The following is a 70,929-nucleotide window of genomic DNA, read 5'->3' on the forward strand; positions in this document are numbered from 1 at the left end:
GAGCCGCTCCGCAGACAGAGGAGGAGTTACGGATGTGCTTGACAGCGAGGGTTTTTTTGGAAAACCATTTTCTGCTGGAGAACGAGCCGTCTCCCCTTTTCTCCCCGCAGCACACCCGCTCCCCTTGCCGCAGGCTGCCCGGGCCGGGGTGTGCCTCCACCAGTAGGGCCCCGCTCCTTCCCAGAATCTTGCCTTCCCTTCTTATTTTCCACCTTTTTCCCCGGCATTATGCTGGGGGGGGGGGGGGGGGGGGGGGGGGGGCGCTCGGCCAGGCGGCAGAGAAGCAGATGAGTTATTAGGGCCATGCCGGCGGCCTGAGAGCAGAAGGAGCACCCACGGGCACGGGTGGGTGCTGTGCCCACGGGTCTGCTAGTATGAACCCACGGCGTGCGGACGAGCACACTGATGCGAGTGGGTAGAAGTTGGCTCGATGCCTATTTGTGCACGTATCTTCCCGTGTTTATATCGAAATACTCAGATCCACGCAGCCCTCCTCACCCCGAGGCCGTGGGCTGACACGTCCGTGGGTCCGGGTGTTTTCTAGACACCCAAACACATTCCGCATCTGTGCAGGATCCGCCCTGAATGCATCTCTGTATGGATACCCACACGCAAACAGAGGATCAAGACGTGGAGAGAGTGCTAACATGCAGTCCTACTGTGGGAAAACATGCTGCACTTTGATTATTTTCTCTGTGGTTTCCAGTCTATTTGGGCTGTAGGAAAACGATCAGATAGAGCGTGGAGGGGGAAAAAAAAAAAAAACAAAACCATCAGGCAACCCAAATCAAATCAATGCTTTCTGTTTTTTTCGGGGGGGGGGGGGTGTTGGTGGAGATAAAAATGCGGGAAAAAATACAGTTTTCGTTAAAATACCCTAAGCAGGTTTGCTCAGGTGGGGCCTCGGGGTGGGAGCAGCGCGGAGAGGCGGTGGTTCTCCCTCGCCCCTTATTCCCCCAAGGTCGAGGTCCACAGGACACCCGCCTCCCCCCCCGCCCCGCTATTTTTTCTAGGGCTGGACAAGCAAATCTGGTTGGCACAGACAAAGTTAGAGCCTCTCTACGAAGCCTTAACCCACGCGGGATAAGGGCGTTTGCTAAACCTTGGCTACCGTGGGTTGGGATAGACCGGGATGAAGTGCCCTTCTTCGGGCTTGGGCAGGCAAAGGTTTTGCACCAGAGTTTTTCTTGCGTTGTTTCTCTTTCGAGGCAGAAACACGCGGGTGGGGAGCAGGATGCTGCCGCCGGGGCGGCCCTCGGGGGGCGGGGGGGGGCTCAGGGGAAGGGGCAGCCCCCGGGGCAGCCTCTCCCATCGGGCCGGTACCTTTCGCACAGATTTGCTGGAAGGGTTTCCAAATTCTTTTCCAAATATAGCCCCGGGGCGGCCGCCTGCCTCCCGCCTCCCCCGTGTGCCCTTCACGGCTCTGAGCCGCAGCCGAGGGACAACCGCGACCCCATTAGCCGTGCCCGGCTGCCGGGAGGGAACACGGCGGGGGGGGGTGTGGGGGGGTGGGGGGGTGGTACTGCCACGCAAAACACGCATGGAAGCTGCGGGTCCGAGCCCAGGTGCCTCCCACGGCTGCGCGGGTCCGATCCCCGCCGCCCTCCGCTTTCCCAGCAGGCTTTTTGGGGAGGGAATGGGACGTTTTGGTCCCTTCTCCCCTGCTGTCACCTCCGGCCCCTTCCCGGAGGAGGGGACCTTCCCCGCTGCCCTGTCACGGAGACAGCGAGAAAGGCCAAAGATTTCTGCTTCTACCCACGCTGCCTAACCCAAACCTTGGCATTCCCACCCAAAACGCCTTGGAGGAAAGTGGGGGGTGCTGCTGGTGGGTCGGGAGGTACCCGAAGGAAGCGCTCAGCTCCCGTGGGGGGACACACACGCGCCTTTTGGGAGAGACACCCCTACCCCCCTCAACATTCCCGTCCCCGAGTGGAACCTGGGCTGTGGGAAGGAGGCAGAGGCCGAGGGGCTGGATACCCCGACCGGCCTCTGAGGGTGCGAGGACCCCTCCCCAATTAGCCTTTACCCCGGGACCCTTCAAAGATCATTTTAACAGCGATAAATGTGATTCCTCCCCCCCCCCCCCCCGCCCCTTCCCATTATAAAAGGCTCCGCCTGGGATATTTCTCCCCCATCACGTTTTTATAGCGAGATCAAGGACAAACTTGTTGCGTTATGGTGGCGGGTTCTTGTTTTTTTTTTTTTTCTTTTCTTTTCTTTTCTTTTTTTTTTTCCCTAAATTCTTTTTTTTTTTTTCCCCCTTTCCAAATGCTTTTCGGGGTAAAGCTCGGAGAAGTTTGCAGTGCTCCCGCTGCAATTAAGAGGGAGAGGGAGCGGGATCTTGATTGCTTCTGCTCGTTCTGATCGCTTCGGAGGTGGGGAAGGGGGGGGCGACGGGCGGGAATTGATTTTAGATTTCTCTTTTATGTCGGGTCTGGTTTCTGGTGATTAAATTTCTCTCTTATGTGGACTGAACCTAGGGATAACTGATTAATAACATGCCACTTGGCGCCAACACGGGGTCTCGAGGCCTTTAATCGGCAAGATGCACAAGAGAACAGAGAGAAACACAGAGCAGGACAAAACTCCACCAACTATTTTAGCCTGCTGGTCTCTGCCTCGGCGGATTTTTTTTTTCTTCATCTTTTCAGTATTTCCTGCTAAACTCGTAAACTTTATTTGATTTACAGCTATTCCATGAACCTGCTTAAACTAACATGTGTTCCGTCTTGTCCAACTGAATCATAAAAAACAATCTTGGATCCAAACGAGATTTTTTTTTTTTTTTTAAAAACGAGTTATTAATGACAGAAAATAGGCATTGTCTTGAACGGCGGCTACTCCGGCCCCCGGAGCGGAGAGTTTGGCGGCTCCTGCGCCCGGCGGCTGGGGGGGACCGGGCTCGGCTCCGCAGGTACCGCCGGGGCTTCGGGCTCCGCCGAGGGAGGATTTTGCGCGGACATTTGAGCACTTCCCCCGCCCCCCCCCCCCCCAAAAAAAAGAATTATTCGTTGGAAAAGAACGATTTCCAAGCTTACAGTACCCAAAATGTGCTAGCAAAGACATTAACCCACAGCCCCTGTGCCGGCAACTGGCAGACACACACCGGAGCAGGTAAACACTCACGTCTGTCTCCAAAAAAAAACCAGTCAGGCACGAAATGAGCTCTTAATATTTTCTCAAATCCATGAAAGCACGATTTTCTGTGCCCACAGCCATTTCTCCACCTCGATGAAAACAGACAAGCACGTATCCAGCATGAACGCTTAATATACGTGGAACAGGTATAAATCTAGGGCGATGTATATAGATGGAGGCGCACATAGAAAATCGGCTTCACCAAACCGAGTGCCAACACCAGTATCTATTCGCACCCAAATACTCAGCCCCGTTCCCCACCTCTGTCTGAGTGGAAAAACACCCCGGGAAAGCTACCTGCAACCCCCAGAATTAGAGCCCCTATGCTGCGGGCAGCAGGATACAGCCGAGGCGCACTCCTCGCAAACATCGCTGGTACTTCCCCGCACACTCGTGGGTCTCTGCCCCTCGGAAACCGATTCCTTTTCCACACTCGTTGTAGCGGAGGCATCCGCGGCCGCGCAGCTCGCCCGGGGTAGCGCAGGGCGCGGAGATTTGCAGCTTGCGGCCTCATCCAGCCCTGGCGCACGGGGCAAGTCCCTAGAGGGGGGGGGAAATGCTCTTTTTGCCTTTTCTCTTCCTCCTGTGGATATTTTTCGCACTTAACAATTTTTGAAGACAATAAAAAAAAACTTCCCAGGACCTGTTTAGGTGATTCACTTAATCTGTATTTCCCCCCCGATGGTTTTTAGGATGCCCGTGACACCCACACGAACCCGGGTTAATGCGGTTCCCGTTCTCGGAGCGGGGCTGAGGGGGCCGCAGCCTCCCCCCTGCTCCCCGGCAGCGTCTCCGGCTCCCGAAATTTGTGGGTAACCTGTGAATATAGAGGATGATGTGGTCATAACAGATCGGCCGGCCTCAGCAGCGCTTTCGCTCTGCGTTATTTGTCGTAGGGGAAAGAAAGCGAACGGGGGCGAGAAAATGGGGGGAAACGGAAAAAAAGGAAGAAAGAGAGCGAGATGGATTGGGAAGGAGCAAAGAGAGAAAGAAAAATGAGTTGGAAAGAAAGGGAGGAAGAAAATTTACTGGGATGAGGGAGCTGTTGGGGTGCCCCGGGCTGCCCCCGCCCCGCTAAGGGCTTGTCTCTCCGGGGGAGCCGGGGCGCAAGCGGGGCCACGGGCCGGTCCTGCCCGCCTTGGGCGGGGGAAGGAAAGAGAAATTACAGGTGTCGCTTGTGCGGCCTTTTTTCCGCGACTGATTGAGAGCCTTTCGGTTGGGCTCCTCTCCCCACCCCCCCGCTCCATCCCGCCCCCCAGCTTCCCCTTCAAGGTCATTGCAAAATCACTTTCAGGGAAAGGCATGGGGCGCTGAAGACTTTCCCCCTCTTGTCCCCATTAGCTTTCTTCCCAGGGCGAGAGCGAAGGCCTTATCTGCTTTTATTTTCTCTTTCGGGCCGAGATAATGCCCTGATTGACACCCTGTTTGGCAAGAGCAGATTAGCCTTTCCATTCTGGCATCGATAACGCGGCCCTCTCCATCGGGAGCATCAGTCATTGATTGGGGCGGGGAGGGGGAACCGATGGGCACCCTGCGCCGAAAAATCACCCGGACTGGCCCTCTGAGAGGGGGGAAAAGAGAAATGCAGCCTAATTCCCCCTTGCCCTGGGCAGCACTGTGCCCACGGGAAAATTTGGGGAGGGGTCCGAGCCCCGGCTCCCCAGGGCTGCAGTCAGTTCTGGGGGAGATGCCTTTTTGGAGGCAGACAGGGGAGAGACAAGAGATCCCTTTTGCTCTAGGGATGTTCCTAGCTTGACTTTGGGACCCTCTTGCCCCCTCCCTCCTTGCCATCTGGGAGAAAAAGGGACCTCCATCCCACGGGCGTGTGTGGGAGCCTCCGAAGGACAGGGCTGCGCCCGCGCCACGCGGGGCTCTGCAGCCCTGCCTCTGCCCGGCCGCTTATTTTTCATTTTCGTCACCGTTTTAAAGCCTGGAGTTGGCCTGGGAAATTAATGGGCTGGAGGGAGCGGGGAACGGTTTTTAATTGCAAACTTTTTTTTTTTTTTAAGTAGCCAGAAGGGCGGGAAAAAAGGACCCGAAACCACAGACTTTAAAAGAAAAATGCTGTTCACCTGTAATTACAAAAAAATAAAAGGAAAAGCTCGACCCAGGTATCTACCCCCGAAGGCTCGTCTAAGCACACAAATTCTAGACCACTAAATGCAGGGGTTTGTAATGGAAATACTGACACAAGGAGAACTATTGGTGTTACTTTGACACAAACATCTTGCTGATAAACCCTCAAATCAATGCAGTCAGTCACTGGTCCGGCAATTTAGGAAAAAAAAAAAAAAAAGAAACAAAACCCAAAAACCCAAGTGAATGGACCAGAATGCTTCCAGAGAGGATGATTATTTTAAATACTTGTTTATCCCAGGTGCGTATTTCGCCAAAGCGGGTATGCGGCCAGCAAAAGGGAGTTAGAAATAAGAGAGAACTGGTCGGAGAGGGGAAAGTAAATTACCTAAAAATGGAAGGGGAGGGGGGGAATATCCCTGCTATGGAGGAGCTAAATCTCTGGGGGGGAAGAAAAAAAAGCTAGAAAGCCAAAACCGCCGAGGTATCTATGTTTTATAAGCTGGGGGCGGCCAGCGGCGCGCTGCCCCGTCCCTGGGCAGGGCGGCTGCCGAGGAGCCGCCGGCTGCGGGCGGAACGCGAAAGGCTTTTCGATTTGGTTAAGCCGACCCAAGAAGAGATTTTAAAGGGTGTGCGGGGTGGGGGGAGTGAGTTCATGCTCGGCACTATTTCTTACTGCTGACACCTCGACCCCACTGCAAGCCAGTACCCCGGCCATCCCCCCCTTCCTCCACCTCTCCAGGGTAAAATCCGAAAGGAGAAACCTCCAGGGCGAGTGACACCCTCCAAAGGTAGCGGGAGGGCAGAGAGGCTGCGCAGGGCTCCGGCCATGCGGCGCCCAAAAACGGGGGCTCCCCGCGGCCTGAGGCGCCCGGGACGGGCGGCGGGGCCCGAGCTGCGCGGGCCTGATCCTGCGCCCCTGACAGCGGCGAGGAGCTGAGCAACAGGGATCGAGCCCGGGGGGGCTGCAGAGGGCTCGGTGTGTGTCCCCGTCCGGCCACGCACCCCCACACCCACGTAGGTAAGTGCCCGCGGTGTGGGTGTTTGGGTCCGTGGCTGCTGGTGGATGCTCCGGTATTTCTACGTATGCGGGAACTTATATACATACACATACATATATACGGCGTGTAGGCGGTGTGCACACATTTATCCACTGGCCCGCGTTTTGGGTGTGCGCAGCTTTGCACACCCTCACGCTGAGCTGTGCGGAGGGTGGGGGCAGATTGGTGCTTGTGCGCATCCAAAGCCTGTGTGTAAACCATAGGTGAAATGTAAATATTCACACGTGTGTATAATGGATGGGGGACGGATGGCTTGCACTTGCGTAGATGCTGTTGTGCGAGTGTGCATAACGATCTCATCACCCGCAGACCCACGCACGTACGATTTTGCGACGTGCAAAAAAATAGACAGACATGTATATTGCGCATGTATCTATATATCTCTGCGCTTATGCATGTATGTTGCACGTTCAGCCTGAAGATATAAAATCTGCTTAAACACTTGAGCAAGGAGGAGGCGTCGTGTGTGTTTGCAAACTGCGCGCGTGTGTGTCCAGACTCATTTATGTGCATGCACACCTATGCATGTGTAGAGATACCTCCGCTTAGAGCCGTGTGCTCGCTTGCCTACCGCTCATCTTTCCCCCGTAGCCGGCGGGTGTCGGCTCCGGGCTGGGCTCGCAGGCAGAGCGGGATCCGGAGCGGGGCCGGCGGCGCCGGGCGGGCGGTGGGAAGCGCTTCCCCGTCCCCGGGCTGCAGCCGCCTGGGGGGACCTCGGGGGGCACTGGGGGGGTGGGTGTCGGGTGCGGGGAGAGGCTTTTATTACTGATTTGGAGTAAGCCTTCGGCAGGAAGGTCCTATCCTGCTCTGGCAGCGCCAGCACCTCTGGGCAGTCGGTGCCCGCCTGGCTCCCCGCAGGAGAAGGCGTCGCAAACTGCACGGTCAACCTCCGTGGAGTTTTTCGCCCCATCCCGGTTATGTGGGAGGACCCCGAGCCGAGGAGCGCGAGCGCGGCCGGATCCAGCGCTACATCGGGGCAAATCGGGGCAAGGGGGGGGCCTTTTCCTCCCCGACATCCCCCCCCTTTTTTTTTTTTTCCCCATCCTCGCTGGTGCTTTTTGCTAAGGGCCTGGCTTCCCCTGGGTGTCTGCAGAGCTTGGTGGTGGTGGTGAGAGCTCAGCCTGGGGAAAATGGGTAAATCCAGGCAGGATTTTGCCGGCCGGGAGGGGAATGCTGCCTGCAGCCCCCTCGGCCGGAGCAGGGCTGGGAGTCCCTGCCTGGGAACACTCACCCTCTGCAGTGTCCAGCTCCTGCAGGAACTTCTCGCTCTTCCTTAGGTGTTGCTCTTTATTTTCTCTCTCCCTATTTCTCCTCCTCCTCTTCCTCCTCCTCTCTTTTTCTGTTGGAGGAAACAACGTTTTAGCACTGTTTTTTTGCGAAATCTCTCTGCAGCGGCCGCGGGTGCATCCCCAAAATTCCTCCAGGTTAAGGCAGCGCAGGGAGAGCGGGGGAGAAAGGTGCTGGGGCGCAGGGAAACGCCAGCGGCTCCTCTGCAACCACTGGCTCCGCTTGGAGGGATTTTGGGGGTTTTGGGTAGGTTGGTTTTTTTCTTCCCCTTGTCAATCTCATTTGGCAAATAATCGCCTCATTTACTACTTTTTTTTTTTTTTTTAATCAGAGAAATAATTGGTTCCCGAAGCACACTTGAATATGTGCGAATAACCAGGTTATCATTTACTATATATAGCCCGGCGTGCTTGCTTCCAGAGGCGCCGGAGCATTCATTTGACAAGTTTCCTGATCAGTCTAATAACATTATTTAAAAAAAAAATAAAAATTAAGCTGAATAATGCCAATACCGTTGGATTAACTGGGCTGCTCCTGGTGAAGCGGGAGCTTTGCTACTGGCTTCCCCCTTTTAATTTCCAAGAAAAAGTGGGGTTTCCTAGAGTTTCCAGCGACTCCGTGTCTGCTTGGGTGATACACACTCATATGATATATACCCCCTCACACCCTCATATGTACACAGGCGTTGTGTGTCTCGGCGTGTGAATATATACGTGCACATATACACACACGCGTCTATACATAAAGGGTGCACGCGCACAGCCTCGCTATATTTTGCATTGCACCGAATAGATTTCTTTGGGGAAAAAAAAGCAGGAATCTCATTGATAGGGCTTTAAAAAGAGGAGAATAATACAAATTAACCTTCCATTACTGCTGCAGTCAACCATGACAGAATAGGCCAGTTGCGTGGTTGGTGACGTCTCTGTGTCCTATAGGAGCAAAGCTCGTGAGATAGCAGCTATCGCCTTGAACTCTCTTTATTTTATTGGAGTATGGCTGGTAATAAACAGTAATATTTAATTTGTCTGAGACCACAAATCGGCTTCTAGCTGGAAGGCTCCTTCGCCTTGACATTACAGTCCTAGAGAGCCTGGACTTCCCGTCCTTTTCCCAGCTGCTTTTTTTTTTTTTTTTTTCCCCTCCTTCTTCACCCCCCCCCAACCTGCAGACGGAAATAAATTCGATTTATTTGCATCGTTTTCAACTTGTCTTCAAGGTGTTTCAGAGCTAGTTTGGCATTGGAGAGGTGAGTGCTTTCCCAGGCAACGGCCGCGCTCGGGTTCGCTCCTACAAACTTCGGAGATTTTCACTTTTGCCTTTCTTTCCGGCGAGGGCAGGGAAGGTCGTGTTCTCTCTCGCTACCAGCTGTGAGAAACCTTTCTCCTCGCAGCTTTCATTTGTTTTTTTTAAGAGAAAAACCTCTTCTTTCGGGCGAGCTGAGTGCCTTGGGAGATGCTCCCCAGCACACGCGCGGTGCGGGGCGGCTGCAGCCGCCGCCGCGGCGCTCGGCGGTCCTTCCCCGGCTTTCCCGCAGCGCCCAGCACCAGCAGCACGATGATCGCCTGCTTTATTTCCTCCCCCCGGCCCGATTTCAGAGCAGCGCCCGTGCGATGGGAAGGGCTGTGCAGGAGCCGCACGCTGCCCGCTCGCCCAAGGCCGGAGCCGGGGCTGCTCCCGCCGCCGCCCGCCTTCCCCGCGGGGGAAGAACCGCCCGGTTTGCTCGCTCGTTTGTTTGTGTTTGGAAGGGCTCCACGGCTCCTTTCCCCTCTAAAAATAATGAAATATGGGACAAGCTTTGTTCTGTTTGTTTAAGTAGCGTTCTCTGGCTTATTCTCTGCGGCTACAAGTGCAGTTATTTTATTATTCTTATTTGCAACCGTTTACTGTTGGCTGTTTCTTCTCAAGTAGCTGTTTGAACTGGCGTGCACATGGAGAGGGTTTGGGAGAAGCCAAACTACACCCACACACGCGCCCCCCTCCCCAATAGCCGCTCACCCCCAGACTTTTCACTTCCTCACCTCAAACTTTCAGAGGGCTCCGGTCTTATCGCGCCCTGCGAGAGCTGGGAGCACGGGTGGGTTTGCTGAAAACTTCCGTGAAATGCAAAAGAAATGACCGAGGGACAGAAAAGAGCGAAGGATTTGTTGGGGGGGGGGGGGCGACGACACCGACAAGAAGAGGGTGGGGGCAGGAGGAGGAGGAGGAGGGTGGGCAGAGCAGATCTAAACCATGCCATTTATTCCGAGTCTTATCAAAAATCCGCCTCGCCAATCTGTTTCTCTTCAGCCTGCAGAATGCGACAGGGAGGCTGTTTACCCTGCGCTGACCTATTCAACTTTACCCTCCAAATAATACATTAAAAAAAGGGAGCGAGAGGGAGCGAAGGAAGATGCAGATAAACCCACATCCCCGCTCCTCGCTGACGGTTTGATTATTTGAGCACGGCGAAGAGCTCCGGGGGGCTGCGGCCCTCGGCCGTGGCGGCGGGGCCATGGGGCAGCCAAGCCGCCGGCCGGGCAGCGCTGCGAGGGGTGAGGAAGAGGGTGGGGAGGGGCAGGGGAAGGATTCTGGACGCCTCCAGAAGCGGGGACGAGGGCCACAACCCCCCGCACACACCCCGGGTTCCACCTTCCCTGGGTTTCAGTCCCACTCCGCCGCGTTTCATCCCTTTTTTTTTCCAGGTTATACCCATTAGGTGAGTCCATTTGAGGGGGGGAGGGGGGAGATTCGCTTCCCCCCCCCCCGCCCCCCAATAAAAGGCCTCTGTGAGCACCAGCAAATATAGAGCTGGGTTTAAATCCACACCTCTAGGCTGCCTGTGAGGGCGGGGGGGGGCCGGGGGTGGTGCGAGGTTAGCGGAGCCAGCGATTTATTTAAAGGGGTGAGGGAGGGGAGGGGTGGGGGGGGATATTCCCAGGCGCTGAATTTTCTCTCTGGTTGGGAGAGATGGATGGAGGAGGGAGGGAGGGAGGGAGGGAGCGGGGAAGGAGGTAAGGGAGAGGGGGAGGGTTGCTGGGGAGTTTGATGATTGTCTTTGTGCCTTGTTCTTGTTTGCCGGCCAGAAAAATAGGCTGGAAAAGGAGGTTTGGGGGGGAGGGGGCGGGAGGGAGGGCTGGATGAGAGCGAGTCTCTCCGGAGCAGGATCCCAGCTGGTTGGGCAGTGGGTCCCGGCACTTGGCGAACGGAGCTGGACGAGCCCACGTCACCTCCGCGCTCCGCTCCGCGCCCGGCTCCGCGCAGCCACGGCGGCAGCGCCGCGAACCTGCCCGGAGGAGCGGCGATTGCCAGCCCGCCCGAAACTTTTTTTTCCTTCTTTTTTTTTTTCAAGGGGGTGCCGTTTTCTTTTTCCTCTCTTTCGTCCCCTCCCTCTTTTTTAATTACTACTATTATTTTTTTAAATTATTTTTAGGTGGGGAGTAGAAAGAGTGGGGTGGGGAAAACTGTATCTTCCAGATCAGGCTGAGAAGAGGGTGGGGGTGGGGGGCTTTATCTTGGTCTCAGGATCCTTTCTAGTGCGTCTGACAACCTGGAAGTGTTTGGAGAGAGCCGGGGAGAGGGAGCGAGAGAGAGAGAGAGAGAAAGAGAAACAGGCAAGCAGGCTTGCATTGGATAGATTTTTTTCTTCCAGGCTGGGTTTTCACATGCTGATCCGCAAATAAATAAATAAAAGGAAATATGCACACAAGAAGCCTGATCCCATTGTAATTTCCATTGCAAAGGGGGAAAATATACACATACATTATATATATGGAGATGCATTGATTGCATGGAATTCAACAAGCAAGGTAACAGCTCTTCCATTGCCATGTATGTCCGTCGGTGTCTGTAATCTCTGTGTGCGTGTGAGTGACCGAGGGAGAGCGAAAGTGGCTGGCTGGGGGCATTGTTAGACACAAATTGTCTTTGCCGAGGAGCTGCGAGGCCTCGGGAGACGTGGGGTGCAGGGGAAGGGGGGGGGCTGCTCTCCCCAGGGCTCCCGCGGCGGTGTGTGGGGCTGGGGGGGGCCGGGGCGAAGCTGGAACAAAAGCAGAGGGTGGGTTTGGTTGTTTTTTTCTTTTTCTTTTCCCCCTCTTTTTTTCCTCCCGCGAACCCATTTGGTGCTACTTTAGCAAGGCAAGATGCATTTTTCATACAGCCACCGCGGCCTGGTTCTGTCAAGCTCCATTTCTTCTCAGAAGCTCTTTAAAGGGGAAAAAAAAAAAAAAAATTAGAAGCCGCGGATCGCCAATTGCTTTTAGTTGATGGGTTATTTTTTGCCGCCACCCCCCCCCCCCTTTCTATTATTATTTTTTTTATATCTGCTTAATTATGTCTCGACGCGGAGAGCATCGGGAGGCTGGCTGGAGCCGGGCTGCCCTGTGCTGCCATAGCTGGATTCCTCTTTGTTTTAATAAACATGCTTTATTTTTTTTCCCCCCTTGCCCTCCCCCTTAACTTAGCCAGCTCAGGGGGAATAATAGCTCCAAGCTGGAGGGAAATCGATTAAAAAATGGATAATCGGCACTTCCCAAGCTGCAGCAAGAAAAAAACCACAACAGTTCAGGAAAAAAAAAAAAAAAAAAAAAAAAGAGGAGGAGGGGAAGAGAAAAGCCTTAAATGGTCCCTGGAGCTGCGGCTCTGCCCCCGCGGGCTGTGCCCGGGCCCGGGGCAGCGGCTCCCGCAGCGCCCCTCGGCCCCGCTCCCCTCCGCGCACTTTCCGCGCACTTTCCGCGCTCGTAGCGGTCTTGCTTCGTCCTTCAGCCGCTTACTGGCAGGCGCCTGGCTGGTGTGCGGTGGGAAAAGAGCGGCTGGGGGGGAGGCACGGGCCGTTTCTGTACACGATCTTCAGCTCCAGAGGTGTGGACCTGGAGTCCCTTTGCTTTTTGTCCTTTTAAATTATATATACGTATATGTATATATTACCCACCACTAGCAGGGAAGATAATTTTCTCCCCCCTCCTTTCCAGTCCCAATTTTCCTCTGCATTTAAAGGAGAACTGTCTTTTTTTCCTCTTTTTTTTTTTTTTTTTAACAGCTTTTAAATATTGTTGCAGGGAGAAGAACTCATTTCAAAACATTCTCGTACTTAAAAACAATATTGCCTCCATATGGTTGGCCTTTCAAAAATGAATCCCCTTCTTTGAAACATGCAAGAGATTTTTTTTTTAAGCTACTAAAACTCTAAACTCCTTAAGAACAAAAAACTAACAGATAAATAAATTGCTTTTATCTTTTTTTTGGTGCTGCTTTGAAACTTTTACCATTCCTGATAGTGCCGTTAAAGCTACGTCAAAATACTGCTTTTAAAACTTACTGTGGTTACTCGCATCAGATGTAAACCGTGTAATTTTTTAAACTTGTTTTCTCTGCTGGTGCAATTTCACTCTAAATGTTAGGGCTTAGTTCACTTCAGCCCCAATTCCACCCCCCCCGTTCACCAGCCAGAGTGTGCGTTACCTTGCACAGTGTCTTGACCGATTGCTTTATTTGCACTTTTATATTTTAATTATCTCGTCCGTCCTTTGCTTTACTTGCAACTGTCCGGGGTTGGGGGAGAAAAGGTTCCCCCCCCACCCCCCCCCGTGGGGGTGCAAGAAGTTGAATTTTCTTTGAAAACGGGGTTATATAAGGGGCCTCCCGTGTCGGTGGCATTTGCCTGGTTGAAACTGGAGTGGGGTGGGTGAAAGCTCCCACTTCGCTGGGAGGAAACTTGGGGCTTTCAGCCCCCTCGGCCGCAGCGAGCCTGGGGGAACTGGAGATGTTCGAGGCTTGGGGGAGGCTCTGCCCCCCCACCCCGGACCCCTGACCTCCAGAGTCACTTGTGTGATGAGTTAGCCGGTCTACGGCCCCCCGGTGCCTTGCTCCTCGTGTCCTGCCAGACAGACCTAAAATCCGCTGTTTACCTTTTCCAAAAGATGCATTTAATAATACCGCCTCCTTCTTCCCCCTCCCTCCGCCCCCCCCCCCAAATCCTATCATCCCTTGCGGGCTGCGATAATAAATAAAAGTCTTTATTTCTCCCTCTCTCAAAGTTAAAGGGCCTTGTTCCCTCCCCGGGCAGCTGGAAGTGAGTTGCGGGCAGCATGGGTTTGTCGGGCAGCCCTGCGTAGCACACCGGCTTGCTCCCCATTGCATATGTGTGTATATATATATATTTTATTAAACGTCAGCATTGACTTATGCGTCTCTTATCTCTGCTTTCTCCCTGATGTGTGCCTGCAGTGGGGGATTCAGTGAAGGAAGCTCGTAACATGGCGGATAGCGAGGAAGGCTTTGGGCTCCCGACCACGCCGGCTGACTCGGAGGCCAAAGAGCTCCAGGCTGAAGCCAAGCAGGACACTCAGCTGGGGGCCACCAGCAAGTCCCCCACCTCGCCCCAGGCAGCCTTCACCCAGCAGGTAAGCACCCGTGCTCCTCTTTCTCTTCCCCTCGCTCTTCTTTTTTTCTCTTTTCTCTGCATTTTTTTCCCCCCAAATATCAGCTTAGCTGGGTGGCTGCTGCTGCTCTGGGGGGCAATGAATTGTTTTAGGCCCCACGGGAGTGAAAAGTCTCACCTGATTGTGGGCCTCATCCTGCTTTAGCGTTATGTCGCATCGTGTTCAAGCGCTAAACCTGCGGGGAAGTGAACGTGTTAATATTGGGGTGCGTGGAGGGGCACGCATGGAAAAGCACCCAAAATACCAGACAGAGGCACCCGCTCATGCAGCGGCAGGCTCACACCCACAGGCATCCAGCGTGAGTGTACAGATGCACATGCAAACACACACACAGACAGCTGCGTGCACATGTATATATTTGCTATGCCCGTGCATATTTGTATAAGATATAAACATATAATATATATATGTATCCCTTGTACAGCTGGCGGTATGCGTGCACACGCAGATACAGCCGCAGCGGTGCACGCACAGGTCTGCCTGCACCCACGCAACGGGCCCTGAGAACAGGCAGGGGGTGTCACGCGTGGGCACCCCCGTAGCAACGCCGGGGCCAGCCAGACCCTGGGGTGCCCCTCATACCCTCCATCAGCCCGCGCCCCCCCCGGGCGCCGCGTGTCGCCGGGACACGCGTGGGCTCCCACGCGGGACCCGCCGGCCGCAGCTCCCGGCGGACCTCCGCGCTGCCGAGGAGAGCAGACGCGGGGCGGCAGCAGGCCGGGCCACCCCTCGGCTTCTCCTTCCCCGCCGCCGGGGCCTTCCCGGCCCGGGCCGGGCGGTGCTGGGAGCCGTTCCCCGGCGCTCGGCCCCAGCCGGCTCGGGGCAGCCGGGGCGAGGGGCTTTCGACCGAGATCGCCGCGCCTTCAGCGGCCGCGGAGCCGCTCCGGAGAGCCCCGCTTGCCCCCCGGCTGGTAAACCCTCGGGGGGAAAACCCCCCGCCCGCTGCGGCTGCCGCCCACGGGGTGCGGGCGGGAGGCACGGCGGGGCCGCTGCGGGCACGGGCACCGGTACCGGGCTTGTCCTGCCTGTCCTGGGGCTCGGGGCCACCGTGTGCATTTGGAAACCGCCCCCCCCCCCGATGCGTTTGGCGGAGTGCTTCGGCTCCAGTTTTAGTGGGGGGAATACGCGCTTTTCTTGGGGGGCTCCGCTGTGCCTCCCACCCCCACGGTGGGGGGATGTATTGTCCCCGCGATGGCATCTGTGGTGCCACGCGTGGGGCTCGCAGGGCCCCGCTGAGAGCAGCCCTCGTGGGGCGTGGGCTGCGGGTGAAAAACATGAGCGGGCGAGGGGAGCACAGATGACACCCCAAGCCGCCCCAGCCTGCAGAAGCGGAGCCGGCGGGTGTAAATTACTCATCGGAGGGGTGTAAATCTCCTCCGGCTGGCTGGGCAGAGCAGCCGGGCCCAGGCGCTGGGGTATCGCTCCCGGCGGCGGCCGGGCTGGGAGGGTGGGGGCTGGAGCCGGCCCGGGTGCTCCCTGATTTTCCCTCCTCTCCCTGGGAGCGCCGAGGCCCGCAGGATCCTGCCCCAGCCCCCCCCTCGACCAGCATCACCGGGCTCTGGCCAGAAATCCCGTTCTCCCAGGCTTCGCAACCACACAAGCGGCCGGATTTTCCCGGGAATGCCCCGAGCTCCGGTCCCCATCGCCCGGCCTTTTCCCTCCGAGCTTCCCGCCGGGGCCGTGCGGGGCCCCGCCGCCCCCTCCCCGCACCGCTCGGGGCTGACGGTTTGTGCCTTCCTCCCTCGCAGGGCATGGAGGGCATAAAAGTGTTTTTGCACGAACGGGAGCTGTGGCTGAAATTTCACGAAGTGGGGACGGAGATGATCATAACAAAGGCCGGGAGGTAAGAGGGGGGGGCCCCCGCGTCCCCCTGCGTGGCTGGATCTGCCTCGTTTGAGCGTGTTGGCGGAGGGGAATTGCCTACGGGGGGGGTGGGGGTGGGGGGGGCACGCGTGTTCGCACAGCCGCGTGGGTGGGGATGCGAGTCCGCGGCCGTAGCCCCGCTCTCCCTGACATCGGTAGGGTCACGTCTCTCGTGTGCGAGACCTCCCCGTGTGCGTGTGTGTGTGCCACGGCCCCGGGAGAGCCCGCAGAGCCCTGCCCGCGATGCCCCGGCGGAGCCGGGCGTGCGGAGAGCCCTCCCTGCGAGGATATATTCAGAAGAAATTGTTTCTTCTGGCTCCTTTCTTAACCAGAACAGTTGGATCGTTAATCCCAATTTCAGGCCTTTGGAAGCTTTCCAGGCGAACGCGAGTTGCAACCACTTGGCCAAAAGCTAACCTTGTTTAGAGCAGCTTGCTGGGCGATTTCGTTATTATTATTACAATTATTTTTAATTAAAGGAGCACTCGGCCCTTCTGCGATTTCGCAATGCCTTACGCTGTTTACAGAAGTTTCTTATTTATTTTGCGCACACTGAGGCGAATATATCCAGAACCCACCCACGCCACCCCATTTAAAAGTATATGTGGTCTTAAGCTACTGTTTACATACTGATAGCAAAGCTGTTTAGATGCATAGATAGACGTGTCCGCAAATAATAGCTTGAGGATCTAACTGCGTCCAGATACACACTTCTATATGTGTGTGTTTGTCTGCGTGGGTGTGTAGAAAAATATACAGCCTTGCAAATCCAACTTTATTGAGACTGCGCGTAATCGATTCCATGACCGGCTTAGGAAACCTGAGCCACAGATACTTAGACGCGTACGCGTGTATATTTGAGCGCGTTTGAGGCGATTGAACATTATCTTTAATATTAATATGTTGGAGGACTATTAAATTGGAGAGTGCCTAAAGCCAGCGATACCCAGTAAAACAGTCTCTCCAGCCCCATCGGCAAACTGGGGGCAGCCCGAGAGAGGCTCTTTTCGTTGCGATTTTAACTTAAAATCCTCGGAGGAAGGGCGGGGGAAAACCCCTCCACGCGTAGAAATAGTAGTAGCTTTAGACTGCAAGGGCACAATAAACAACGCAGAGTCAAACTTTCATTTTGCTCTGTCATCTGGCATTTGTTGTGGTCTTCCAAAATTTGCCTGAAGAGGAAGAAAAAAAAAAAAATGGAGCTGATTGTATAAAGTGTTAGTGAATAGATCTGTCTTAGGGCTCGCCTTCCCCTTGAACCTCGCTGCTGCTGGAAAAAATGGTTTTAAAGAAGGGTCTTGTGTCCAAGGGACGTGGTACAAATCTGGGGGGGGCGGTGCGGGTGCATGGGGGGAACTGTCCGGAGGGAGGGAAGCTGCTGGGGGTGGGGTCCTGCCGAGCCCCGCAGCCCGATGCGGGGACACGGGCTGGACGCTGGCCCCGCTCGGGGCTGGGGGAGCGGAGGGACCTCCCCAAAAACCCGAGTTCACAGAGGGAAAAAAAAAAAAAAAAAAAGCAGCACACGGAGGGAGACATAAACCACCTTGCAGAAATTTCAAACAAATATCGCAGTGGACAGAAATCTCATCTGGAGAGCAATAAAATAGACATTTACAGTGCAGGGGCTTTAGGGGAGATAGGGGATAGGTTTCCTTATTTATATAATTCCCCATGTTTATTGTTGGAGAAGTCCGTGTTCTTGCCGGTCAGGTGTTTTCGATGGAGTTACAGATCATTCTTCAGGTGGGATTTGGTTTCTTCTCCCTTAAAACGTTAAAGTTAAATCCCTGCTTTCTTCGTTGGTAGCTTTCCCCCCACCCCTCCGGCTTTTTACAACTGAATTAAAACCCAGCCCCGATGCCCCATCGCAGCGATAAGAGCCCGAGCCTCAGAGAAGAGTGCCGTATTTTTAGAGGTGTGGGGTTTTTGTTTATGAGTATTTTAAGTCCAGGGATACATTTTCATCTGCTTTATTTTTAAATATTTGGAAAGCTCTAACTAAAATAACATCAGTGTTTTAAGTCCCTGCCTTGCAGTAATGGAAAATATTTCGAAAAGCCCCTGTCTTCTGTGTGTATCCGAGTGCTTCCAAGTATTTGTCAGGTGTGTTTGCTGATGTCTCTGTACGCCCGTACGGCTGCACACAGATTTGGTGTCACACCTGAGTGCGTGGAGGGTTTTTTTTCATATCTGTACATAGAACCGTTGATACACATAGGTGTGGCTGAAATATATGTATTTTATATATCTGTATTTCTATAAATATAGATATGTATTTGCTTTTTTTTTTTTTTTTTTTTTTTTTTTTTTGGCATATCTCCCCTCCTGTTCCAATGGTTTATGTACAAAGGGAAGTAACTTGCTTCCAAAAGTTCTCACAACCAGATTTGTTCAAAGAAGGGAGAGTCAAAGTCTTGGCGAAACAAATAATAATAAAAATACGAACAGAGAGCAGGCACACCAGTAGGTGAATAAATAAGTGCGCCAGCCTCATAATTACGATTCTGCCTTGATAAATCGCCTGTTTCACCTCAGCTGGGACACGGAGGGGTACCCAGCGGCACCCAAACATCTCCCACACCCCAGGGGAAGGATGCACCCGTCCTCTGCCCGAGCCTTTTGGGAAGGTCCATCCGAGAGCGTGGCGTTGCCCTTTTGTTAAATGACACCCGCCTCCCCCGTCTCCTCCTCGCAAACACACACACGAAACGACCCTGGAAAACTTTCTTTTCTCCACTTTTATATTTATGTACTTTTTTAAAAATTTATTTTATAGGCGTATGTTCCCCAGTTACAAAGTGAAGGTCACTGGACTCAATCCAAAAACCAAGTACATACTGTTGATGGATATTGTACCAGCGGATGACCACAGATACAAATTTGCAGATAATAAATGGTATGCACGCGTGGGGGAAAGGGGAGCGAGGGGAGCTTTGTGTCGGACTCTCTGGGCTGGCCAAACCTGGGCAGCACAGGTTGGGGGATACCCTTGAATCAGCGTCTCATCCTTCTTTTTCCCCTGCAAAGGAGAGATGTTGGGCTGCAGAGGCTTCACCTGAGCCTCTCGGGATGCTTCCACAGCCCTTGGGAGAGAAATGCATCCAAAAAAAAGGAGAAAAATCTGTCGCAATTAGCTAACGATAACTGTAATCCTGTTTGACGATGAGGTTATCGGCTATGGTGGAGCCGATAGTTTAATGATATTATATAAGGGAATATCTCCGGGCAGGAAAATCTTTAAAGATCGGTACACGGTCCGTCCTTTGCTCCTGGCTTGGGTGCCGGTAATTAAGGAGGGGGGGAAGGATGGGGTTAAACGGGGGAACAGCGAGAGCCATCTCCGACCGGAAACGTGCCAAAGAGCTCAACTAATTCCCCGAGCAAAGTTTGTAAATGCCTTTTCTCCCCAAGCACGGCGTGACCGCCTGGCACCGCGCTGCCTCCACGTACGGGGATACCTGAGTGGGAGGGACCCCACCGGGGGGGATGGATGGGGGAGCAGGAGCCCACGGGAGGGACCCCACTGCGGGGGATGGAAGGGGTTCAGGAGCCCACGGGACGGCCCCCCCACGCCCGGAGCTCAGCGCCTCTGTCCCCACGCAGGTCGGTGACGGGGAAGGCAGAGCCGGCCATGCCCGGGCGGCTGTACGTGCACCCCGACTCCCCGGCCACCGGCGCCCACTGGATGAGGCAGCTGGTTTCCTTCCAGAAGCTCAAACTCACCAACAACCACCTCGACCCCTTCGGCCATGTAAGTACGGGCGGCGGGAGAAGGGCACCGCGCGTGCTCACGGCCCTCTCCCACGGCGTGTTCCTCACCCACGCGTGCCCCCCCGCTGCCAGCACCACCAAGGTCATGGCAATGTCACCCATCCCCAAATCCGTTGTGTTGGTGGGGTGTTATTTTCTTCCCTGAGAGGGTGGGATGAACCCCAGTGAAGGACACCCCCCCCCCCCCCCCCCAGCCCCAAATGGAAGCATAAATTAAAAATGGGCTATGTCGCAGCACTGCGTGAGAATTGATTACAGACCCCCAGGGCCTGGAGTCCGCGAGTGGGCGAAACGCGCCCGGCTTAATTGAGTATTTAGCTACCTGGTTTTAACCCCACGGAGAGCCTTGGAGCGTTAAAATTTACTTGTTGCCTCCGTGAATTTGGCTAACAGGTAAAATCAATCAGGCACAATTATTCGAGGAAATAGGACCTAAAATCATGTGGATCCCCGATCCAAAAAAAAGCAACAATAATTAAAGACAATAAAAAAATCAAAATCCCGCTAGAGCTTCTTAGACATAAAAAGGTCTTTGCTAGACTCGTGGGGCCGTGAAAGCTTGTGTGAATTCTGCAGCCAGAAACAGCCCTCCTTCGAAGGTCTCCAAAGATGCGTGTTCCTCTGAGCAAATATATATATGCATGTATGAATAATATATATCTATAAAAATATATATATATAATTACTTAAGCGGGTATGCGAATCCAGATCCCGCCATCCCTTTCCAAAAACGTATTTTTCTCCAGTCTCATTTCAACACTTCAGTTTAATTTTTTTTTTCCAGGTTCTTTTTTTTTTTTTTTTTTTTTCCCTTTCGCTTTTTAATGATAAATCTTGCGCTATTAAATCCCTGCCCACGTGGTTGCTAAGAAGCCGGGGGGGGTGGAGGGAGGCCCTGCAGGGCAGAGCAGCCAGACGAGCCCCCAGCCCACCCCAATGCTGAGCATCTTTTTACGAGCGCTCCTTTCCCCCTCCAGTTGGGGAGTTGATTTCTTTTTTTTTTTTTTTCTTTTAATAATTTTAAGCTTATTTTAATTTTGCCTTGAGCTGGGGGCAAAGCGTTTCGCAAGCGCTGCTTTCCAGGGATCAGGACCTTCCCCACTCCTCCGGGAAGTGGGAGGGGAGAGCGGGGACTCCGCAGCGGTGCAGCCGGGGGAACCTCTCCCACCCCCCGGGCTGGTTTTGGGGAGCAGTCCCGGGGGGGGAGGTCCGGCCCGGGGGGGACGGGGCCAGGCATCCCCCGCTGCGAACAGGCGGCTCTGGGGAAAAGTCCCTCTAAACAGACCGAAGGCGCTGAGGGGACAATAAGGGACTTCAGAGGAGAAGCTGCACCAGGAGTCTCTCAATTAGAGTCGCTGTAATGAAATTAAAAACCATTAGATCGTTCACCGTTGATGTCTACAACTTTCCTGGATGTCAAAGCAATTTGCTTAAACCCCCGGGACGGGGGAGGCGGCGGCGGGGCGCGCTGCGTCTCGCTGTCGCCAGGGTCCGGCAGTCATTATCGTGACCGAGCGGCCCCCCGCCGCCCCGCCCCCCCCCCCCCCCCCCCCCCCGCCTTCCCCCGAGATTAACCCGGTACCGAGCAGGGACCGCTTTTTATCTTGAACACAGCGCGTCCCCCGCCACCCTCCTCTCCCATCCTCTGCGGGTGGCTGGGGCGGGGGGGGTGCACACTAAATCCCTCCAGCCCACCACTTCCATTCCCCCTTCTTGCCTCTTTGCCCCTCGGGAGTGTGTGTGCATGTGCTTGAGATGCCCGGATCATCATGGTGGTGAGCTGGGAGGTTTTGGGGGCTGTGAAGGGCCTTGAAAGGCAGAGAGCCCCCACCACCAGCAGGTTCAGGATGCCAACAAGTGTTGGGGGAGCAGCTCCGGCTCACCGGGGGGTGGAGGCACAGCTCTCCCCAGGGCTGGCGGGGGCGGGCAGCGGGTAAGGAGCCACCTTTCACAGCATCATCTGGCCCTGATGGGCTCCTTGGTTGGGGGGTGGGTGGGGTGGGGTGGGGGTGTTCTTGAGAGATAAGTCCCCCCACCCCAGCATCTAAATCAGCCCTTCTGGGGAGCCCTGAAGAGGGTGAAGGTTTTGGGGAAGGGGATGAGAGGACCTTCAGACCCCTGTCCTCCTCCTCTTGCCATCCCCGGGCGGAGGGGTGGGTGCGCTGCGCTGTGGCCCCTCCATTCCCATGGGATGTCCTCTCCTTCTCCCCTTGCCCAGATCATCCTGAACTCCATGCACAAATACCAGCCCCGGCTCCACATCGTCAAAGCGGACGAGAACAACGGCTTCGGCTCCAAGAACACCGCCTTCTGCACCCACGTCTTCCCGGAGACCGCCTTCATCGCCGTCACCTCCTACCAGAACCACAAGGTGAGGGGCTGGGCCGGGTCTTGCACCGGCAGACCGCGTCCCCTCTCCTTCCCTCCTCCTGCTGCTCCTCCTCAGGCCCTCGGCTCCCCTCTCTCCTTCTTCTTTTCTTCTTTTCTTCCCCCTCTTTTTCTTTTCTCCCCCCCTTCTTCCCCTTTCCTCTCACCACACACCCGTCCCATCCCCTCTGTTATTCCTGGTGACACAGACAAAGCATCGAAAGATGGGGCTTAGGGCGAGCCAAGGAGGAATTAGCTCAACAGGATGGTTTGCTCAGAGAGGAGACGACCAACCGAGGAAGTTGGCTTTATCTTCTTTCCCCGCCATCGGTCAAAGCCTTGTAATCTGGAGAAGGGAGCCCGGCGCTCCCCTCCGCGGCCGGGGTGCTGATAACCCGGGCTGGCCGCGCTCCGGCCCTTTGTTTTGGGGAAGGGCTCCTTCCCCAGCTGCTCCTCAGGCGGCCCTGCGGGGAGGTCGGCGGGGGGCTGCGGGGTTGGCAGTGAGGAGGCCCTGGAAGGAAAGGGAGGCTCTGCGCCTGAAATCAGCTCCCTGCCTGCCCAAGCAAAACAAAGCAAAAAAAAAAAAAAAAAGAAAAAAGATCAAATAAGGTTTTCTTGGGGTGCCGCCTGGCAGACTGCTGCTCCCCTCTGCCTGCCCCCCAGGGGGACCCCGCTGTGGGGCTGCTACCCCCTCTCCTTCCCCTGCTAGGCTTTTGGGCTTCCCCACCCAGTGAGGAAGGAGGCAGAGGAAGGCTCAGGGCTTGCGGTAGTTCTCAGCAGATGTATTTAGTGAGGCCTTACACTGACTGTCCCTCATTGCTGCCTGCAGACCCCGATAGCCCTTCTCTAGGCCACAGCCCCATGAAAAGCCAACTTTCCTTCGGAAAAAAGCAAATTCCTCCCCAGATCACATAGAAAGCAATTACTACAAATTTTACTGGTACTTACTGGCAGGTAGGATTGCTCCTTTGCGCTCAACAGAGTGAAATCAAGCACTTGTTTTTTGAGAGAAAGGTCATTTAATGCTCAGGAGAAGTAGGAAGCTCCTAAACCTGCACAAAATAGTTGTATTTCCTCTGTCCATCAGTTGGCAAGGGAGATGCAGAGAACAGAGGTAGGCTGGAGAAGAAAGAGTGTTTCACCGTAACTAGGGAGAAAAGAAAATACTTCCCTGCCATTTAAAATAGGAGCTGTTGGCACAACCAGGACAAGCAAATTGAATCCAAATTGAGTCCTTGCCAAATTATGCCTTAAATTATAACTCCACTGTGGATGCTATAAAATCAAGTTTAACTTCTGCTTGATGGATTCGGAGAAAGAATATAATATTAATAGAACTGGGAGTTAATAAAACAGGACACACTACTTGCTTTAAAGGCATTTCCCTATGAGAAAACAGACCTGAATTTAACTGCTTTCCTTTGAAGAAAAATAGGACTGTTTTATAGAAAAAAAATTATCATGCAAATAAAACAAAAGCAAAGCAGAAACATGTAAGTACAGTAGTTTGGGAAAACTGCCATATTAGGAGGAGCAGGAATATTTGATTGTAAATCAACAACATCTGGTTGATAAGAAATGACATCTGCGTATCCGTCTCTGTCAAAACATACGCACTGACAAACTCATGAATCCCTACAGACACACACACGCTCACATCCCAGCAGACACATGCACCCGCACGCAGACACCACTACATATTTTACACACACCCCTACACATTTTACATACGTTTACATCCCCCCCTCCCCCCCCAACACAGGCATTCCTCTTGCTGCACTGAATTGTTGGGGGAACAAATAAAGAGTGGCTGTAGCCCCAAGATAAAGACCCAACTGAGAAAGATAGAGCCATAAAAATAAACCAGGGAATGATCTACCCTAAATGGCATCTCCCTCCAGGGAAGGGAATAAAATTTGTAGCTTGCCCCAGCGCAGATGGAGAATAATACCGGGGCTGAGGCGGCGTGCAGCTGATGCTGTTGCAGATGCTGGCTGTGTGGAAGGGGTAACATCCTTCAGCTGAGTTGAGTGGCAAGTGGGGTCTTTTCCACAGGCAGAAACCCGAGTTCAGCTTTCACAGCTGAGATGTTGCTTGGCAAAACATATTTTTATGTTGCATTGCAGACTGCATTTCCCGTTGCCATAAACAATCAGAGTCCTACCAGGCTGCGTCTCTCTGCATCAAACTCCCCAAGGAGGGTCTGCCTGTCCATCCCCACATCTCTTTGTCAGCACACTACCTATTTTTTCCCATTTACAGCCATCTCTCTCTCACTTCCACCCATCACCTGTAACACATCCTTCAGGCAAACTTTCCTATCTGCACAATCACGCACAGTTTGTATACACCAACATATTTTACACACAGTTTTTATACACACATGTATTTTACACACACACACAAACAAATTTAGATGTGTATGTGGTTTAGGTTTCAAGAGCTATGTTATAGGTGAATTACATTACAGTATTAATTGTATGACTTGCCCATAAATGCATTTGAGTCTATGCTTACACAGCTTATAGAAATGCTTGCCTGATTTCAGATCCATCAAGTTATTTCAATAGCACAGCTGCAATCCCAATGGTAGGGCTTGTATTTGTTTCCCCTGATATTTTAGACAGCCTGAAAAGATATTTAAGCACACTGGGATCTCCCCCTCCCCAGCCCTACTCCCCAAAAGGAGGCTTAAGCTACGAAAAAAATTTTGGTAAAGTTTTGAGTGCTGTTGTCAACAGCTCAGTCGACCACCTCCCCCCTCTCTGCAACCCTGAAAAAATACCCCAGAAATATTGAGGTGTTAAAATAGGTCACATGCACATTTCATTTCCTTGCCATTTACACAATGGGTGCTTGCAATCAGGTTGATTCCCAAATATTAACTTCCCCTGCAGTTAAGTACCATTTTGCTGTAGCTTAAATCATTGTGCTACTAGCTCATATTTATTAGGTACTAGCTTTCTGCTTAGGACCAGGAAATGAACCCTAATAGACAGAAATAATTAAGGTTCTGCCCTCATGAGGGTTCTTTCAAAAGCAAGAATTCACAACAATTATTCTCATTAATTTTTACAACCTACTTTCCCCGTTAGCTGGACTTGGGCTTTATATTGGTTTTCCCCCCTCAGGATATCCGGTTTTATGCTGGTTTTTTGGGTTTTTTTTTTGTTTTGTTTTGTTTTTTCTAAGTTATTTAACATACTTGGTAGCCCAAATTCTTTTAAGGAAACATTAGCCCCAGCTGGGATGCTATAGGCACCCAGAAATGCTGTGTGCACCATAGCAATACAGAGAACCAGGGAAGGACCTGGCTGAAGACTAATCTGATGCACTTCCAGATAGCCAGTGGGCATAGAGAAACATGCTGGTGGGCTTTCTGAATATATAGGTTCATCCCATCTCCAGAAAGACCTCTGTACTAAAAGCATTGTTAAATTGGCCAAGTCAACTGCTGCTCCATCCTGCCAAATTTTGGAGAGCTGCCTGTGTGTCTTTCCTCTGAGCACGTGGTCTTTTGCCACTCTGTCGAGGCATTTCGCAGGACTGTGTAGGTGTAGCCGCTGTCAGAGGTGGGCAGGTCCTTGGGCTCAGGATGTTTTGTCCTGAGAGCTCAGTTCTCCTTGTCTTTGGTTGCAGGTAGCCACCTCTATCACTTCAGTAGAGGCCACCAAAGTGGTGGCCTGGCTGGCATCTCGGGGAGTGCCTCCATGCAGAGACTGAACCAGGTGCGGTCCCCCGAAGCAGCTCTGCAGGGCTGTCCCCCCCAGACTCTCCCTGCCCAGCCTGGGGCCATTGGTCCCGTGTCTTCCCACCTCCATAGCAAGAAGGGACAGCCTCTCTCCTTACTCAGGACAGGCTCCTGTCCGAAGGGGGGTCCCCCAAGCACTGAGAGAGGCAGGGGTCCTTGGGTTTTAAGTGAGGTGAGACCATGTATCTCCTCTTCATTGCCAGGACTGGTGGCTTCTGTGCAGCCCTCAGTCACTCAGGGACCGCAGTGAGCTCTTCTCCTCTCACTGACCCTCTCTGGGACTCCTTACATCTTTCCTCTCAAATGCTCAGTCCTATTCTAGACTTCGGTGGGAGAGTGCTTCCTTCAAAAGGTCTTGTGTCATTCACAATCTGTGTCTGAACCAGTCCTGTTTCCCTTTACCCCTTTGTCCTCAGTCTTGTCCTTGCCAGCCCTGGGATAGGGTGCTGAGCCAGCCCTGAGCCCCCAGCCCCTTTCGGTCCTCAATCCAGACCCCCTCCCCAAGCTCTGCAAAGACACCCTATCTCTTTCCAGCCTCGCTCCCGCCTCCTGACCCACCTTCTTCCCCCCTCACCCAACACTGTGCAAGGTCTGTTTCTTCTCATCCTCCGTTCTTGTCTCCCAGTTCAGCCAACAGCCTCCTCAATGAGCCCCTCTGTCTCACACTAGTACCTCCAACCAGCCACTGGCTCTCAGTCCCTCCCATTTCCTTCACTGGCTTCTGGGTTCGGCGTCTTCTCCCCCTGCCAGCAGCCCTCCCTTCCCTGGCCTTTACCTTGGGCTCCGAATCCCAGCTCCCCATCCAGCTCTTCTGTTTGGCCCAGCCAGATGTACATAGTCTCAGCAGGCACCTCGTCTTCGTCTGTTTCTTTCCTTCCCACTGCTCTGGTTTGGCTTCCTCCTCCACACTGACTTGGTTTCCACCCTGGGGTACGTGTGAGTGCAAAAGAAAAAGGCCCTGTGCTTTCAAGCCTCAAGCCCAGCCTCCCAGTTGCTCCCAGCACAGCTGAATGCAGCAGTGGCAGGGATGGTCTTGGCCCACCTCTGCCATGCTGAGCAGGACCATGGTCACCTGCAGGGCAGGGACAGCATGTATCCGCACACCACGGGGAGGTCCATGCGTGCTCAGCTCAAGGGTAATCACCCTGACCTTTTCATCACTAAAGGGGGCAACCTGAATGGTGATTTTTTTTCCCCACTCAGGCTTTTGAGTTGTCCAAGTGGGGCAGATTTTCACAAGAAGAGAGCTCAGAAACTAAGGATCCCCCCTTGCAGAATGTGAAGTCCCTTTTCCAAAATTCCCAGCCTTTAGGACAGTTTCAGAAAGGCCTGAGAGGGTCAGGGTGGTGTGTTTTTCCTTAGCTGAAGTGCTCAAAAAAAGTGGGACCAGCTGATAGTAAAATAAGTAAATAAAAAGGAGCCCAGGACATATACATGGTGTGGAATATTTTAGCCTTAACGAGGTTTTGTAAAGTTACAAGTAATTGAGAAAAATCTCATTATGGCAAGTGCTTGACAAAAAGTAATACTAAATGGTGGTTTTGACCCTGGCCATAACAATATTCATGAGCCCGTAGACACACATTGCCCATATAAATACATGAGTGTGCAAAAAAAAAAAAAAAAAGTAAAGCATCTTTCCTTGACATAACTAGATGCAAAGCTGAATTTTATCATGCTGGAGCTAAAGATGCCGTTGGAAATGTCTCAGCAGAAGTGCTTTGTGGTCAGTTAGCACAGAGAAAGGAGTGCAGAGGAGCGGTGTTGCGATTTCATTGGGAACTGTCGCTTCCCGTTAAAGTGAAGATGAACCCTGAGGTCAGACAAGCCCTGAAAAGTGTAAATCTGGAAGGCTTCACCCTGGAAAGCTCTTGTCTCAGAAGGGTCTGCAGCAGCTTTAGAAATCAGTGGTCAGAAGCAAACTTGGCCGTCAGTTTATTTCAGTAACAAATACATAAACAAAGCCCTACAGTTTTATTGAATCTGTGCTATATAATTTAGCCCTAGGCACTCTGACTTAATGACCTTGCAGAATGTTGTATTTTTTTTTTATTTTTCATGATGTAATTGTCATTTGACTTTCTGACAGCTTTTTCTTTCCCCCACAATGAGTTACAGTCAATCAAACAGAGTTTTGCTATGGTAAAGTTGATCCAGAAGAAGGTTATTTCTACCCATTTGTTTGCTTTTCCACCTCTGAAATAGTTTCTAAGTCAGACAAAAACTGGTCAAACAAAATGTCTTCCACAGGCTGTTTTCTAAAGCAGGGATTCACCAACTTTTTCTCTGTTTTCTGTTTTGTTGTGTATGGTTTTGTTAAATCTGGCTTGGACTCCCCTGGCTTAGTGCTAGGGCTGATGCCATGAGTTATCATCTAGGGAAACTTTGTTCTGAAAGCTCGGGCTGAAGTCCATCTGAAGTACACCAGAGAGCTGAGACCTAATTTAAACCATTCTGTAGCCCCTGGTTTCTAGATGCCTTCAATCTTGCAGATTTCTAATTTTAAGGAGGCTGAAGTTAGCTGTGCTGCACTTGTGGCTTTCTGCCACCAACACATACATTAATACCTTTGCTCGTAAGAGTCTTCCAGATGAGGGTTAGGGGACTTCTCTACTCATAAAGTGACGTATTTGCAAGGTCGAGGTCCCATATGATATTTTGTTTGACATTTTGTGCGCGATTAAAGGCTTGGTTCATCAAACAGGGCATTCATCTGAGGTCCTTAAATTAGGGGCTAGTGTGCTGATTCCTTCTCCAGTGAATGGAGAGAGTTGGGAACCTGTGAAGGCAATGCTACCCACTTCAGAGCCCCAGTGCCCTCTGGCAGTCCCCATCTCCGTCCATTGATTCCAGCAGGAATGCTGGGAGACGAGGTTCCCAGTGCAGGCGCCTTGGTTAAAATGCCTTCGGTTAGGTTGGGATGAATCTGGCCCTTTGTACATTTGTGTGCTGGTGCCAATACTGTAAATCCTTGCTTAGTGAAGAATCCTTTGCTTATGCAAGCAAATATTGCCATTGGGTTCGGCAAGTGAGGACAACTTGTACATTTAATGTGTTTCAGAATGCAAATTACATAGAAACATTAAAAAAGTTGAACAATGCCTAATATTCATTATAGAAGTACCACCACCTCTTCTGTGGAAACCAATCGGCAGTTTCTTTGTGAAATACACAGCTGGTTGTCAAATTATTCAGGGCTTTTAATTATAAAATATGCCCTTGCTTTACTGGTAGAGAATGGCTCAAATGGCAAATTGAACCAAATAGCTTGATTGTTCACCTGTCTCTTTGAAATCTGAAATGCATGACAAAAAAAAAAAAAAAGCACAATGCCCTGTTTATGTACTAAATTAGGTCCTGATTTAATGGGAATGCCCATGGGGACAAGCGTAGGAGTGATGGGGTCTTTGTGTGAGATTTAGGGCTGAATTAGGCAAAAATGGCAAATAAAAAAATGGCCTTTGGAAAAAAATATTCTATAAGACAAGAAAACAGCAAAATAATCTGGTCATGCAGACACCTGGCGGGGTTTGCTATTGACAGTAGCTGAGCCAGATTTTTCTCTTTGAATTTTGGCGAAGAGGTGGGTCCAGTTGTGCGTGCTTGACTTGGTGAACATGAACCTCTCTCTGTTCCCCTGCCATTAATTTCGAGCTCTTTCCTTCCTGTTGGCCAACTTTCAATAGGAAGGAAGGACAGTGTTTCCATAAAATGCGGTGAGCACATGAAGTTCCTCTAATGGCAAACACAGGGTTGTCTCTCCTCCTGGGCAAGTGCAAGTGGCTCTCCCAGATCCTGGCTGAGGGCTTGGACTGCCAGGCAGTGATGGAGAAAGAGAAGGGGAACTGTTGCCTCTTCTACCTGCATATTAGGGCATTGCAGCTAGATCACAGCTGATCTGATTCATTCCTGCTCTGCAAAGCATTTGCATCAAATTTGGCATGGCAGGGTGAGTTTGTACAAGAGCAGCAGAGCATTTGGGGGTGTTGCTGGTCCACAGGTAACATTTGCTTAAATGACAGCCCTGGCTTAAGAAAACCTACTCCCCTACATCCTCAGGAGAGGTATGTGAAGGAGAGGATTGCACCTCTTTGAGCAACACCGTTGCTTTGGATAAGGGTATGTTCTGTACAGCTGCTGCTTTAAATGTTTAACTTAGAAGTTGTAAAAGGACCAAAGATAGGAGTCTGAGGTGGATTCATCCCAGCAAACTTTAGATGCTGAAGGTAGCCAACTAAGCAAGCAAAGTAGTCCCTCTTAATTCCTTCTAGAATTAATGGGGAGACAAATATTCCTCCAGGGCACGATAGTCAGAGGTAGAGTTGCCCTCCAAGTGCCTTAGGTAGTTAGTCCATACAGTGCTTACAGGTGTGAGGCTGGTTGGGGAAGTATGTCAGATGCAGAACACCTGGAATACATTTAGCAGGTCTGAAATATAGAAAGGATGAGCCTTATCAGTCTGAGAGGTGATGTTTTGGTCATGGCTGCATGTTGATGAGAAAATACTTGGTGTTAGTGGAATTTGTTCAGGCAATATGACTTTCAGCCCTAGTCCTCTGGTCAGTGCAGCCCTTTCTGTCCCAACAGCAAAAACAAAGTAACTCTAAGAAAGCAGATTTCCTCCAGAGTGAAATTTGTGTGTGTGTGTCCAGTCCCACGTGTTAGTTATGGGACAAGCCTGAGAGAAGCGAGAGGTTGTTGACAGGAGATATTTTTTCAGCAGAGAGATCTATAGGAAGGCCCATCTGGAGTGGTCAATGCTTGAGCTGAAGGATGACTTGAGTTCCTGAAAGCTGTGTTTTCCCCCACATCCCCTATTGGCTTGGGTTTAATAAACAATATCCCCTCTCTCCCAGGCCATGCTTTGGACTTGCGATGAACTCATTGCATTTCCTCCCTTTCAGATCACCCAGTTAAAGATTGAGAACAACCCCTTTGCAAAAGGTTTCCGCGGCAGCGATGACATGGAGCTCCACAGGATGTCCAGGATGCAGAGGTAACATGTGCCTCCATTGTGGGGACTCACTCAGGACCGCAAGAGCTGCCTGGGCTTTGCTTTGCATGTCGCTTGTGGCTTGAGCTAAACCAGGACTTAGTGGCATTCCCTTCTCTGGCATCTGCTTGTGCATTTTATGTCAAGCTGTTGAAATATCATCAGGACGTGGGGTCAAAATCCAGGACTTCCCACTCTGAGGGGAATCCCTTAACTGCTGGGTTACAGAGGCAGGATCTCACTTGTGGGTTGTTCTCTTGGCCGCAGGGAACTTGTATTTCTTTCTGACTTGTCCCCATGCACAACAACCTCTATCTTTGTGCTAAACAGATGTCTCTGTGGCTGCATGTGAGCTTAAACCTGTTTAAAACAACAAGAGGCTTGGACTAGCTCTGAGAAGCTCTGGTCATCATGCTACTGCAGAAGAGCTGTTGGGTGCTTTTTTCCCCAGGTGGTAATGCTTTAAAGATAAAGCTCTCAGACCTGTTCTGGGAGCAGGTTTGTTAAGGATGCTCCAGATGTCTCTGCAGACCTTGGTGTGGAGACCTACATTGTGCTGGTTTCTGGCTTTCGGAGGGTCTTGGGCAGGAGGGGACCCTTTTACCAGGGTTTGCCTGCTTGGTTCTGGATATGCAGAGCAGGAGTGTAGGCATGGTGGTTTCAGGTTGAAGAAGGAAGGTATTAGAAAATGTTGGGATCTCCAGGGCCAGGTGGCTGAAGAGGTCTTTTTGAATCTCAGTTTTGGATGTAAGTACTTAAGCTGAAAATCAAGCCTAAATCCTGTTTAAAAATCCTGTTTGAAGTCCTCTTCTAAATGTCAGGACCTGCCGGTAATTAACTTCATGCCTTTCACTTCTCTTGGAAGTTCATCTATGTGTCAAGTTGCTTCCTGGTGCAAATGTTTTGCAGGAACCCTGCCATACCCATGATTATACCTAAGACAGATGCAGATGCTCAATTTAGCATTTTCCATCGAAGAGGGCAGAGTGACTCAGATCCCTTATTCTCCAGGACCAGCAGAGCTGGCTCTCAATGGAGGTCTGTAGGGACTTGCGTTGTGACCTTCTGCTGGGAGGGCTCTCTCCACTGCCTGCCCGGGAGCTGGTTGTAGGTGGTCACTGCAGGCTGGTGTGCAGATGCAGGAGTCCCTTCTGGTTGCCATAGTTGGTGACCTGAGCATGGCTCTCTGTAGATGTGCAAATCACGCTGGCGGGTGACAAATAATGCTTGTGATCCTGGAAACGTTTACACCCGTAACCCTACTCAAATAGGCAAATGTACTCCTATGTACAAACATTTTCAGGTTCAGACCCAGAAAAGCCTATATATGTATATATAAAAATGTATATATAACACTTACTCAATCTAAATCATCTCTGTGGTCTTCTGAATGTGCCCTGTGTTCTCTGCCTGCCCTTTCCAATGACAGCACAGATCCTGGCATAATATGTCAATATTTATTTATTTATGGGTGCACTACCACTTGAAATAACTTTTCCCCTCCTCCCTCCCATGCCAGCCTCCCAACCTCTACTGGAACTTGAGTAACGATGTCCCCTGCACATTTTTGCTGCTAAACTACTCTTTCATTACAGTCAATGGAAAGATTTGAAGGTTTACATTCATCGTGGGTTTTTTTGGAGCAGAAGGGAGGAGGTAAAACAGTGAGGACTATTAGAAGGGCTTCATGCCATATGAAGAGCATGGCATCTAGCCATGCTGAGCTTGTGCTAAAAATTGCTTGGCATTTTTATGCGGGCCTGCGGTCACAGTCAATGATACAGTGAACAGAAACACTTGGAATATATAAATACACTCGCTCAGACCTGGCAAGGTTGAAAGGGTTAAAATCCACAGTATTGACTTTACAGGATAATTTCTGATGCTCACTTCCTTAATAACTTATCTTCTGTACTGATAGCACAAAAATGACTGTGTACCTTTACAAAGATGTTTTTTTTAAGGGAGAGCAGGATAAGATTATTATACCAAAATAAAGACCCATTCAAGGTTGAAAATATTAGACAAGTATGTGTCCACCTTTGTGGGGTTTTTTTAATATATCTGAATATATACAAAATTATATATATAAATATATGAAAACATATATAAAATAAATCATATATAAAAACCCCAAAATGCATATATAAGATAAAGAACCATTCAGGATTGAGTACGTTAGAGAAGTATGACCTACCTTTGTGGCTTTATATAGGTTTAACATATAAACATATATTAAAACATAATTAAATATATATAGAAATGTATTTTAATATATAAATGTGTGCGTGTGCATATGTAGTGAAGTTGTTTCCCTGTGATGGACCCGCTCCCCAGCTGGCAGGTATAACTAAGTCTGTCTTGGCTTTAGGGGAGTGATGTCTATTTATGCCCTTGGAGAATATGGTGGGATGTATTTTTAGTGCTATTCCTTCATTATAAAGAAAAAGTAGCCCGAAAAAAACACACTTTTTTAGAGCAGTGCACAGCCTTTTGTACAGGAAACTGGTGACCTGACATTTTTCAGGTCACTGATCATCTCATTAAAGGGTATAGCCATGGAGGGAATGAATTTTTCATGCTGAGGAAAGCCTTGGCACCTCTATGTTTTCTTTATTTAAACCTCAAATGTTTCTTAATTCCCTGCATAGGGCTACTGCAGAGAGGCATCTCCTAGCTGAAAGCAGCCCTGGAGAAGCAGACCCCAGCAGACAAGGCTGAGAGGCAGCGCTGGCCCAGCCAGGTGCATAAGCTGGCTTGCGGCATCCCATTTTTGGGGAAGGTTGGCCCCAGCTGTGACCAAAGTGTGTCCCTCTGGTCACTCCCCTACACTTGCATGCCTCAGAGCAGCCTTGGAGGCCTGAGCCGTGGTGAAGATGTGCTTCCAGCACTAAACCTTCAGGTCCTAATATGTTGCGTGGGGCTTGGATCAGATGGGAGTATGTGCATGTGGTGGTTGAAGATGCTGTCCAGAAGCAGCGTCCCCAGGCTGGGCTGGTGTCTAGGCTCCCTCTGTGCAAAGTAGAGCGGGATGGGCAGTTTCAGAGAGCAAAGCTGCTTTCCTTTGGGAGCTCATGCCATGGATGGCAGGGTGGGTGAGGAGCCCTCCCTCTGCCTGTCTCACCTGCAAAGTGTGAATGATTTGCTTAGAGTAGATGCCTGCCTTTTAAATAGCTAAAATTACATGAGATAAAGTCCATCCTAATAGAAAGAATTGCCATCTGGCCAGCTCTGGTGGTCTCCTTGCACCTTTGGCTGTCAGAAGATGGGAGGGAGGCCAGTTTGCTGGGTCCAAAATGATTTCACTCACCTCAGAGCAGGTCTTGCAATGGGGTGAAGTAGAAGTAGGTCTAGGTGCTGGTGGAGACTTGGCCTGATGATTCATCCATTGAACACCTACCCTTGGCAAATGGTAGGGCCTGAGAGGAAGGAAGACGAAGTAGGGAAGACAGACAACTTCCAGTGCCAAGAGTGAGCTCAGAGCGAGGTCTCGGGTGCCTCATCAAGGCCTCTCCCTCCATCTCTGCTTGCCTCTGTGTGCTCTGGCCAAGCAAGAGCCTGAGTGGCCTCTGGGGACAGGAGCTTTGCAGGGTGGATGGGGGTGTCTTTGTGAGTCCATCCCCCTCCGTGGCTTTCTCCTTCATAAATCCTCCATGTTGGTTTCTTTCCTCCTGTTTCCCAGAAGAAAAGTTAATAAGTCTGTCCAGGTAGAAAACTTCATTCAGTAGTGATATTAAGCCTTTCAGCAGCAGATGATTTCATTCAAAAAGAATAACCATGAGCTCCAGAGAGATCCAAATTCCAGTGAACATAGACTTCTGATACACGTTCCGTTTCCCTCGACCGCCTTTCTTTCCTGAGACACACAGGACCCCTTTAGCAGTTTCTCTGGCAGGGTGAATGTTCTGGGAGAACAGGTTTTTTTCAAGTTTTCAAGTTTCTGAGCATGAAATCAAGTTTGTTATTTCCTTGATTTAAAAAAAAAAAAAAATTAAAGGAAAACACACTAGAGGAAGAAGTGTAGGGGGATGCAAGTTACACTGCATCTGTATCCTGTGGTCATGCTGCAATTGAAAAACATAAATCAGGTAAAAATTACGTAGTTGTGATGCTTGGAATTTTAGGCAAAGTGTTCCTTTTGGGTATCTTGCTCCCCTGTACTGTAAAAATTCCTTTTGTCTCCGCTTAGAACTTCTGTCTGTGCCAAGGGGAATTTGGTGTAGAGAGCAAGAGCAAAACATGCAGCAGAAATCTGCAGAGGGTGAAGCTTATGTGGAGAGGTGATGAGATCTGCATTGCAGATGCTGGTGTAGGACTTTGCCCTTAAAATTCCCCATGCATGAGAGTCAATAGAGCTGTACCAATAAACCATAGCTATTGGGTGATTTGGGGGTTTGCATGCAAGATATAGCTTTTTTTAATTTATTTATTTATTTATTTAAAATCTGTGACTGCCCAAAGACAACAGGAGAGAAGTGTTTGTGGGTCTGGGGCTAGAGCACTGTAAAAGAACAATTCTGTTAAACCTTTTAACCAATTTTTGCTGATCATCTGCAACTCCCATTGTCTTCAGTGGTTATTATGGGTGCTGAAGAGCTTTTGGAAATCTCAGGCCCTAGTTACTGTTCATTTAAATTAATGCCATTTAGTCCTTGAAGCTTCTTATTGGGAAAGCTTTTGAGAGGAAAGATGATTACGCGAAAGGGTGGCTCTTAGCTCCCTTGATGGGTATCCTGGGCCCTTTCAAAGTGAGACAGAGATCCAGAATGATCCACTTGACAAAGAAGAGTGGCAGTGTAATTTGATGTTATGTATCTGTTTTCTCTGTCAAAAATCATGAGCCATAGTTTGCTGCCTCTGGCATTAATCCACAGTAATCTTCCTGGCTCCAAAGGAATTATTCCAAAGATTTCCTGGTGTAACTGAGAACAGAAACCGGGCCAGGCATGAAGGACATAAAACCAGTACCATGATTCAGAGCTGGCATAACAAAGAAGATGGTGCATTTTGAGGTGCCAGCAGAATAAATGGATGAGCTTCTAAGCTCCAAAGGGGTTCTCTACCCTGGCATGCTAACATCATGTTGGACTAATAGGCACATGTTTGACTAATGCAAGTAGATCTCGGTCCACTGCAAATTACCTCACTCTCCTTGCATCTTCTCATTGCATCTCTAAATCCACTTTTATTTCCTATGTTCTGTCACTGAAATCTCCCAAGAGCCACATGCTGTCTGAAACATTTTCAATGTGAGACTTAAATTACAACAACTGTTGGAGAGATGATGCTTTCCTCCAGCAAACGTCCCTGAGGAAATTTTCCTGGCCAAAGCCCCAGTGGAAGTATCTTTTAAAGCAGAAAGCTCAAGAAACACAGGTTAGCTGCAATCTTCTCCATTGCCCCTTCTTCAGGGGATCTGTCTAGCAGAGCCTGACCTGCAGAAGCTCAACCCAGGATCAATAGATGCTGATGCTGTCTTTGTTGGCCAACATCCATTCTCCATCTCCTCTCATGTTCCTCTTACTCCAACATGAACAGCAGTATTTCTCTGCAGGACTCTATCTTTTTATTTGCCTAATAATGATAGCTGTAGAGCTCTAGGTGGTTCTTTTCACTGCTGGTTCTTGGGTTTGTTGCCATGATCTCTTTGGGCTGCACTGCTCAGATGGGTGATGGAAGCACTGGTAGTTAACATACCATGCATGCACCCAAAACAGGGTTATGGGACCCCTTCCCATTCCGGCAAGAATGTCAGGACATTTGATAATTTGGTGGAGCATGCTGCAGTGAACAGCCTCCCGTATTTCTCAGTGGACATTTTGACTTGTATTACTAGACATCCAGCCTAGGGTGTTATTTTCTGTGGGGCTGGCCTGCAGTCCCCATGCAGAGAGTGCTCATATTTGATCTGAGGTAAGACTGAAGGAAGTACTCAGTAGTTCCTCTCCCACCAAGTCCTTTCCTGCTGCAGTTTATCCACTTCAGACTCTCCAGACAGTCTTTTGAGAGTGGTTCAATTTTATTTCAATATGCTGGAAATAAGCTGAATGAATGCACATTAACAATAGTTTTCTGGTTTATTTTTTTCCTGGGAGATGGTATATTCCCAGTCACTTTTTTTCCTCTTCCTTTTTCTATATCTGTTATGGCTGGCTTCCATGTCTTTCCCACTCTTGAGTCTCAGCAGGAAGAATGACAATTGGTGGCCTGGGAAATATAAACCCAAATGCCTTTGAGTTGTATTTGCACATCTGGAATTGGGGTCTGATTCTGCACCGCTGTATCCGTGGGTGCTGAGTGGGTGGAGGGGACAGGACTGACAGGATGGCAAACATTTGTCCTTTCGTAGTGACTGACCAAGGAGGAGTTAAAATGTCCTGGCAATTTGGAAAAAGTGGAGGGGAATCACCTTGTTTGGCCACTGATATACATTTGGTCAGGTTTTAGACTAGGAATTGCCATTGTGAACAAGACCTAGACAGTGCCCAGCTCAGGGGCTTTAAAGAATGCTGTAAGAACATGGCAGCAGCTGACCACAGAGAAATCCTCTTGCCTCATCTTGACCTCAAACAGGTATCGGTATGATCCTCGGGGCCTGACATTTAATAGGTCTTTTAAAGTATTGTTAGCATGAGCTACAGCAGCTCTGGAGAACCTTGGTATACAATGCTTTGTTGCAGAAATATCAGAAGTTATCTTCTAAAATAATTTGCTTAGGGCCAGTAGGGGTTGGATGCTTCAACACAGAAGCTTCCTGGTTATAAACTGTGGATCTCGAAAGAGATTTTTAACAAGCTTTTTGTCTGGCAGCTGCATTTACTATGCATTGGCTGGTACATTAGGGAAATTCAAGTCTGTACATGAAAATATATTGAAAGTTATTACCCTCCGACAGTGTAGTGATAAGCAAGAAAGTGGACTGCTCTGTGAAGGTCTATATTTATATTTTTTCCACAGTTTTTATTAGTTTGCAGAGGCCAACAAGGTTTCCAGCTCTGAGATTACAAAACCTTCTTGAATTTGCTCCTTATAGTCCTTTGCTAGACAGGAATTTGTGGCATAAGTGATCTTATGGAGCTCCTAAGTCTGTCAAGGTGAGGGCATCATTTGGCCAGGAGAGGGGGAAGATGTTATGAGATGTGAAAATGGGACCAAGTTTGCTCATTCCACCTGGCAGAGGTCTGATTTTGATAGAAGTGCTCGGGAAATGCAGGAACGATTCACCAGTAAGCCCTGATCTGTAGGGTCAGGGTTATACAATGAACTCTAAAGAGGAATGCATGTGCTGTTAGGAAACAGCGATGCAGAGTTGGTGTCCAATCCTATGGGTCTGGGAAACATCTAGTCAGGTGGGAGTTAAGAACAGAGTCCAGACTTCAGGACCAAGTGCCTTTGCTATAGACTTGGACCTCATCCCTGATTTCTTCCCCAAAGCTCTAATGAAAATCAAAGTAATATTCGCTCCTGCTGGCCCTTCAGCTGGAAGCCTGGTGGTGCAGAGACTGCACAGCACCTTGCGCAATGCGGCTCCCCCCTTCCTCCCAGTCCCCCTCTGCTATTGTAACAGACCAACTACGGTAATAATATTCATCATTAACCTCCAACAGACTTTAAACAGACCAATGACAGCTTCCTTCCTTGTAAATTCTTTCCCCAACCAACTTTTTTTTTTCTTCTTCTTCTAATTTTACAATTTTTAATGCAAAAAAAATGTGGTCCATTAACACCCCCATGTAAAACTGTAACTCACATTTTGGCCCAGAAACTACGGGCTCTTCCTTGCCGTGTGGACAATTTCCTATATTGCCAGTGTAAGTCAGACTTTAATGATTTTTTTCCCTTCCTACTACACTGCAAGCTTTTTGGACAGCAAAATTTCTGGACACAACAGTCGTTTTGTGCCAGTGCTGAACAAAATATTTCATTCCATTAAACTGTGCCCAGGATTACAACCAGCTATTCTGGGAATAGTGACTTTTAGGCCCTGAAAAAAAAAAACAAACCAAACCCAAACTCAAAAAACTGATACATTTTTAAAGACTGAAGGACAAACTAAAATGGTAGCTGTGCACACTGCATTTTGAGTGGGCTTAGGAAACGTTATAAATGTTTCAAGATGACTTGCTTTACAAGGAACCGAAGACATCTCTTTACTAGAGTTCAGCTTCTGTAAGGAAGAAAAAGGTAGAAGTACAGAGATAACTGCCTTTGTGTATAGGAAAATGGCAAAGTGAAAGAAAGAGAATATTTTAGATATTTAGTTAGAAAATACTTTCCTTCCTCAAATAGTTGATTTTTTGGCAAAAATAGCACTGAACATATTTTGACTGAAATGGAAATATTTCAGTCTGGAGAGAAGTCATTGCGATACCTCCTGGGAACTACCATTTGGAAACTTGGTGTCTCCAACCTGGTTCCCTCTCCAGCATGGCTCCCTGTTCCTGCTGTGTCTCCTGCAGAGCACCATGATCCTCTCTTATGGCTATGGACACTGTCGTGTCCCCTGGGAAATGCAGTCTGAAAGGAATTTGGTCCCCAGTGCACAATGGGAGTGTGGGATACTGACATCACCTGTGCTCGCACTTCAGGGTAGAAATATTGCTGTTTCAGGCATAGAACTCCTTTATGGAAAGGAAATTTTTTAACAAGAAAAACAATCATGTTGTTAAATTTTCCCCTTCTCAGCTCTCCGTTCAGACAGAGAAAGTGTAGATTTAAGTGAGAAGTATCTGGGGTGGGGATAGCTTCTTGGTGTTTGTGTGGTGCCTCGCACAGTGAAGGTCTGATATCGATGGGGTCACTGTGAGCTTCCCTGAGAATTCACTGTAAGAAACCCCCATACAGATCTAATCCCATGTGTGATTGGGGAGAGTATGACACTCCCAAAGAGACATCCAATTCTTCCCCCACCGATGCAGGGAGAAACTGTGACAGCAGTCATCTCTACATTCTCCAAAAGAGCTACAGAGAACCTGATGTGGCATCATGCCATGGTATGTCCCTCCTTCTCTTCCACTGCAGCTCACAGGTACCCCACCAGAAGAAAGAAAAAAGAAAAACCCAGGCTCTGTCATTTCTTGGGGGGGATGGAGGGTGGTGATGTTGGAGAAGGAAGGAACCAGCCAATCCATGCCTCAGCCTCTTATTAGGGAGGAAAGCTAAGGGCAAGGTCCATGTGTCACCTTCCTGTGGCTTGTCTCCTTGGAAGTGAAACATGGTGGGGATGCAGCTTTGTGGTGTCATGGTGGTACTATTTCCATAAGGATCCCTGTGGGTGAAGGTGGAGCACAACAGGAGCAGGCAGCTTAAAACCGGGACCTGGTAGGGCTGGGAGACACCCTAGAACCTAGAAGGTTTGAAGGCCATAGCTCTTGAGCTTCCTGAAAAGCCACCAAAGCTGCCCTCCAGCAAGAGCTCCTAGGGTGGAAATGCTAGTGCTGGGTGTCCATAGGCAGAAAGGTCCTCTGAAGCCTACCACATACCCTAGCATCCATTGCTGTCTTGTGTATCTGAGGCATAAGTCTCTGCTTCCTCCCAGTCCATCTCTCTTGTTTCTCGTGCACATCCTGGACTTCAGTTTGGGGAAAAAACTGCCTGGTCAGCCAGCCCAAGTGGGTGGAAAGCCATGCTCCTGCCGGCCCTGTGGGGAGGAGCTGCTGGGCTTCCAGGGGAAGAAACTACACCTTTAGAATAGGCTCTGCTTGGCAAGCCACCAGTGCCCAGGGTTTGGAAGGCTTCTTTGGCACAATGAGAGACACATTTATTTGTTTTTGAGCTCCTGGGTGAGTTTCCCCTCCATTACAGCTTGGTTGCTGGTGTTTCTGGCAGCCACCACTGCAGTTGTTTGGATGAAAGCTCCCTGCTGTGAGTAGGTTTATATAATTGGTATTGTTAAATTTTGTAAATAAGTTCTGAGTTGCTACAGTGATAGGCCCTCTCTAAGGGGCATAACTGGAGATTCAGTGCTCTTCCTCCACGTGAGGTGAGCTTGTTAACAGGATTTAAGGATCTGTCCTTGCTCCAGCATAATGATTTTGGGCAGGTGAGTAGGATATCTCAAAGCCAGCTTGGTCCAATAGTTATAGCCTCAAAGAAGAAAGCTTGTGTTGGCATCTGGGCTCTGGTTCATGGATGCTCTGAGCCTGGTGGCACTTTGCGAGGTGCTGTTGTATTACCTGATCTTTATGCATCTTAGCAAGGCCTTGTGTTCAGGGAGCACCCAGCTGTCTTGGAGACAGCCCAGGAGGAGGCTTGCACCTTGCCTGAAGTCTCTGAGACCCCCTACTCAGCTTCATTTCTCCCCCGCTGCAGAGCAGGAATAATCTTGTCCAGCCACATTGCTGATGTGCTTGGAGAAACGTTTCCAAAACACACTGTAGGGTCTTGTAGGAGAAGGAGTTTCCAGCCAATGTTGGCAAACCAGATTTCAGAGCAACGGAATAAACCAGACTTTCCATCAGTGCTCGCCCTCCCGGCCTGGGTCTGCTGAGGTGTGTGGCTCTGGTGTCCCTCAGGTGTTGGTGATTTACTTATTTCTCCTTTGTAAGTGCTCGGGAGTAGAGCTTGTTCTCTGGTCCAGGGATACCCCATTCAGGATAACCAGGCTGGCAGACCCTGGGGAAAAGGAAGGGGACAACTACCATAAGTAGGCCTAAATGTTTAATCAATCTCCAAGACAGCTTAGCAGAAATTAGGTTTTTATTTACATGCATGTGCACATCCACTTATACAATATAAACAGTATATAATTCATAAACACTATCATAATATGTAAATATAAACTTTGTGTATTTTGCTATAACTGCATATATCTATTTGATGTATAGGTGTAAAATAGCAGTTGTGGTGGAAGAGGCACGAATCTAAAGGGAAAGATACTAAAAGGAAAGTGAAATAGAAGAGTGCTGCACCAATAAAGCATGACGGGGCTGCCGTCTCCCTGGGAGGGATGTCTCTGTTTCCCTGAAAGCCTAAACAAACACCATGACACTAATGTGCTGCCTTCATTTATTAATTCACTGATCTATTTATTAATTGAGTGCTTTTCTGCCTTTTTTATTTTGTTGTTGTTGTTGTTTCTTTGCTTTTAGTAAAGAGTACCCAGTTGTTCCCAGGAGCACAGTGAGACAAAAAGTGTCCTCAAATCACAGCCCCTTCAGTGGCGAGACCAGGGTCCTTTCTGCCTCCTCCAACCTGGGATCCCAGTACCAGTGTGAGAATGGGGTATCGAGCACCTCTCAGGACCTGCTACCGCCTGCCAACCCCTACCCAATCTCCCAGGAGCACAGCCAGATCTACCACTGCACCAAGAGAAAAGGTCAGGCCTTGGCTGCTCCCTGCTCAGTGCTTGCTATGTGTCTTTCTCCTTTCTAACACAACTGTCAGCGTTGTTTTCTGATGTTTCCCCTTGCTCACAGGCTGGACAGCCCCAGCTTGCTTTGCGGTGACACTTGAGGATGAGCAAGGAATGAGGGTTGCGTGCCGGAGGTGGGCAGTTCATCCAGGGTGGGCTGGGAAACTCCTCTCACTGGTGTTAGCCTAAAACCTCATCTCTGCTGCTGGGCCGGGAGCAAGCTGTTTGGAGGGGTGGCAGTACCTTTCACCCACACTGAATCCACATTCAGTAAGATAGTTGCTGCCGGAGATAAAGTTGACTTATCTGTCTCCATAGCCCCTCAGACAGGGTTAACCTCCAAGTGGAGATACCTTGACAGCTTGGATTTTGCACAGTTTTCAACCAAGAGTCTTGCAGTTGGGAGACAGTTGTCTGTACACAGAAAGCAATTCCACTTAGATGCTTGGTCTAATGAAGGGAGTGTGGGATTGAAAATCATGATAACCATGTTTGTTCCCCTCTGGTGCGACTGACCTGCTTTGACAGAGCTTGAGGGATCAAACTGTGAGGGCTTTACACTGACTGCTCAGCTCTCCCTGGTGTGAAGAGCCCCATGATGTCGATGGGTTAACTGTTCTCAGGCAGGAGCGAACGGTTTGCAGTCTCTCCCTTCCTCTCCCAAAGCAACGGGAATGACAAGGTGCAGAAACACTTGCAGGACTCAGATAGCAAAAGCCTCACATCAGCTCCACCCCAGATACTCAGAAGAAAATAGGGAATTTTCAGGGCTGAATGCAACCCTATGGGGTGGGCAGGAGATGATTGCTGCCTACCCCTATTCCCTTTTCTCAGGATTTAGTCTACATTTTGTGGGAAAAGCTAACAGGAGTCAGCATGCACCATGGCATTTGAATGCACCAAGAATTTCTCCAGCCCGATAGCCTCTCCCCACAGCAGATCCCTTCCTGCTTTCCTGCACAGTACTATCAGTCAGCCATATGTCATTATTTTTAGTAACATAACCCCTGGGGCTCTGGGATGTGCAGTGTAGACACGCAGTCTAAGGTAGTGGATGCGGGGAAGTGCTGGCAGATGAGGCAGGAGGGCAGTGGAAATCTCTCTCACATCCTTGGTGAATCCCCTGAATGTTGTAACATCATGTGTGTTGTTGTGTACAAGTATATATGCAAAACAAAAAAAGTTGATAAATCTTAATATTTTCCTGATGTGAGATTGAGCAAAACAGAGGCATCATTTTCTGACCCCTCCAGCTGACCAGGCAACCCTTGCGCTCATATAGAGTGTATCAAAGCTGTGATTGGAAATGGCGTTTGACTTGAGCTAGCTGTAAGGCAGTGAATAAGGAGTTGCAGTGGCCTCCCAGAGTGTCCCCTAAGGTCAGAGGTGGGGTGTGTGGCCCTTGCTACACCCATGCTGGTATGGGACTGTGGGTGTGAGGCTTTGGGGCACAGCTGGGTTGCTGCAAAGCCCCACTGTTGGCGATGGAAAGGCAGGTCCTGTTCACCCTTGGCATTCCTCAGCCTGCTATCCATCCTTGGTGTTCCTTCGCCCTGGGAGCTGAGCTTTCACCGCTCTTCTTCCCCTTTGCAAAAACTAACTAAAACAAGCTGGCCCAAATGACAACAAACCCTTTCGACAATCTCTGACTGCTGCGTGTCCCTGCACCACAGGGCAATTCATCATTCGCCTCCACATTGTAACGTGATAAGGAATCAACAGAGGTTTCCTTCCAGTTTTGGGATTCCCGCTAAGTGGTGTCTCCATGGGTGGTTTCCCTCAATCCCCCAATTATCTCACTTCCTCTTATTGTCACAAAAGAGACGACTATCTGCCCTGTAATAAGCTCCCTGGCCCCTTTTGGCCTGCATGGCCCTTGGAAAAGTGCAGGAGACTGGCAAAGCAAGTTCTTGTCTGTACGGCTGATGGCCCCTCATTATCTCTATGATGGCTTGAGTGGCACAAGCAGTTAAGGGCCTTTTATCAAAGCCGCCAAATGCTTTAATCAAAGAGAAGCAGTGTCCTGTATGATACCACCGGCTTCTTCCATGAAGCTGTACGTCTCAGGAGCCTGAGTCTCTGCTTTCCTCCCTGTGCCTTTTTCCCCCTCCCCATGCATCTAGTAAATCGAAAACAGCCACCAGGGCTTAAAGAAAAGAAACACAAAGTTAATGGGAAACAGAGAGCCAACATAAGCTGCCAAGCAGCTCTTTGCAAAGTGAAATTAATTTAAAAAAAAAAAGTCACTAGAGATGAGCAATTCTGTTCAGATAAATCAGAACGTGATCCAAGGTTTCGTCTTAAACTCAGACTGAGCGTGGCACTTTCTTCTAGCACCGAGCAAGGATCTTTACTGAATTTGGGAAAATAACCTTACCTATAATATTCCTCTTTTTCTTCCTTTTCCAGCCTCTCCTTTCTAAGTGAAATATTAAGCTTTCCCTCAGAGCTCTCCTGCTTTCCTACTTTCCTGTGTAACTTTTAACAAGCCTCACCATCTAAGAAAACATTAAAGCAAGAACATGTTCACTCCTAATGCACCTCTGTCCATTTTCTGGACTGGAAGTATTGATTTTGTTGGATCATCAACTCCTCAAACACTGACTCCTCCTCAGTCAGTTTAGGATTTATCTCAAGTGGATTATTTCCTTTTCTCCAGGCTGCTGTTATGGATAAGTGCTCGAAGGGGCAGAGGGCAATTTAACTGGGTTTGAGACCAGCTGGTGTCTGTATTGTCTATAGCAAATACCACCACTGTTTTCTAAGATAGTCTCTCAGATACAGGTCCTTCCAGCTTTGACAACTTGTGATGTTTCTCTGTATCCTTTTTAATCAGGAGGTCAAGTCGTGGTTTAGGCTTAGTTAAGAATAGTCCTGTATTTGAGCAATTCAAAGGAACCTTATTCAACTTCTACTTCCTTGGTGACCCAAGACAAAGATTTAGTTCTGTGGTTGACAGTGTTGTTCTTAGCTGTCAAGTCAAGATGGATTCACTCTGGAGATCTGATATGGTGTTACATTAGGGGAGAGCAGCAGGGCTGTGAGGGAATGTTATCTCTGAAGGCTCCTCTGTTTCAGGGAGCTGATGCTCTTCTGGGTGAGGAAGGAAGGGAGGACACATCCCAGAGCCCAAAATCTGGCAATTCCTGGTGCCTGGGTGGGAGTGCAGGGTCACAGCATTGGGAATGACCCCAGTGTAGTTCAGTGGGGTTGCTGCTCCAGGCACCTTCTGAACATGCTGAAGGCTGGGGAATGGCAGTCCTCAAGATGAGAATCATCCTGCGTTGTATCCCAGCTCTACACTGAGACTGTGGCATTTCACAAAGAGACTGGTCTTGAGAGGATGGATTAACTCCAGTCCTGCATCCTACCAGTTCTTGATGTGGATTTTTAGGTTGCAACAAAAACCAGCTAGAACTTTGCTTTTTTTTCTGGTTGTTCTTCACCTCTCCCTCTCCCATTGTCATGCTTGGAGAAGCCCAAACAGATTTCCCAGCAGGCAGCTTGCTTTCTGTCTTTCATTTTAGCCCCACATCCCAATTAGGGCACTGGGGCTTGTTTTCCCTTGTGTTATCCTCCTCCCTCAGACTTCCTGTGAACTAAAAAGCCATCCCTCTGAACCTCTGCTCCCTCCCAGCCTTACACAATCTCAACCACTTGGCAGATTTCTGGGATGCTTGTGATGCTGAACAGGAGGCGACTGGAACAGCCTCTCCCTGGGGAGGTTATAAAAGTTGTCATGTTGGCACTCTGAGGGAGAAGAGGGACGTGGCAGCATCCACTGGCTCCAACCAGTGAGGATCGTAGCCTTCAGCCACCTAGCTTGGACATGAACCTGACCATGGAGAAGAATATATCTTCCATCTCCTTCCTGCTCTGCTGAGGTTGGTGGAGATACAGCAATGCCTTTCTCCCTTCTCCACAAGAACAGGCACTGTTAGGGTGGATAGACCTCTTTGCTGACTGAACTGATTTCTCCCTCATACCACACAGCTTTTATTTCACTCAAAGAATCTGTAGGACAAAAGTCATGTATGGGATGTCTTCTTGGAGGACATGCTGCTCGTCCTGCTGATGTTAGGAGATGCAATGAGTTGGCCAAGGCTTGAGCTATGCTGCAGCTGGAGGTGTTTACAGCTTGTGTAGATGCAGTGGAGCCCAGAGCAAGGTGGCTGCTGGGGAACCGAGGGTGAAAAGCCTGCCTGCATAGTGGGGAGATACACAGGGGGCTGGTGTGCACCCAGCTTTTGCTGTGCAGCTACATTGCTTGTGGTGCTGTGGTTTCAGCAGCTTCATATAAGCATCCAGCGCTTCCATTGGGAAGTGCTTCCTGTGCCTTTGCGGGCAGTGCTGGCAACTGGCTGCCTCTGGAAGAGGTTGCACCTTTTGGTATTGGATTGTTTCTGCCCCACAACCCTTTCTGTCATGTTCCTCTGCAACGCAACACAGCCATATTGCAAACAGCACAATTGCTGTAATAACTGGCATGTCTTAGGTCTCATGTCCTAGGATGTACATCTTTGCCCTTTAGGGATGCTCATTTTGATTGAATCTGCCTTTTTCTGTTCTTCTTTGACAACCCTTGTCAGTCTTGCACACTGTGATTGGCTATTCAGGCTCACACTAGATTCATACTAGAAACCAGACTGGATAAAACAACAGTGTTAGTGATAATCACCCATTGTATCTTCCTCAAAAAGTTGGGATGAACCTACTGTAATGCCCTGGAAGTGTGGGTGAGCTTTAAAAACTAAAACAGTGGTGTCCCATTCTTCATTGTCTTCTGTCCTGGGGAGCTGATTGTCATGAATTGGAAACGAGCTCTCCTGATTTACACCAGGGGAAGAGGTGTGCCCAGTGCACACTGAAGTCCAGAGATTTTACATGTTTGCATTTCATTCTGGACAGCCCTAATCTTGGAATTGGGAAAATTCCATTTAAAAAGCCATTTGTGTGGTATTTACAACCCAGCTGGAAGTAGTAAATACCGGAAATCTTGGAACTGTGTATGCTCTCACTCAAGCTCCTTCATTAGATAGATCATCAAATTCCTTGTGAGGGAGCCAGTTTCCACCCTATTCTGCAGGCTCCGTTTTCCTTGGATCCACTTCGGAGCAGCTTCTCCCAAGCACTGGCAGCTTCCCCTGCTTGGCGCAGAACCTTTTGCTTTTTGAGGTTTGCACAGGGGCTGGTCACAAGAGCTTATCACCACTCTTGGCTTCCAAGAATTACAACAAATATGGAGGATGATCAGCATCTCCCAGAGGTGCCCAGCACCTCCTAGGCCTCAGTGACAACAGGAAAAGGACAACGAAGTGCTATCAGGGAACCAACATCAAGAATCAAAGCCAGAGCAGACCAGACGGTTTTCTCCTGTGTCCTGCTTACGCTGATGCTGAGGAAGTGAGAAGACCTTCAGAAAGAGGATTATGGCCTTGAGACACACTGTCCAGGCTCCAGAGCAGGTGGGGATGACTTCAAACTGCAGCCTTCAGCATTGCGTGAGAGCTCTGTTTGACTTGTCCTCCTTTTGCCATTCTCTTACTTGAAGATGTCCCCTTTCCACCCCGAGATCTGCTCTGCACACCATGGGGATGCACTTCACCTGCTCTGTGCTGGCTCTGGTACCCTCTCTGAGGAGTGGTGGGACAATGCTAGATCAGATTAGAGAGCCTGGACCAGTGTAAATTCATCAGCTGGCACCAGCTGAGGATCTCTGGACTGCATTATCCCATCTGATGATGAAGGTGGACTGTCCTCTTCCCTCTCCATCACTTTGATGGAGATGTTACATAGATGGGAAAATCATCAGGAAGAGGGGCCAGAGAGCAGGCAGAAGCCATTAGGGTAGGCTTTAATCCTTCGTCAGCCACTGTGTCCTCTTTGGAGATGGGTATGGTGTCCTTACACATCTTAAAATCTGGAGTGATGGTGCACTTTCCAGTTATGACATCAGTGAGCCTGGCTCTAGAGAGGCCAGCAGAGCAATTGCAAGAGCTTACAGAAGAAATGGCACCTATAGGGTTTCCACTGAAATGCTGGTTGTTTTTGTTTTTCTCTCTTCACCTGCGATGAATTCTGGAAGCGGATCTCTAACTTTGGCTCTGTCTGCTGGGGCTGTGGCAGGCAGCGAAATGTCTGGGCTAAATGGAAAAATCAGCAACCTCAAGTTGTAAGTCAGGCGCATTTTTACACAACGGAAAAACAGAGTTTGACTGTTTTGTGTTGTATATTGAAAAAAAATAAAAATAAAGTAAACAGTCAAACCCCAAGCCAATGATTTCTAATGCCAGCAGAGTAATGCGGTTTAATGCTGAAAACTTTATTAGCAGAACAATGCTTCATTTTACAAGACATTGTTTTTCCACCCTAGTGTTCTTATTACTCAGTGGTGTGTTAGGGATCCAAAACTTTTAGGCTGTCTGTAAAAGCTAGAGCTCAGGCTGTTCTTCCAGGTGTACCTCCTGTGATAGACTCGTGCTCAGCAGGGAGCTTGGACCTGTGCTTCCAGCTTTTGTCTTTCAGGGGACTATATCCTTTCCGCCGTTCCTATATAAAATGAACCTGATCAGGATTAAGGAGAGCGATACACTTCTGCATCCACCTGCTTACTGTTTCAGCTATTTTAAAGATGTGATTGCATTGCTTGCTTATCCTATCCTACTTTCTGGCCCCATTTAAGAGAAAGCAGAGGAGGATTATAACTTGACTTCAGGGCTCTGCATTGCTGGGACTAACAAGCCAGGTTTTGCTCTTGTCAGGAAGAAATCATGAAATGGGACTGTACCTCTCCAGCTGAATTTATGGGCAGCTGCTATTACGAAGTCAAAGGACACCAAGGAGAAAGTCCCCATGGTGTGTACCTCAGTACCTGAAGCTTTCTGGGGTTGTCAGGCTGAGAAGACTTAACAACAGCAGTTGTTCCAGCTGGACTTGGTAGACACCTGAGTGGGAGTAATGGGTTATTTTACAAGCAAGGTAATTCTACAAGCTCCTAGGAGAAAGCACATGGCTGTTTATAGTAGTAAGGGTATGCGCATGTGCATGTTTACAAGAAACAAAAGGTGCCTGCACTACCCATCTGTACCTCCTGAAGGTGAGACATGGGCGCTTGTGTTAGAGCAGCCCAGCAGGAACACCTGTGTTTCTGCAAGTGCTTCTTGGGGGGGCAGATACTTTTAGTCCTCTTTTTTGTGGAAGTGTTTTTTTTTTTTTTCTTTGTATTTTGGGGGTGAAAAAAATTGCAGCTCAAAACATGTTGGTTGAGAAAATTTGAGAAGGGCCATTTCTTACAGTATTCTTTCAAATTTTACCCCTGTTGAAAGGGTGCAGCCAAGAGGGCTTTAAGTGAAGTGGGATGTTTTTCTGCCTGCACCAGGAATCTTGTTCTTGAAGCCTCAGCAAAGTTAATCTGGGTCAGAACAAGCTCCTCTTCCCTTGCCTCGCTGTCCTTAAAATCTCTTGGTGAAGTGCTCATCCCTGGGAACTTTGCCATCCATTCCAGCAGAGCTGGATTTCATTTGATGACCCTGCAAACGAATGAATAAGTGCATATTCATTTATTCATTTTGCTTCACCCTAGAGATTTCACCTAAATTGTTTATCTCCTTCCCTCTGTTGGCCCGGGATGCTGCAGGAAACAAAGGGCTCTGGAAGCTGTGCCTTCTTGTTTCTAGCTGTGAAATTTACATTTCTTTTTTGTTACACTTGGCTCCAGCACACAGCCCTGCATGGATTTATGTGCCCAGCTCCCTTGGCACAGCTAAAGACCGGGGCTCTAAAAATCCAAATCTGATTGTCTCAACTGTGCCATCACTGATGCTCTCCCAGGGGGATTTTATTGTGATCTCCATTTTTGTCTCATTTATCATGAAAGTATATCACTGTAAAGGCTTTTAGTTAACAGCATCAACTCTGAGCCTCTCAGTTGGGAGTGGGGACCTCTCTTAGGTGCACTGTATCTGCAGGCAGATGTTACTGCTCTGGTCAAAGTGCTGGCAGCACAAAGGACACGAGGAGCTTGGTGGTGTGGGGGTGCGTGTGGGGTACCACCAAGCAAACTAGGCGTCAGGATCCCTCCAGCATCTTATAGCCTTGGTTTTCTTCCCAGAGCTCCTAGCTAATCCCTTCCCCAGCCCAAAACTTGGTTTCAGCAGGATCGATTCAGATTGGTTCCAAGGAATGGATCTGGATTTACACTGATGTAACTGAAAGAAGTGTCTGGATCAGCTTTGTGCAGACTGTCCTTGGTAAAACAAGGATTGTGGAGAGGGAGGTTCAGTGGAGGGCATAGTACTGTTGTTTGCTACCAGGAGTTTTCTCTTCCAACAGATGAGGAATGTTCCACCACTGAGCATCCCTACAAGAAGCCCTACATGGAAACTTCTCCAGCAGAAGAGGATCCTTTCTACAGGTCCAGTTACCCCCAGCAGCAGGGACTGAACACTTCGTATAGGACTGAATCAGCCCAGCGCCAAGCATGTATGTATGCCAGCTCCGCTCCCCCCACGGACCCTGTGCCCAGCCTAGAAGACATCAGCTGTAACACGTGGCCAAGCGTGCCATCCTACAGCAGTTGCACAGTGTCTGCCATGCAGCCAATGGACAGGTTACCCTACCAGCATTTCTCTGCCCACTTCACCTCGGGGCCACTGATGCCCCGGCTCAGCAGTGTGGCCAACCATACCTCTCCCCAGATAGGAGATACCCATAGCATGTTTCAGCACCAAACCTCGGTTTCTCACCAACCCATCGTCCGGCAGTGTGGACCTCAAACCGGCATCCAGTCCCCCCCCAGCAGCTTACAGCCCGCAGAGTTCTTGTATTCCCACGGCGTGCCTCGAACCCTTTCGCCCCACCAGTACCACTCGGTCCATGGTGTGGGCATGGTGCCAGAGTGGAGCGAGAACAGCTAACAAGGTGGTCAGAAAAGTGCAAGAGTATTAGCCATGAGAAAAAAAAAAAAAGGGAAAAGGAAAAAATACCCTGTCGATAATAAAAGCGAGAATATTTTGCAGGACTCGTTTAACTGAATGTTCACCGATAGCACTCAAGAGGGATGGACACTGATTGAAACCACAGATGAAATAGTCATTGGCCTCAGTGTGACTTGCCCCCCCCCCCCCCCCCCCCCCCCGCCTTTTTCTTTTGTTTCAAAAGAAAAATCAACAGATCGGCACACTTCTCCCCTGCCACGGTCCCCACCCAGTTTGTGTTGCTGCCACTGCCAGCCCCGTGCCCTTGTCCTGTCCCCCCCCGCCCTCCTGCTCTTTTTGTTCTCAAGGGGACATGAAACTCCTGTTGCCTTTCTCAACACAGTCAGAGTGCTTGAACGAAAACAACTAGGATGTTACTTTTTTTTGTGGTGTTGATGTTGACTATGTTATATAATAAATAATAATATATATTTTTTTCTTCCAATTTTCTCAAAAAAAAAGAAAAAAAGACACCAGCCCTTTTTACCAAGGGTGGATTTTGGAGTGGTGTTTCTTTTTTTTTTTAAATTAGTATTGTTGTTGTTACTTTTCAACAGATAAAGGTATTATGAACCCACAAATAAGAAAAGCAGGTACCTACCTCGCCCAGAGTGAAACCGCTCCCTGCAGGGTGCTGTGTTTCCTTACAAATGCCCCCAAACATGTCTCTGCAGGGACAAGCCCCGTAAACTCATCTCCTTTCCCACTTGCATGTAATTCTCTCACTCTTCTTTCCTTCCTTTCTCCTGGTCTTTCCCAGTCCATCAGCTGTCTCTGATGGAAGCGCGGGTACCTTTCAAACTTGAAAACATCCACAGCTTGTCTCCTGCCGAATTTTTACCAGCATGTGCAAAGCAAGGCTCTGAGCCAGCTGCAAAGGGGAGGAAAAGCGGGGCGTGGGGGGGGAGTGGGGGGGGGGCGAGAGAGGATGCAGACAGTGAAAGGAAAAACTTTGCCCATAAAAATGATGACGACGTTTGTTTGCAATCCCGGACTTTCATTTTATTGTGCGTTCTTTTTCTTCCTCTCAAAAAAAAGAAAAAAAAAAAAAGAAAAAGGGATACTGGTCTTGGTATGTTAAGTGAGATATTAAGTAAATGTGTTTAAAAGGAGCAGAAAATGATCATGAGAGGCTGGGAGCGGGGGAGGCAAGAAGAGAAGAAAAAGCAAATGTGTGTAAGTCGAAATGTCTACTGCAGAATTTTTCAGGTGTAAAATTTCCTGGTACTATTTATTTATACATGGAAGTTCAAATAACTCACAATATGTCACAAAGCCAGCAAACCAGCTGATTCAAAGGGGTTAAAATTTTTATTGAAATGGAAGTTTGCTTTCTTTTCTTCTTTTTTTTTTTCTCTCCAAGCTGTGCACACTCTATATAATTTACATATATTTTTAATTAAAAGTAATTCTAATTAATAAAAGAAGTATACCTGTGTGTCAGCAACTGAGAATGTGGGTGTGAATGTGTGGGAATGCCAGTATGTGCATGGGAGGAATTACAGACAGGTATCCAAAGCCATGTAGCTAAGAAGAAAAAAGTAATCCCTACCTAGCTACTCTTTCCCCATTCTTGTGTGCCAATTTATGTCTAATAAATACCACATGCTCTCAACAGCAAGGGACGTGCCCACCTTTTTTGAAATTTTTGGGGGGGTTTTGGGGTGGTTTTTTTTTGTTTTTCCTGTTAGATGTCCGTAAGTGTGATTTTTATTTATTTCCGGTGTACCACAGGAGGAGCAGCATCCCAATGGGGAAGGCTGTTAGGCAGTGATAGGCTGAGCTTGAGACTGCTGTGTCTGGGGCTGCTTGTTTCTCTGCTACAAAACTGTCTGGGTTCCTCAGGTCTTTCCCACCCAACCTGTCCATAAGGGAGATGCTCTCTTGGGGTCACTTTCCCACTGAGGCAGATTTAGAGGCGACCTTGGGAATCCAGGTGGGTGCTGGGGTGGCACCAGGAAGCCCCTGTGGAGGCAGAGCTGCCCCCCATTCCCACACAGATGGGGTCAGTGGGGGATGTCTTGTCCAGGGGAAGTGTAGGGCTGTGTCCCAGCCTCAGTGGAGGGGAAGATGCTGGATATTTCACAGACTGGAAACAAGATGGGAAAAACAGCTCCAGAGAAATAAAGAGTTGCATCCGAGAAGCCCAGAAGAAAGGTCTCCTCCATGTGGCTGGTGAGCCATGGCCACCCCAGGGAGCAGCATGGCCAGGTTGTGGGAACAAACTGAGGAGGTGTCCCCCAGACCACCCCACCAGCAGCAGCTCATCTGGCTGCAGCAGTGGCACTGCCAATGAGTGGCTGTCGGCCTTGGTGGCCTTGATCCTAGAGATATAGGGACACCTTGCAAAGGGGCAGAAAGTGAGTAGGATTAGTAGAACTCCTTCACAGGTGATGGTCCCACCTAGCTGTCCCATGGCAGGTGGGACCTGCAGGATGGCGTTTGCTGGGGCTATCCCAGTACTGGGTACAATGCAGCTTCTTTCCTTCAGTTATCTCTGTTTTTACTATCTTCCGCTTGCAAGAACTGAGTTTCATAAATGTTGGGTTAGACACAGTCAGAATGTGACGCTGTGCTACCCTGGGAGCTATCCCTGGCTATCGGCCACATTTGCAAGCAGAAGGAGATGTAGGCATCATGTAACCCTTCTGCAGTCATGGCTGGGACCTCACGTTACATGCAAAGCTGTGTGTCTTCATGGGGCCACCCCCAGGGAGTTACTCAAATGTTGCATTGCTCAGTAAATCATGTGCTGTTCCTCCAGAATATGCAGTTATCCAAGATTAATGACTGAGTAAATTGCATTTTGAGTTAAGGAATAAAAAATTACACTGTATTTAGCTGTCAATTACATTGTACTTTCCAGGCTTCATTATCCCACTGCTAATCATATAATCATCTTATCACTATATGGCAATTTACATGTAATTAAATGGCCAGTGGTTACTCTGTAAGTAAAGAGGTCTTACCAGAAATGTGTGCCATGCATCACAAAGAGTATTAGGGAAACTAAACCCACATGGTAAATTATTTCTCAAGCTTTGGAAGGAAAGCCTCAAGCTTTCATAGAATCATAGACTCATAAAATCATCTAGGTTGGAAAAGACCTTTAAGATCATCAAGTCCAACCATTAACCTACCATTGCCAAGTCCACCACTAAACCATGTCCCTAAGCACCACATCTACACAGCTTTTAAATACCTCCATGGATGGGCACTCAACCACTTCCCTGGGCAGCCTGTTCCAATGCTTGACAACCCTTTCGGTGAAGAAATTTTTCCTAATATCCATTCTAAACCTCCCCTGGAGCAACCTGAGGCCATTTCCTCTTGTCCTATTGCTTGTTACTTGGCAGAAGAGACCAACACCCACTTCACTACAACCTCCTTTCAGGTAGTTGTAGAGAGCGATAAGGTCTCCCCTGAGCTTCCTTTTCTCCACACTAAACAACCCCAGTTGCCTCAGCTGCTCCTCATAAGACTTGTGCTCTAGACCCTTCACCAACTTTGTTGCCCTTCTCTGGACATACTCCAGCACCTCGGTGTCTCCCTTGTAGTGAGGGGCCCAACACTGAACAGAGTATCCGAGCTCCCTCAGTACCCTTGTGTGGATCCCATCTGGCCCCAAACACTTGTGTGTGTCTAAGTGGTGTAGCAGGTTGCTAACCATTTCCCCTTAGATTATGGGGTCTTCATTCTGCTCCCCATCCCTGTCTTCCAACTCAGGGGGCTGAGTACCCAGAACAACTGGTTTTATTATTACAGACTGAGGCAAAGAAGTCATTAAGTACCTCAGCCTTTTCCTCATCCTTTGTCACTATGTTTCCCCCTCGATCCAATAAAGGATGGAGATCCTCTTTAGCCCTCCTTTTGTTGCTAATCTATTTAAAGAAACATTTTTTGTTGTCTTTAGACTTCCAACTTGACTAATTTCCTCTGAGCTCCTCCCATTATTTTTTTTTTGCTCTTCAGAGGAACACCGAGGTTCTTTGGTGGAGCCTGCAATGCTGTGATGGACTCTGATTGCTGGGTTTTGGCTGCTGAAAAGCCAGGGAACTCCCTGAGGATGCAGCCTTGTGAGTCATGTTGAAATGAGGAGTGAGGCCCACAGCTGGCAGGAGGATTGACCAGTCACATCAGCAAAATCTGGGCTGAAGACAAAGGTGGGTGGGAGGATGCCTTCTCCTCCTCCTCTTGAAGAGTTTGTTACTGGCTACTGCTTCAGTATGGCATTTCTGGGATTTAGCGTTGATGGAGCCCAGTTGTGCCATATGAGCATAGCCTGCTCTTCCATTTGAATGGGTAGGACTGTGAGGAGTCAAACAGGATGTGAAAGAAAAAGGTGACTTGTTCAAAGGCCCATGGTGACTCCCAGCCTGGATGTGAACATGCCTGGTCTATGCTGAGCCTTGAGAAACAGCTTGTACTTCTTCCCAAAAGAAGTACTGGTCCAAAACAATACTGGAAGCTGTGAAGGGGGAGGATGCTATCTCCCTTTGGTTGTGATTTTATGTTACAGAGTCTGAAGTGATTTCCTTTATTTCTCTTCTTATGGACTTATTCCTTAGCAGAGTATGATAATGATAATGATAATAATAAAGAAACAAGCAAGCAAAATTTGGGAAAAAATTATATAGGAGTTACTGTCATTGAAAGAATTGGACAAAAGAGGTTGCAAAATTCACCCTATTCAGAGCTAAACCGGCCAATGAGGTCTTGAAACTTGAGGAAGACCATTCCAGTGTGGTACAAGAGACCGAGCACAGCAACCACCAGCCTTTCCCTTCTTGCCTACAAGTCCCAGGAGCCATAAAACAATGGCTCAGCATTGCCTGGTGGCTTCCCAGCACCATAGGCACCACTGAGGGTGCTGGGGTGTGGGCTGGACCTGGGGTGCTTCTGCCATGGGCCTGAGGACAGGGATGGTGAAAGAGTCCTGGAGAGCTGGACTTGCTAGCCCCACTTCCTGGGAAGTGACCTGGAGGGTGAACCATGTCCCCAGGCAAGAAGGGAGATTGGGCACTGAGGGAAGCCCTGCAAATCTGGTGGAGGAGGAGGGCTGGTGTGGCAGGTGGAGAAGGCAATGGTGGCCCACCATCCTCCTTGTGGACAGGAGACCTTCCTCACCACAAACCTCTTCCTTTTGGTGACAGCCTTGGAGCAAGCTCACTGCTCTGGCAGTGTGGAAAGTAGCCGTGAAACATCACCAGGCAGAAGAAAAACAGGGCTTTATATATGAACCATAATAAATAAGTGCAGGCTGCACAATTCCTTCAAGCAGAGAAGGAGAGAAAGAAACACAGCCTCTGCTGAAAACGTCTTTTAAAGAGCAAACATGAATTCCCAGGCTGTGGTCGCAATGCTGTTTTTTCAGCTGCCTTCCTGGGCTAAAATACTCCCTGCAGTTACCATGGCTCGTACCTGGGGAGGCTGCAGATACCCTGAGCAGGCACACAGAGAGCTCTTTGTTTGCCCCTATCAGCTTGCCTCCACATTTCTTGTTTCAGCAGCCAGGTTGCTGGGTGTTTTGGGGAGGTGGCTGTTCCCTGCTGTGGTACCTGCTGGGATCGGCACCTCCCAAACCTGTATTGGTGAGGTTTTTCCTAGGGACAAGGATGCTTGAGAAGAACAGTCACCCCTCTCCTGCTCAGTGCTGCTCCAGGCTGCCCTCCCAGGGCAGAGCTGTCCTCCCTCCCTGCTTCCCAGGGCCAAAAACTGCCTTTGTGCCTTGAGGCCTGAGGGAAAAAAATATCCCAAAGCCTCAGGATTCTTGCTCATAAATCCAGCCCACAATATCATAGATTTAATGGTGCTGCCAACTCTGACAATTTTATGACAGGTGTCATGAGATTTGCAAAAGTGTTTTTTTTTTTTTTTCTTTTAAAGTTTCCAGTTCCTGGAGTCCTGTGATTATATGAGACTCTCAAGGGATTCTGAGTCTTTTCCCCCGTTCCCCTGTTTTTTCTTCTTTGTTGGGTTTTAGGATATATAATAAAGTTGGAAATTTTACTGGCAAGGAAAGAGAGGCAGAGAACAGGAATGACTTGTCTGGAGGTGGGACTAGAACTCATCACCAGACAAAAAATATTTTGCCTTTTTTTTTTTTTCCCCCCCGAGTTCTCTCTGGAAAAGTGAATGTCTTTGCTGTATTTTTTTTTGAGTAATAAAAATTTCAAAGTTTTAAGTGAATGGAAAAATATTCAGAAAGTGGCTTGAATAAATTCCCATCCTCAAAAAGAAGAAATATTTTGTTTACATTTAGAAGATTTTACTCTTTTGAAATTTGAAAGGAAATTTCTCAACCTGAAGTCATTTCAGAGTGAAATTCTGACGTGTTTCACTTGGAACCCAACACACCTGGTGGCTCTGACATCTTCTGCTTCCTTCATTTGGTTGAAACAAATCCTACAGCCTCAGTGGCTAGTTCTGACTGTGCTTTGCTGTGGGTTTTGCTGGATTTACCCTGCACCTGGGAGGACTCAGCTACAGTAAAATATAGTTAAAAGTCAGCAAGTGTCTGCTATGGTTCCCCTATGAGATAAATAAATGTATTTAGGTGCAATGGCTCCTACTGTCAATCAGAAGGGCTGGTGGTGGGGCAATCCTTCTTGTTTGAGCACCCTGGTCAGCTGTGCTGTTAACATCACCCCTCTCCTGGGAATACCTGGGCAATGCCCATTGCTGCCCATCAGTAGGAGGAGAGTCCTGTAGGGTCTGCAGCTACCCTGAATTAGGCAGCAACAGCTGGAGATGCTCCTCAAGGCTTCCCACCAGCACCATTTCAACCTGGATGAGCCCTCCCACCACAAGGATTAAAGGCAGAGATGAGAGCAGGGCTGGACTTTGCCATGGAGGTTTTGCATCTGCAGTTCCTAGCAATACTGTCAGCTCAGCAGCACTGCTGCTGTTGGGAGCACTTTTAAGCACAAGTTAAGTAAAAAATGGGGATGTGATGAGGAAATGGAAATTGGTCCCTATGAATGGGTTTCTATGTAACCTGTGCAGTGCCCTCACTCGGGGCATACAATGTGCTACAAGTCGGGGCGGGGGTTTGGCCGCTATTTAAGACCTAACAAATGACTTGTAATCTGCCTCAAGACAAAGAATGTTGCTTGAATTATGAACAGAAAGTACAGCCCTAAATTGGAGGGGGGAAGGGGCAGAAACCTGCTGCAGCACATACTGAGCTCTAATAGCAAGGGACAGAGGGCTCTGGTCGTACTTAAATGTATAAATGCTGGTGTTGAGATATTTTTGTTGCATAAGGCCAAACAAGTATATTATTTTTATTATCATGATGATAATAATACACTCACACTCTTCATCTACTTTCTGTGATCTGGCATGTGGAGAATGCCATTACTAATGTGTGTCTGTATCACTGTGGGGCTTTGTGCAGTTGTGATATCCCCATCACTAGCTCCAGGGATCCCAAAGTCATCAATACTTCACTTCAGCTTTCACTTGAACCTGAGCTGTGATGAATGAGAAATGTGTTTGTTGTCCCTGGGGTTTTCAGGGGAACGTTCTCATCAAAGGTGATGAGGTGGTCACGATGGAGTACTATTTCCTCTTTTCCTGCTCTTGGTCTCTGGACTTCTTCATCGTCCTTTATGATCACATCCCTGGACCTGCTGGCTATGTTTCTGCTCATACAGTGTAGGGTGCAGCTGATCTTTGCTGCAAGGCTGCATGGCTGGCTCCTGTTCAACTTGTTCATCAGGACCCCCAGGTCCTATTCTGCAAAGCCCCAGCCTGTCCTGTTGTATTGGATTGTCCATGCCAGAGGCAGGGTTTGCCTTCGAACTTCATAAGGTTGCTGCCATCCCCCTTCTCCAGCTTGTTGGGATCCCTCTGAGTAGCAGCTCTGCCTTCCAGTGTATTGGCTGCTCCCCCAGTTTGGTATCATCTGTGAGCCTGATGAGAGTGTGCTCTGTCCCATCATCCTGGTCATTAATATATTAAGACATTAAACAGCATTGGTGCCAATACTGACCCTTGAGGGATGCTGCTAGTAGCCAACCACCAGTTGGACTTCTTGCTGCTAATGATCACCTTTTGCAATTGATGGTCCAACCAATTTTCCACCCTCCTTGCCGTCTATTTATCCAGCCCATACCTCATCAATTTGGGCTTGGAGAACATTACGGGAGACTGTCAAAGGCAATTGCGGGTCCTGATGTTCATCAGAAACTTAGGCTGGGGGGTCCCCCAACGTTTTCCATCTCAAGATCACTGTAAACCTGAGGAGGTCTGCATACTCCTTCTTCATCAGAGCTTTTAATTAGAAATGCTGTGGTCTACTAAAACACAGGATGGGTTTTGTGGGGCATGTATCTGGGGAAGGCTAGCCTAGCTGAAGCCTGGATGAAAAGCTAGGTTAACATGATGTATTTGCTGCTGTTCAAGCAATGTTGGCTACCCTGCCTGAGCTTGGCGTTTGGCATGCCCAGGCAGGGAAGGAGAGGTAATTCCAGACTTGGAGAGCTTTTAATTTAAGGCAGAGGGTCAACAGACCACGGATGGGCCATGTAAGCGGTCTGGAGCAGGTCAGTGAGTTATGAGAGCGTGTGCCTGTACACAGACACTTTAACAGCCTCACTGAGTGACAGGCACCAATATTACTATTGGGTCGATGCCAGTCAAGGTGATGATGACAAACCCAGCTTGGCAGTGACTGCAGCACTTGACTACATGGGGAGCAAATAATAAACCCCTGTTTTGATTCATTTCCAAGTGTCCTACACTGAGATTGTGTAGTAAGGCAAGGAGGCAGCTCCGCATAGCCAGGGTCATGGGCCACAGATGAGGCAACTTTGCACTGCTGGGCAACCTTCAAAGCTTCCAAAAACACTTTGCAAAGGAAATTAAATACCACTATTGGACCAATGTGGATAACTGCTTTTTTTGGGTGTATTTAACCAGCACCAAAACATTGCTTAGGCTTGAATGACATAATTTGCTTAGCTTACAAAGAAATAATTGTACTTTTCCCTCCATTTTTAAACAAATCACCTGAAATAATAAAGTATGTTTCTATGTAAAGCATCTCCTAGAATAGGAAACATCAAAGCTTCTTAAGCTTTAACATAAAACATTGCTGCTGGGATGGGAAGTAAGGGTAGGTTTTGCAGTGGTTGCTGAATCCTTTTGTTAAGACAATTTGATCTAATCTACTTTTTATTTTTGTGGAAAAAATAAAATTCTCATGTCATGCCACCCCACCATCCCAAAATGTTGCTCAGTTCTAATCAGTATTCAAAAGAAAAATGAAACATGACAAAGTCAGGACTAGGAACCAAAAGGGCCACCTCATTCCTAGCTGTGTTATAGCATTAAAAAAAAAATTCTAAAGTCTTAAATATTTTCCTAATGTCTGTCTTCCAGACATTGTGTTTCGGTTTATGCCAACATTTGAAGACTCTTGCCCGTAAGGAAGTGAGCTCTTGGTCTGAGCAGGATTATCACTGTCACAGGGTATTGCTGATCCTTATATGGGATCATTTTTAATGTTGGTTTGCTTGGATTTTACTCATATTTACACAGCTGTTAATAAAGTACAGAAAAGCTTTCTCCTTTCTCATCTGATTGGGTCAGATTTTAGGACAACTTTAACAACTTGATCAGTTATTGATGGATGGGGCAAGAACCCCCTTGGTTCATTAGCTGGGTCCAGTCTGTAACGCTGTCTCCTATTCCTGCTGGTTGGCAGACAGCTGCTGCTCTTTCCAGGATGACTGACTTCCAAGAGCAGGAGGGGTGGCCCTATGTCTGAGAGGTGCAGCTAGCTGAGATGTAACTGTAGCTATATATAACCTAAATTAGGACATAATCTGAAGCCAAAGCTGTAGACTCTGTGAGCCAGGAAAAGTTTAACAGGTACTATTTAAAGAGTGAACTAGCTTGAAAAACTCTTTAAGCTCAGTGTCTTCTTACTGAGGATCCTCAACAATATTCAACCTGAAATTTTTAATTCTGTCTTTTTGTTGAACGTGGTTGAATTCTGTTCATGAAGGTGAAAAGCTCCTAAGGGACAGCTGCAGTGATTTGATTAGGCTCATTTCTTTAGGAAATTAAGCTACAACATACTCTCTGGAATATCTAACCCCTTAACCAAAAGGCTTTATCCATCAGTCTTGTCTGCAGCGGGGCTGTTATTGGGATTCCAGTAGGAATTTTCCTGTAGACAGGTTACATATGTGCCTATGCAGGGTTAGGCTGGAAAAAAGGTCTTGTGGAAAAAAGGTCTTGTGGGTTTGTTCTGAGCTTGAGCTGTCCTGATAAAGTTCAGTGTAGTGGAACTGTATTAACTGAATCCTGTGCTGTTGGGAGTCTGTCTTCCTGCAGGACATATGAGTGGGATAACTGGGGGGATGAATTATTTGTACATTAATGATAATAGAAAGTGCAGCCATCATCCAGACCTGGCTTGTGCCACTCATTAACTGCACTGCTTGGGATTCAATGAAGGACATGATACTTGCCTGGAGAAGAGGGATTAAATGTCAGGATAAAAAGAGTAAAGTGGCAAAACCAGGAAACTACCCCCTGCTCCAGACTCTAGTAAAAGACAAGCAAACACTGCTTTATTCTCACCCTTTGGAATGACCCCAGCAGCCAGCAGTGCCGGCAGGGAGATGCCCCCTTGTACCTCAACCCTTCCAAAGTGCTTAGCGATGCTGTTTGTGGCAAGCACGCAGCTTCTTGGTGACACAACCCTGAGCTGTCCTCTGCTCCCATTGCTCATATTAGTGCTGAAGGGCCTCTTTATTAGTGTCATTGATGACCATGACCTTTCTGTTCAGTCTCTGCTAGAGTTCATGGTGCTCCCCCATGCTGGGGAGGAATTGGGCTGGGAAACCTGGCAGTGCTTCCTCCTCATCCACCTCCTGGCTTTAGGTGGGATGGAAAAATCTTCAGACTACCTGCCTCCATTTCTTGAAGCGAAGGAGATGAGGGGAAATGGAGGAAAACCCCTTACATTGCTGTAATTTTTTGAGACATAAAAGGTTTTCTTTGAGAGCAAATTTTTTTTTTTTTTTTATACTCCTTGTGGCATTAGGGCTCAAGAAATTCCTCAGAAAATAATTTGTCAAGGCCCTGACTGATCAAAGATGTATATAAAAGGACGCTTTTTTTAAAGGGGAAAAAAATCCCCCTCCGAGCTCAGAATGAATTGGCAATTCATTTACCAACTGTCAGATAAAGTAGCTCAATCCCTATCACGTCTTTAGCTGGAGCTGTGGCCAGAAGGAAGCAATTCTCGGCCCACTGTGCGTACATGTTTGGGGTATGTTAGTGATTAGGGTATTCCTGCCTGGGGGATGCAGAAAGATATGACTCAGATTCGCAAAAGAGCCATAAATCTCCCTCCTTTTATTCAAAATGTGTGTTTTATAGCCATTTCCTGGCCAATTTCTGCCTTGAATAAATATGTAACATATCTCTGTGTGTATAGTTTTTTTAAGTCCAAGCATTGGGCTCCTTCTCAAGAGTGAACTGTCTGCTCAGGAAAAGTTTGAACGTGGTTCTCTGCTGTTCTTTCATTCCCAGAAAAATCCCCCATTGAGCCTTAATTGACTGAATGGTGTCCTGGTGGCACCTGCTCCTGTTTGTGTTCATCTGTGGTGGGGTGACCTGGAAATGGATTGGGTGGGAGATATGATTCAAAGGACCCCAAAAGGTCATCCAGGCCCCAAGGCAGGTTCAACTAGATTGAAAACTGGAATTTTTTGTCCAAAGGCTCAGGCAGGATTTTGGTAATCCTAGCCATGAGCCAGGCCTCACACAGCACTGGATTTGAATGTCAGCAGCAAGTGAAGCTCAAAAGCTCAGTAGGTGCTCTGCTAACATCCATGACCGGGATGATAACTGTGATGTTGCAGCCCACTTGTCTCTGCAGCTGAAATCATGTCTAGTTCCCAGTTTGTAGGTAACAGTATACCTCCAGCCCATGGTACCTGTGGAACTGCCTTTTCCCACCTCAAGAACAGCATCATTCATGTAGCTTTCCCCTCCTTAGGCTCCCATCCCACATCCCTTCCACCCAGCTTGTTGTCTCCCAGTTTACTGCTCCCACAGCCTCTTTTCTACCCCAGTTTCCTGAGTGTCATCTCTGTCCAGGCGATATAGAAAGGATAACGTAGATCTGAAGGAAAAGGCAGGAGGAGATGGACAGCAATGCAAGAGGAAGTAAAGGCGGGGATATTTCTCTGTTCTTGGGTCCCCATCATAGGCTGCACAAGTAGAAATGCCCAAAGTCTTTTAATCTTTTGGCACTTCTTTTAATCATGTTACCATGTTGGCTATTATTCTTCATTGAAATGAGCTGAAGTGGCTGAGAAATGCTCACCAGGAAGAGACACAATCATTTGCTCTTCTCCATGTTTAGCCAGAGGATGAGTCCCAGGAAGAAGGAAGAACAACAGGAACAACTCTGCTCTTGGAGACTAACATCACTAAGTATTTCATCAGTGTCCTGCTCTTCCAAGTCATGCAGAAGGCTGATTCCCCTTAGTAAAACAACAGGAAAACCCATCCCCTTTGCAAGGAAAGCAGTAAAAGTTTGGGGTCTGGAATTGCTGGTACTTTATTTTTAGCTCTTCCTTCTAATCCTTTAAGCCTGTAGTTCCTTTCTGTTTCCTTTTCCCCTAAACCAGGAGCTGCAATCATTTGGCCCCGTTTCAAAGTCTCAAAGCCAATGGCAAACCTCCCAGATCCCATGCCAGACAAGTCTGGTAGGGGCCTAAGGTTTATCTCGTAGAAGGCTCAATCTGAAAGCTGCTGAAGCTGGTGGGAATCTTACCACTAACCCTGAGGAGCTTTTTTTTACCATGCCCTTAAACATACCCTGCCTATCTGGCCAGCTGCGTATCCTGAGTGTACTTGTTATTTAAAAATAACATGTGTGGTTGCAAGAAACAGTCTCTGAAAGTTTCTTAAACTTTGGTCCAAGATTAGAAGTGATCTCACATATGCAAAAGCAATGTGATACCTCAAATAAAGGATAAACCAAGAAAGACATAGCAGAGCAATGACCAGGGGATCACAGGAATTTCTTCTAAAAGTAGATGGCAGAGGGCAAAATCATCCACTCGAGTGAAATATGTGTATGTATGTGTGCTTTGGATGCTCTTCAGGGAAAAGGAACTGTCAGGCTGCCCTTTCTCTGCTGCTCTTTGCCGCTTCTCAGTAATCTCTTTTGGACAAACATGGGCTTCTCATTGCAGGTTTACACCTTTCTATGAGCCATTCCCAACATGTGAATAGTCCTGCGACTCCCAATGCCAGGAGACATTTATTCCCTTGAATTACTTACCTCTTTACTATTGCTACTACGTCTGCACCAGGCACTACTGTTACTGGTGTCATTTATTAGGGAAAGAAACTACTTCTGGGGATATCCCAAGTGCTAGGGTTAATAATTCCGTACCTGGGGGAACAGTTTGGTTTCAAATCAAGATACAGCAGATCTGAAACCCTCCAGACAAGTGTCTTTCAGCTCTGGCTGCTGCTTTTAGCTTCCTTTCTCTTTTTTTTTTTTTTTTTTTTTATTCCCCCCCACATGGTATCTCCATTTAAGGCCCACTCATGTAAACATTTATAAGCACATGATGGTTTTAACAATGATTCATCCTATTAAAGTCAAAGTGGCTACTCACAGGATAGTTTCCAGAACTAGGCAATAGATATAAAAAGGGCAGGGACCATGGCTTTTCTGTGCTATCTCAAGTGGCTAACACTTTAGACACAACAGGCTCAATTTCAGAGGAGCTGTTCTCCCTTGACTGTATATTAAAGCTGCTTAGAAATACAATTTTCTTCCCCCCTCTAGGAAATCCTCTGTGTTCAAACATCCCAAATAGGCTCAGATTGTTGCGGCAACCCAAGGTTTTCAGGCAGCTCCAGTGATGGTTCAGAGCAGTGGTCTCATGTAAAGGGTCCTGGGAGAAGGAGAGTGGGATGTGACTTTCTGTGCACAGCAAGCTTTTATAACCAGCCAGAAAAAAACAAAATCAAAAACAAAAACCAAAACCAAACAAGTTGATATGTGCCAAGTTTTCATTTTTTGACCCAAACAGAGGGCTTCAGGGCAGTAACAGAGATATAACACATTGAAAAGGTTTTTTTCCCCTGACTTGTGATACTTGTGTTTTACCCAGCCCCAAAATGCAGCCTGTGGAAGGGCTGTGGAGGGATGCATCTGGTCCTCAGCTCAGCACAGGCATTTGGGAAGCCGCTTGCATGCACATCGGAAGCAGTGTCCAACAGTGGCAGCAGCTCCCAATTCTGCTTGGGGACCACGTGATGCCCTGGAGAAGGCACTTAGCTCTCCAGGCTCCGTTCAAGCACTTCAAATACCACTGTGAAGTGGCCTGTGTACCCAGAGTGGCTCTGTGCCCCCTGGTCTGGGAACCCCCATTCTGGCTGGGAGAGGCAGGTTAAACTAGCTCTGTGCTGCTGCAGACATGCTGACAGCGATGTCCCTGCCTGGTGGTGTCATTCAGCATGTCCCACCACTGCAAGTGTTCTCCAGGACACTGACAGGAGGTAGGGAAAAGCCAGGCAGGATGGAGAAGAGGCAGCTCTGGACTATTTCTTAGCTCCTGTTTGTGAAAGACTATCAAAGTTATCTCAGGAATGAGGCTTTTTTGATGCCTCCCTGTGCATTTAGGCAGTGTACCTCAGAGGAATTTCAGGGGATGTCTATGTGGTCTTTTGCAAGCAGACATGACCTTCTTTGCCCATACCCTCAGCTGGCTGGATGTCAGCCAGCTCTGCACTAGAAGGCATGTAGCTTTGTCAGTGTGGTGCTAAGCCTGAGCTATTACCAAAAATAGGAATTAAAATACGTTCAATGGTTTTTTAAATGATTTTTTAAAAATGAAACATAGTGGAGGTTTTATTAGCAAACAGTATGTTTTTCATGCAAGACTTAGATGAAAGCCCCCCCCCCCAAAAAAGTTGTCCAAAACTGAAACTATGGCAAAATTCCTCTTTTTCATTACAAGTTGATTCAATGCAGAGAGATGCTTAACTTTTTTAATGATTTATCAACTGTCCTCAAATATATCAGGCAATTTAAGTTAAAAATTACCATTCTGTTGAAAAATTACATTTTGTCTTGAAAAAAACATTTCAAGAGAAAAAGCTTTCTCTGGGTACCAGTGGAGGGCTCCTGGAGATATGTAACTTCATGCTGTGGTCATAGGGAAAAAGAATGAAGTGGGCTGATTTTATATACATAAAAGGTATTTGTAAGGTGTCTATAAAATATTTTTAATCTGCTTGATTGGTGGGCAACCAAACACGGAGGTAGAGATGCCAAAGTAATATCTTTGTGGGAGTTACAACCTCATCAGACATTTGAAGATGGTATCTATGGACTATTGAGACTTCTGCAAAAAGGAAAGTGGTAGCATGATGTTACCAGGGAGAAAACACAAAAGCCAAAGACCCTGAGCATGGCCAGGCAGTTGCTTTAGAGGGAAAAAAAAAAAGCAGAGTTGCCAGGAAAAGCCTCAAGATGATCGTGGTAAGGTTGAGTGAGGGAACACCTGGGGAAGATTGATTAAGAGACAGCCAATGTGTGTGTGTGATTTATGAGGAGTGGTCCTGGCTTTAGTAGGAGTTCTTTGGAGATATTGCTGCTATGGTGCAGGACAGAAAACTCCTGAATGCAATATAGTTACCGGATTGTCAAACATCACTTGATAAGGTTCCACAAGTGAGATTATTAGCTTAGCAAGGGAGAAACAGAATATGAGGTCAAATAAACTGTGGGGCAGAAACTGGCTTCAAGAAACTGTAATTCTCTCTATGCATCCAACTCAATGTGTATGTATGTATCTATCTATCTCCATCTGTCTGCCTGTCCATCTAGCTATTTACTCAGCTAACATCAGTCACTCCTGCTCCTCCTTCCTGGCAGCTGGGAGCAATTCAGTGTGGTGGAGGGATGACTGCTTCAGCTGGGAGAAGATTATTTTAGAGACTCCAAGGATGCCCCTTTGGACTTGAGTTTTCTTATGCAAGGAGAGGGACTACTCTCCTGTGTGCTGGCTGAAGGAGCTCAAATCAGGGGGACAGTGTTTTGAGATACAGTAGCTGGTGAGTAGCCTTTTTGGGCTGTGGGCAGTGGGTACATGGGCTGGGAATCATGCAGCAAAGTTGGGTACAACCTGGGGGCCTGTACCCCAGTGAGTGCAAGTTTGATGCCTCTCTCCTCTAGTCCACTGTGGCTTTGTAGGTCTCCCCCAGTGCCCATCTAGGCTGGCTCCCCTTGGAGTAAATTCAGTGGCAGAAATTACATTGGAAATGAAAGAAAATACAGCTGGGCTGTACTATCATCCCATCTCTGCTCCTCTCCATTTCCTGAGGGGCGTCCACCCCCTCCTTTTTGTCTTCCACTACTATCATTTTGATCAGCTGTCTCTCCAGAGTCTCTGAAAAGTTTCCCGATACAGGGGTAAGCATCAAGCCCACTGGCACCAGCTCTTCCCTTTGAATGTAAGCCACAGAGCCCCCAGGGAATGATGGCCACAAGTGGAAAACCATGGCTCTGATAAATCCATCCCTCCTCTTTTAAGTGTTTACACTCTGTCCAAGGCACTGAAGCCTCCATTTTAAGCTTCAAACATCATACTGATGAATAACTAGACCGCGTCTGAAAGATGGCTAAATGAATACACAGTTTTTTCCAGCTGGATAAAGACAGGGGAGCAGATAAGAGGAGTTGGATAACTTTGGCTTTTGGTGTAAGCAATGACCTCAAGCTATGTCTTATTAATGTTGGCAAAACAAAGGAGTTTGAGCATCCCTGGAGCTTGCAATGCCTGAGGGTCTGGGATATGCAGCCCTATATATACTGTCTTTCAAATGCATCAGTAGAGTTTTCTGTAATGTAATCTTTGGGTTTATTTGTTTTTATGTCATTCTGAATTCTCTAGGGAATAACAATGACTGGGCTGTGTTCCCTCTCCTTTGATAAGGTTGTAGCTTTTGGAATTTCACATTTGGAGGTGAAGCTTTGAAGGATGTGTCCAAAAAGGAGTGAGGCAGAGAGCTTTATAGACTTTGCTTCTGCTCTTACTCAAGACAAGGTACCAAGCGCTTCTTTGTGTTCTGCTTTCCAGAGCCTAAATAACAAGATCTCTTTCATTCCTGATCAATAATCGCTGCTCTTGGCACAAAAATGTGCACTTCTGAAACCATATGATGAGACATTAGAATGCTTTCAAGGTCATATCGAGAAGCCAGACTATTAGAACAAAAGAGAAAGGAGGAAGGCATAAAGCCTTCTCATAAATCACAGAAATCTTTTGATGCCTTCAGCTGTAAAACTACAGTGGGGTAAAAACCACAGCCTGAAAATGGATATGGGACACTGGGGTTCCCTGTAGTAAGGAATCAGCTGGGAACTTAGACAAGATACAGTTCTGGCATCACCTTGGGAGAGTGACCATACTCAAAACAATGACTGCTTTTGCTTGTGGTTGTAAGGAAGGATGTTACTGTCCTATGGACTGGGGCCATCAGAATGAGTCCATGACCAAAGCATACTCTTTGTGTGTGGGGAACCTAGACCCCTAAACCGAGGTTTTCCAAATTAGGAAGGAACTGAGCAGGGTAAATGGCTCATACTGGTATTGGGGAGGAGGCTCAAAGTCAGTGGAGACACTGTCTGGCCATTAGTAAAAAGGGAATTCCAGACAAAGCTCTTCCCTGACAGGGCAGTAAAGTGGTGGAGGCAGCTGCCAAGAAGGCCACAAAGGCCTTATGTGCTTTTAAGACCCAGCTAAACATTTTTATAGAAAAAGAACTGTGTGTGGGGAACTTGGTGGGAAATGAGTGAAAGTAAGTGGGGAAGGGGGGTGGGATGCAATAAGTGGGAACAGAAATGTGTTTTGGGGCTCACAGCCCTTTTTGCGAACTGTCTGTAGGAGTGTCTCCTGTGATCTGTCTCCTGACCTCCCTAATGCTGACCTGAAAGGGGCTTTTCCAGCAGATTCCTACTCTGGCTTGCTGTGTATGAAGCTGTATTGAACCAAGACCTGGGGAGATCAGGTCCAAATGGAGCAGAGCCCATAAGCTCTTCTGGGGGAATGTGCCTGTGAGCTGCATCTTGTACTTGCGTCCAGCTGATGCATGTTCCTACAAGCATCATAATCATGAACCTGCTGAAAAAGATACTAAACCACCAAAATATACTTGGGAGCATTTACCTTGCATAGACTGTACCGGCGCTTGCAATACCCTGGCAAGTGCAGCACATGTCACTCTTCCAGGGCAGAATGGGATGGCTGGCAGTGTAACCCCATGCCCACACACGTTTTCCTTGAAAATTAACTCTATGCCAGCCAAAACCAGCACAGGGAGAAAACTCTGCCTCCCAGAGAGATCAGCTGTTCTTGCGGTCAGGGCTGGGAGTCCTCACCATCTAATTTTAGTAATTTAAAATTTAGGCATCAAATCTAAGCTACCCAACCAGACTTTTCTTTAAGCAACATGTGTGTCCTTTGGCTTCTAGAGATGCTGAAGGTCAGTACCACAGCAAAAGTACAGGTAATATCTTTACCAATGATCTGGATGAGGGGATTGAGTGCACCCTTGGTAAGTTTGCAGACAACACCAAGTTGGGCGGGAGTGTTGATCTCCTTGAGGGTAGGAAGACTCTACAGAGGGATCTGGACAGGCTGGATTGATGGGCTGAGGTCAATTGTATGAGGTTCAGCAAGGCTCAGTGCTGGGTCCTGTACCTGGGTCACAACAACCCCATGTAATGCTACAGGCTTGGGGAAGAGTGGCTGGAAAGCTGCCTGGCAGAGAAGGACCTGGGGGTGTTGGTCAACAGACAGCTGAATGTGAGTTAGCAGTGTGCCCAGGTGGCCAAGCTGGCCTCTAGCATCCTGGCTTGTATCAGAAAAACTGTGGCCAGCAGGACTAGGGAAGTGATTGTCCCCCTGTACTCAGCACTGGTGAGGCTGCGCCTTAAGTTCTCTGTTCAGTTTTGGGCCCCCTCACTACAAGGGAGACACCGAGGTGCTGGAGTATGTCCAGAGAAGGGCAACAAAGTTGGTGAAGGGTCTAGAGCACAAGTCTTATGAGGAGCAGCTGAGGCAACTGGGGTTGTTTAGTGTGGAGAAAAGGAAGCTCAGGGGAGACCTTATCGCTCTCTACAACTACCTGAAAGGAGGTTGTAGTGAAGTGGGTGTTGGTCTCTTCTGCCAAGTAACAAGCAATAGGACAAGAGGAAATGGCCTCAGGTTGCTCCAGGGGAGGTTTAGAATGGATATTAGGAAAAATTTCTTCACCGAAAGGGTTGTCAAGCATTGGAACAGGCTGCCCAGGGAAGTGGTTGAGTGCCCATCCGTGGAGGTATTTAAAAATTGGTTTAGTGGTGGACTTGGCAATGGTAGGTTAATGGTTGGACTTGATCTTAAAGGTCTTTTCCAACCTAGATGATTCTACGAGTCTATAAAGTGCATAGTTGTAGGGATGCCCTAGCAGTGCAAGACGATGCATTGGTTTTGGGTGAGGACATGGCACTGGCACAGAGTCAGATTTCTGTTCTGAGCCTCTCATATGCCGAGACAGAAAGATAAACAGAAATGGGAGACATTGGCTGGACCGACAGAAATGCAGCTTCTATCTGATACTTGCTCTTAGTGGTGGTTACATTCTTTTATAGCAGAGACAAAGTCAACAACAACACTATAATAATCACAGCAACAACAAAAAAAATCTCCACTAGGCCTGCTTCCTAACTCATGCTTTGGCACGGACTGTCTGCTGCTTGCTTCTTGTGTTATAGTGCTGCTTGGAAGTGATAAGAAGCACATAGCCTCCTGTACTTTAAAGTGCACTAGAAATAGA

The 70,929-nt window shown here is 48.5% G+C and overlaps 1 protein-coding gene across 1 annotated transcript; it reads left to right on the plus strand.

Annotated features, from left to right (window-relative positions):
* The first annotated feature begins 11,316 nt into the window (after positions 1–11,316).
* On the plus strand, positions 11,317–50,994 carry TBX5 (T-box transcription factor 5). The gene is made up of 9 exons (XM_075718867.1): positions 11,317–11,350; positions 13,767–13,942; positions 15,730–15,824; positions 18,621–18,740; positions 19,448–19,595; positions 21,834–21,986; positions 30,638–30,729; positions 41,817–42,043; positions 50,411–50,994. Exons 1-9 carry the CDS (start codon positions 11,332–11,334, stop codon positions 50,992–50,994), a joined length of 1,614 nt encoding a protein of 537 aa, XP_075574982.1. The 5' UTR covers positions 11,317–11,331.
* Positions 50,995–70,929: the final 19,935 nt, after the last annotated feature.

The sequence above is a fragment of the Pelecanus crispus genome, chromosome 11 (assembly GCF_030463565.1).
Source record: "Pelecanus crispus isolate bPelCri1 chromosome 11, bPelCri1.pri, whole genome shotgun sequence".
Classification (NCBI taxonomy): domain Eukaryota; kingdom Metazoa; phylum Chordata; class Aves; order Pelecaniformes; family Pelecanidae; genus Pelecanus; species Pelecanus crispus.

Bases quoted from the DNA above. Each gene is read 5' to 3' on its own strand.
- TBX5 (XM_075718867.1), top strand. The intron at 15,825-18,620 runs GTAAGAGGGGGG...TTTATTTTATAG, and splicing joins ATCATAACAAAGGCCGGGAG to GCGTATGTTCCCCAGTTACA. The intron at 18,741-19,447 runs GTATGCACGCGT...GTCCCCACGCAG, and splicing joins AAATTTGCAGATAATAAATG to GTCGGTGACGGGGAAGGCAG.